This window comes from Nesoenas mayeri (assembly GCF_963082525.1).
Source record: "Nesoenas mayeri genome assembly, chromosome: 2".
Classification (NCBI taxonomy): Eukaryota; Metazoa; Chordata; class Aves; order Columbiformes; family Columbidae; genus Nesoenas; species Nesoenas mayeri.
This window is the reverse complement of record NC_137543.1, coordinates 136,924,057-136,996,145: the sequence shown is the minus strand read 5'-3', so window position 1 is coordinate 136,996,145 and position 72,089 is coordinate 136,924,057. Positions and strand designations below refer to the sequence as shown.

Genomic DNA, 72,089 nt, shown 5'->3' with positions numbered 1-72,089 from the left:
GCTTCCTATATGTAGGGAGTCAGATACTGACAATTTTTACAAACTGTATAATGTGTGAACACAAACCCAGAGGTGCCTGCACACACACTAATTTGGCTTATATACAATGGATGGATGCTGTCATGAATAACAAGAATTTATTGCTTTGTATATAAATTCAATGCATTTAAACCTTCTTGCTGCTGCTTGTTTGGTTTTTATTAAACACCAGCATAAAAAAAATAAGTATGGAAAAGCAAAAAACCTCTGACATGAGGGCAGCTAGCTTTTTTGCTGACTTGACTATAGAAACACAAGACTTTGTGCAACTTTACTTTAGAAATGTGCTATGGCAGATACATGTGATACATTTTGCTTGCCTGTCGCTAAGTTTTGAAGTATACGTGTGACTGATGATAGTGAATTTCTTACCATGAAGTCAAGTATATGTTTGAATTCTTCCTGGATCTTTCATCCAGGGCAAGCTTTGCAATTCTTGCTGACTATTTTTGACTTGTTTTGTATTTTAGGGTCCCGGATGCTGCTCTGATCTAGCAGTTTCATTCCACTATGTTGACTCCATTACTATGTATCATTTGGAATATTTGATTTATCATCTCCGTCCATATGGATATTTGTATCGATACAATCCTGATTTGGCAAAGAATCCAGAAGAGCAGAGCAAAAATGAAGCACTGGAGGATAATCAAAAGCTAGAGCAAAAAATATCTGAGAATTAACTGGACTTTGAAGAAAACAAAAAGAAGCCAGTACAATGAATAAGAGTCTCCTCAAACTCCTGCATGAAGCTTGTGGACTAAAATTACTCATGGTGATTCTTGTTTCAGAAATCAGGCTGGCAGTACTTCACTGTCCGTGTACAGCAGAGGCCAGTGCTGGCTCTGACTGTTTGGGATGGTGGGACCTTGCAGCTGTGCTCATGAAGGTTTAGGGCCCTAAAGCTGTGAAATAGGAGGTTGTTCTGTTACTCTAATATCTGAAAGAATTTGTATGAAAAACATAGTGGACAAGTTCAAAGATAATCAATCAAAGTTTACAATGCAAATAGCTTTCTAATATTAGAATATTAGAAATCAGAAATTGGATGCTGCACGGTCAAATACTTCGTGATGGCTTTCTCTAGTATTCTTGATATCTTGAAGTTACTTTCTGTACATTGCCCTGTAAGAAAGGGAGTGACATGAAAATAGAGTTTCAAGTCTGCTTTGCCTTAATGACAGACTGGTTATTATGGATAGGCAGAGATCCACCCAAAAGATTAATCTGAATTGTTTAAGAAATTGCATTCACTGCTATGAATTATTTTTAGAATTTTTAAGTCTCTGTTGAACAAACCAATATGAATTTGGATCACTACTATTTTAGGGAGAAACCCAGAAGTAGTCACTGTTGTTTAAATTGCTGGGGTGGTGCAAGCTGCTTATGTGTTTGCCTGTGGCTTTTTTTTTTATTAACTTATCTGTTTGGTTGAATGAGTATAAAAAGTCATCTCAGAATTTCTCAGCATAAGATAAGGTAGATGCGTTTTGAAATAGAAGGTATGATGGAGAAGAGATTTCTATGTAAAACAGAAAGAACGGTATCGTAACAAAGTTACAATGGCATTATACTTTTAGCCCATATTATGTTTGTTTCTGTTTGGTTTTCCCATCACTATACTTTGAGATTGTGGAGTTACCTTATTCGTTAAAATTTTACAGATACAAACAAGTCCTATTTTAAAGTTGCAGCAAAGCTAATTCGACTGCTTCCTTAAACATCTAGTTTATTTGGCTGAAGTACTTAATTTCTGAACATTTTGTTTTTTCTTTCACTTTGAAAAATTTCCTCTGTATCTGCTTCTTGTTACCTTTTTTAGAACAAGTTGTTAAATGATCCTTATTTGACTCTTTGAAGCTCCAGTATATAGTTATTCACCTAAGCCAGCCTGAAAACAGGAATTTTTCAAAGTGCATTAATTTTCTCCACTACTTTGAGTATCTCTGCCTTTTAACTGGAAACACTTTCTTGGTGTTGGACAAAATAGGTATTCTAATTAATTAAATTCTAATTAAATTTTCAGAGGCCAAGCCTATGTTTTATATAGTTAACTTAAAACTTTCTGTTTTTTTCAAATTGAGTGAATAGCAGTATGGGGGTGGGATCAAGCTTGACATGCTGTGTGTCTTTATTCCACACTTGAATAGAAATTTCTTCATCTTTTTATTACTTTTCACCTTCATCATATTGATGAATTTGGACATAACCTAATTACCTCCAGTCATTGTTTTGGAAAGGGCACATACTGGTAGCAGACAGCCTTATTTACTACTGCTGTCCTTCAGGATGTTCCTGGGAGAGGATGTTACCATGTAGTACTGGAAGTTGTTTTTTTTCCAAAGATAATTCTTGTACAGATTGGAGTTCTATCTGTTGTCCAGCAGTGGAGAGTCATGACTTCCTTTCTGACCATTGCTCTGCAGCATGATGGCAATTACTGAAATATCTTGTGGCGTTGAAATATTACATATATTTTGTCTGCCTCAATATAGGCCAGGTTCGTATATCAGGTATTAGTTAAACACATGGTTCCTGCAGGGTTAAATCTGTTGGTCTTTTATGAGCAAGACTGCCCCGGAAGTACTGAAAGAGATATGAGCTTTATTTAATGTTAATTAACTTAAGCAGAAAATCATAGCTGCATTTGTTTAGTAAAGGAAAAAGTCTCCAGTTTACTCCAGTCAGAGGGATGCTTGTCCAGAGGAGAACAGATGGTACCACACTGAGAGGTGCTTCCTTCCATGAGCTAAATGTTTATGCCACATGGAGCACAAACCAGTAATAATGTGAAATCCTTATGATCTTGTTAACTCCAGTGGCATTGTTCAAACATGCAATTAAAATTTTTTTGAATACTTAAAGAAGTTATAAAATGAAATGGAGATACCAAATTAATCTCTTTCTAGATTCAGCCCATGTAGAAGATCTACCAAACTTGTACTGTTCCTTTATTACTGCTTTCTTCCTCAGTTCATCTTGTGGGGATTTAAAGTTTTTCTGCCACTACAGCCAGAGCTAATCTTGCATAGTTTCTGCAGATTTGTGCCCTGTATTTGCCCTGTGAAGTAACATCTTTTCGTCTTTGTATTCCTTACTATCCTGACTATACTGTCTTTGGGGTTTGGATTCCCCACGTGTAAGTCTCAGGTGGACAAGAGGAGTGGGCAGTGAGATGTTTGAGCTCCGCACAAGTTGGCTGCTGAGGCTGCAAGTTAAACCAGCCATCGCTGAGCTCACAGTGAAGCCTTTTCTCAGCAGCAGTTTTGATCGTGTCTGCTGCCCAACAGCGGGGGCTTGTGCATTTAGCAATGTGGGGCAGCAACCTCCCTTTCCACTAAACATGCAGGACCTCAGAGCAAATGGAGAAGTAAAGGAACAAGTTCCATTTCTTGAGGGAATAAGGCTAAGAACATACTACCTTGTGATAAATAGGTGGCCTATCTGGAGAAATGAGAGTAGGGTTTTCTTCCAGCATCCATTCTTGCTTTGTTTTAAAGTGTCCTTGCACTTAGGCCTCTAAATCTATTTCTTTTGCCTCTCTAACAGCACTGCAAAGAATTTTTTTTCCTTCCAGACAAGCAAGAAAAGTATCATTTTTTACATTCTGTGATTATAACCGGAGACTGTTGTTCTTTGTTAAATACTATTGCCATAACAATGAGCCAGTACCTCTGAAGTAATTGCTTTGTATCTCACTGCCTTCAAAAGCTTCGATAGACAGGTTGGAATGTGAACAGTTAGTATAATTTTCATGTATAACATTACACTACAGCTAGTAGTTTGTTGTTTCACTCTCGGGTCTTTGTGCTTTGAGAAAGTATTTACTGAATTTGAGTATTTCTGCAGCCCAAGGAGGCCACTGTATTCCAGGTGGGAAGGCCTTTCTGAAGCGCAGCAACACAGGCTCTCTACGCTATACAGATTATTGCTCTATGGTTTGGTTTTGTTTCTAAAAGGTTTCTTAATTTTATAAAAACTAAAAGCTTCCATTAGGCATCATAGTGATTCAAATGACCTATATAAAAATTTTGAACTAATTTTCTTAAAATTACTAGGCAGCAATTGTTTGCACTTGGATGTAGGAATGTCACTTACTGCAACAGAGTAACATTTTAACCTTGTATTAGGTGGTTTTTAGTTCAGAAAGAACAGGAATGCCAAGAAGTTACCCTCTAATCACTGTCTTTAATCACATGATAGTAATTAATCTTTGCAGAAACAAACCAATTTTAACTTTCCTTCACTCCCAGTTCAGTTTTGTAGTCTATATTGTTCTTATTTAAAAGGTTAAAGGCAGGTGATGTTAGCACCATCTCTCATTTAGCAGATGATCTTTTCCTAGTACCTCTTAGCTTTAAGGACACTTTATTTGTTTTGCTTTACTGGCAGTATATGTTAAAAATGACTTTTTCCTCACATATTGCCATTTGTTCTGTTAGGCATCCAGAAGTGTAGGTTTTAGTGAGTAGCTGATAGACCTCTTATAAACAGTATGCTACCTGAGCAGAGTGTTTTGTATTAGTACAACAGAAAAGTGTGGGTTATTTCTCTGATGTACCTGCTACTGATGTAGATAGTGCACGCACAGGTGAAAATAGATCTCTCAATACAGGACCACTTGGAAAGGGGATTTTGTCCTTTTTCTGTCAAGAAAAGCTTCTGTGGAACTCCAAAAGTGTAATTTGCTTTATTTTACCATATTGTATTTAAAATACTCCACAAATATTAATGCTCTAAAAGAAATGAATATTGCTGCTGGACAGTATGCTCCACTTAAAACCTGTGAATGTTTCACTTTGCAGTTATAGGTAGTTGTGTCTCTGATGGTAGATACAAGTAGGTGACTTGTCTGGAATGATCACCATAAGGATTTGTTTCATAAATACCTTATTTGAAGTGCCTTTGATCAACTTTTAGCATCAAACTTAAGTTGAGAACTGAATAAATAAAATAAGTTATCTCATACACAGTTCATGTCTGTCGTCATTTACCCCTCCTGTATGCTAGTAGTGTAGCATAGCGGCACACTTTAGTCTAATAAAAACATTCTTGGTTTTTTATTGGGTGGGTACAGTAAAGTCAAAAAGCTTCTCACGCTTGCTATGTTTTCTGTTGCTATAGTTATAGTTATTATTTTTATTATAGTAGTTATAGTGACAAATAGTAAGCTACCTTGAAAGCAAAGATGGTATTTTTTAAAGTGTAAAAAGAATCCTACGTGCTTGTACTAGATTCATGTAAGAAGGCTGCTGTTTCTGCATTGTCCTGATTTTTCAGTGTCTCCATGTTGCTAGAGTCCCGAGCAAACTGACTATAGCTGATACCTCAAAGATGAAGCAAAACTGTTCAAAATTAAAGACTTTCTTTTTTTTTTTTTAAAGGACTTACCCTTTCAGTGAACCTCTTCTGAAAAAACAAACAAACCCAACCTGTTAAGATTTTAATGTTGTGCTTTCTAACCTAGCTTTCTGCGATTCATGCAGAATAATATTCGGCAGAAAAGAGTATTCCACTTGTGCAGAGGGGGGTGTTTCTTTCCATAGGAAATGTTGGTTGTTGGACATGGGAGGCACAGGCATGGTCCAGCTGTGTTTCATTGCCTCAAGTACTGTAATAGATCCTGCAGGTGCTATTAACTTGGATTAATTAACTGTTTCATTTTGAAGTGCAAAAAGTGTGTGGCAAGCAACCTAGCTGTGCTCAGAAGCTAGAATATTTTAGTTAAGGAGCAACAGCCAATTTGAACAGACAATAAGATAAGAGTTACTCTGAAGTTTCAGACATAGGTTATGCTTTTATGTGATGCTACTATAATAGATCGCTGGAGAAAAATGTATCTTTAAATGAAGGTAAGCTTTTGTAACCTGCTCACTTACAGAAAGCTTTGTTGCCTCAAGAGAGTTTTCCTGAAGTTCTCCATGCACTAGTGTGAAATAAAAATAAATGTAAGTAAATATCTTAGACCCAGAGACTGTGAAGTCTGTTCTCAGCAGTGGGGAGGATAAGGCTGTGTATTGCTCGTTCCAGCTCTCACTGTGAGATGTTTATCAGTCATTCCTCCTTTTTGACAATGTTTCACTTTAATGGGACCCTTCTGTGGGTTTCAGAAATTTGGTAGTGAGGGACTTATTTTGACAACTATATGAGAAATAATTGAGAAAATCAGAGCCCTGCAATGGATGTTTTCATTGTTCTACATGTAAAGTAATAATAATTTAACACAGACCTGGGAAACAGCTGGATCATGGGATCTTACCTCCAGGTGTTAGAGTGGTACTTGGCATTTATAAAGGAAAAACCGTTATTCAGTTCAGAAATGTAGCCTGAGCTCTCCATTTTCTTCAGCTTTCTAATACATATGCCTGTAAGACTGGTTGAAATGCCAATAAAAATTGTAGAGATGCTCTCAACACTGTTTAGTCAAAAAAAAAACACGTCAGGGAGACTACAGGGTGTCTCAAAAAGATGAACCCAATTTGAAATCACTACTGTTTTGCAATTGGGTCCATCTTTTTGAAACACCCTGTACTTCTAAGTACACTCTGTTAACACCAAAATTCAGCTCTGAGGTGGTTTTGAGCTGTGACCCACAAACTTTCCTGTTCACTCTCCTTTCCAGGCTCCCTCAGCCCCTGTTCCTTTGTGTGCAACATTCCACTTTTGTGGTGAAACTACAAGCCATGAAGTACGGTCCCTCCTTTCCTTTCTCCTCCCGACATGCTTTTCTCTAAGCTTTGTTTTATTTAGGGAGGTTGGAGCCTCTGGTGCTGGATTCCACACTGGTACTGACCAAAACTTCATTACTCTGGTGTCCCAGTTCTACCTGGGGCTTCTCTGATGTGTCAGACAGCTCTGGGGATGAGAAAGTGCCAATTCTTTTGCATATTAAAGGTGTTACCTTCTTTGGAAGTGTCATTTTGTCTTTTAAACAGAATCCCATTCCTCCTCCCCCCACTTTTTTTCTTCTTTTGTTTTTCTGTCAATAGTTTCACCTTCGGCTCTGCGAAGTGCTTTTTGGGAAGGACGTGATACCAGATGGATTGCTCTCATTTTCACGCTCCCGAGTGGCTGGGGCTCACTTCAGGACTGTGTGTGAAATGGTACACTGCCTTTGGTAAAACTTATGTTTTAAAATCAGCTTAAATTAGTCACTACCAAAGCGAGAGTTGGAACCATGTTTTATCATTTGATACTTAAACCGCGTCTCAGTTTGGTAGGATGGACAGGTGGACTGGCTCCAAACTCTAGCAGCCAGTTGTGCTAAAGAAGTATGAAAAATGTTTTCCTTAGAGAAGAGGGAATTCTTTGTAACAATGTTCTAAAAGGAACGTGAATTTTCCAGCTATCCACTAAGCATTGCTACAGTCGTTGTTTTTTACTTTTGCACAAAGAGGTGAACAGTCTTTTGCAAAGCTGAATGGAAATAGAGTTTCAAATTTAGATCTAAGTAGAGATGGGAGTTTCACAGGAATGTTCATTAAATAAAACGATGAAGTGAGCAGCTTGCTTATTTAAACCTTTACTTGAGTAGGCACTTAAGTTTGCAGTACCGTTCTTCAGTTGTACAGAAGCGAATTTTGCATATGTGAACCCATCACTTTGGCATCTTGAAGTCAAAAAGGCTGGCTTACTTCTTTGAATTTCTAACCGGGCTTCCAGGAACTCCTTGCCCTCTTCTGATTTCTTTCCTCTCCTAGGATAAAATCCACCGCAAGGAAAGGAGCTCTGTCAGCAACCTCAGTCACCTCAAGAACCAGATCAGCCTCCTGCTGCTGCTCCTTTCTGGTTCCACCCTCAGTTTTCAGTGCTCCCCGGCAGACCTGGATCCTGTGTGGCCTCAGGCAGTCCAGGTCTTCACTCTTCCTCCTCTGTCTAAGAACCAATCAAAAAGACTTAGAAATTAATGTGCATTACTATCCTGGACTTTTACAACCTTGGACTGTGATTTTTTTTTTCCCCTTTCACTGTCCCACATGAATTCTTAACTAGGATCACCCAGATCTGCTCTTAAGTGTTGCCTTCCTGCCGCCCACCCCTGGAGCTGGAGAGTGTGACATTTAAGACAAATGTTAATTTAGGGCCAAATCCCAAGTACTTGGTAGAAATCAAAACAAGTAGATATGTCTCTGTAATTATTATTTTTTTAAAATGTCTATTGTCTTCAACCTCTTAGTTCTACTAAATTTGAGAGTGCAATGACACTGTTACACGTCTGTTCTCTGGCTATTCTATCTCAAGCGGAGGATGTGGCTGTAAACTGTGTCCTTCCCAGATTTGTAGCCCAGGTGAGCACTCTGCAGGCGTTAACCATGAATCATATTAAAATCATGCCTGAGGGTCTGAAATTTTCCCCAGCACAGAACAGTTACTTCATCAGCAGTTTGAACATTTACCATTGGAAACAGTAGGTTCCACATGTTCTACTGTGGATTCTGTTGAAATCGTAGCTGAAATATGATTAGTGTTTCAAGGACAAGTAGGGTAAACATGGCTAAAAACAATTTTAAAATGCCATTTTGAAAAGCAAATTCTCCTGTTCAGGAGCTGGCAGTGCTTCAATGTGAACAATGAAGACTTTATTCCTATTTGTCAATGTTACCCCATTTTTTAACAGAGAATAGGCAGTGTTTGTTTACCCAGATTAGAACATAATTTGTCAGTCTAATCATCAACATCCTGCTTTTAAAGTATTTCCCTGTCAGCTAGCTTGGGCTTTATCTTTGACATCTTTCCAAACTGCATTTCATGCATCTTGTTCAGACTCATTCAAGTAAATATTTCTCAAAATGCACTGGCCATGTTTTCATTTTAGGTAACCTTCATGATCTCTAAATGCAGGAGTTGTCTTACCAAACATAGACCTGAGCCTTCACAAATTCACACCAGTCCCAGAGGGAGAAGTCTCATGCATCAGCTCTATCTTCTTGCTTTAAAACCATCATTAAAAATGTAGCATTTGGGTCTTTTTGGTTACTGTACAGCCATGAATGTTTTATCCAGGAGAAAGACTCTTCTGTTTCACCTTGATGCTAACGTGTACTATGTCCATCACATGGGGAAGGGACTGTTCTGCTGCATCATATAAGTGAATACAGGCTGTTTGCCTGCCTTCCAGGGTTGCATCCTGGTTAATGCACACTGGGTTTTATGGGTGTAAAGGTTCCCTTCTCTCCCTCTGTTCCTGCACAACAGTTGCAGCTATTGCTTGATGAACTCGGAGATCACGTTTCCTTGGTACACAGAGCTAAAAGGTTAACCTTGTTATTGGCACAGTTCCTTTCTCTGTTACAAAAGCTTCTAATGTCTGATAGCCGGATGTCAAAGGGTTTTCCCCACGTGGAAGTAATAAAGGGGGGTTGCACTGCCTGCAGCTCTTGTGCCTAACTTAAGCCCAGTGCTTAAGAATTACTTGTTGTAATTGTTAAAAAGCAAATACATAAAGAACAGGAAACAAATGCAACAAGGCAGGAAACACTTTCCCTTGATGTTCAGTTCAGCATTACGCTGGTATTTAGCATTTCACTACTGTTTCACAGATACATCTGTTCCGTGTTAGAGGAGGAAGCAAGCTGGTTAAAGAAAGTACAGTTAAACGCAGCCAGCATCCAAAAACACAGGAAGAAATGTCCAAACAAATGCTTGCCAGCAGGCAAAGAGAGTGCCTGAGAACAGGTGGAGAAGAAGCCCAAGGTGTGCTACTAACACATCCTGAGTGTGAAAGGTCAACATACACCTGAAAGTGAGAATGATCCTGATGCGATGGTTGGAATGAATTTTATATCACAAATAACTTCTAGATCAGGTGTTAATGCTGCCCCCTCCTATTACAGCTGTTTGAGTTAATAGATGCTGCTCTTCCAAAAGCTGGAATGAGCTCTCGTTACAGAACAGGATGCTGCAGAAAACAGTGTAAGATATGAAAAAGTAAAAAATTTCCCTATGCAATATATATATATATATATACATATTTAAAGCGATTTAGTGAAATGACGTTCCCAGAATGAAGCCTTGTTCTCAGGGCTGTAATGTGAGACAGCTTTACAGAGAACATGTGGGTTGGGGCACTGCTAGTTTGAGCTGACTGGGGGACTAGGAGGGTGGTTCATCTGGTACCTCGGGTTGTACACAGGAGACATCATGCTGGGTGCATTGGGGCACCATCCAAAAGCAGAGACCAAAATCTTTACTCCTGTCTGAGACCGCTTACACTTCCATGCACTCCGGCTCATGACCTCTGGAGCTCTTGGATCATCAGGATGAATAATCTGGCTCAGAGCAAAGGCTGCTGCTGTGTTATAGCTTAATTTCCAGCATGACACATTCTCCGCCTGGCCTCATAATGGAGATACAGGTTGAGAACAAGGACTCATTTATCATTGCTGCTGTTATACTGAACTCTGACTTCCCTGGTTGCTCGAGTTTCCAAAAAGCGCTTCCAGGCTTGACTTTTATTGCTAGCTGTAAATTTGTTAGATTCAGCAGTATTGCAATGGTTATAGATGAAGTGGGGTGCTGCGAGGGGATTCATGATGCGATTATGGGGATTATGGGGCTCTTTGGCTTTCCTACCATGGTATAGTGGATAAGGGCTCTTTTTATAGCCGCCTTCCTACTTCCGTGTAAATACCGTGTAAAACTTGTTCCTGCAATGCACAGTATCTGTTTTGCTGAATATCCTGTTTACACAATGTCCAGTTTAAACATCAGTCATAAGACAACTTACAAATTTGTCAAAGAAAGTGAGGAACATGAAGTAGCTATGGTGGCCAGTAAAAAATGTAATTTTGTGAGATGAATTAAGAGGTGATTTAAAAGTCTTCAACCAGCTACTGCTGCTGAACTGAGTTTTGGAAGTTGTTACTTCAATAAGATTTGTAAAAACCTATTGATGTCTTGGAATGTTTGTTTTATAGAGGCGTTTTGTTGTTTTCCTCCTGGTGGCACTGCAGGATAAAGCTGTGCTCGCATGGGCCCTGTACCACAGCTGCATCATTTAAGATGCTGGGGTTTCTTCTTGCTGACGTGACAGGTTCTGGAATGCTTGACTTGGGGACCAGGACAACACCCTTACTCCATGTTAACCTAAAATACTGACGTGGACTTCAGCTTATTTTAGGGAACTTCTGTTGGGTGATTTTCTCCTCTCAAAAAGAAAAGTTTCAGCCAGTGTATGAATTGTAAACAAAACCAATGCATCGCTGAGCATGCCAAAAAATATCAAAAAAGCCTGACATATGACTACTAAACTCTCAAGGATCCTGGTCAAAGAATGGTTTTCGCTCACACAGGTTCACCTATATGCTCTAGAATATCCAGTGAGTATTGCAACTTTTGGTTTGTCATATTGTACGGTTCATCCAGAACAAAAATTGAAGATTTCTATTTGCAAGCATGATATTCCCTTCAGGCAGAGTGCAGTTCTGCCTCTGGTACCACCCTCATCCGTACGTTTTCCACTTATTACCGCAACTTGTGTATTTTGGCAGCCTGTGCCTCAAGTGACTTATGATCTGGGCAGTTACACAAAGTGCAGTCCCAGTCGCAGTTATGAGGGTCATTGCAATGAAAATATTAATTTTCAGACCCGGATTTTATATGTGAATCTCATTATGCTTGAATTAATTGGAAAATACAGCCTTTCTGGTCAGCAGAAATATATTTTACCTATTAATTTACGATGTAGTTAACACTGATAGAATCTACCCTTCGAGAAAACATGATGCACTAGGGAGTTGTCCTGAGTGAAATAAGTAGCTGAAATTGCCAATTATGTCATGATGGTAATTCAGAAGAATTACTAGCTCTTGGCTTTCCATGGAAAAATCGCTGCCCCGCTGGCCACACGGGTGCTGCTGCGCTCAGCGAGCCTGGGGCCAGCGGGCAGCAACCAGCCCGCAAAATCCCCAAATCCTTCTCCAAATCAATGCTTTCCAGCCTGCGTCTGTCCGCTTTTTGAATTGTTGCTCATTTATTTAGCGCTCAGTCAGTTTATTTTTAAGTGTACTGAAAGCTTCAAGCCGCTGAGAGAGAAGCACCAGCCCAAATGCTTCCAGCAGCACCTGGGATTGGCTGAGTTTCTAACAATTTTAAAGCTAATCCAAAACTCGTTTAGGGGGGGTTTACTCTCATGTTGAACGTTGTGGTTGCCAGATTTATACTTGTCAAAACTCTTATCTACCATTATTTTTGCAAAAAGAAATGGTTTTCTTTGTGTTCCAGGGTCAACTGTACCAGATGTTGGAGAGATCCTACTGCCATACCAATAAAATGCACAAATCTCCCTTTTCCCTCCCTGCTTGGGAGGTTACAGCTGCTGAAAGCAGAGACTGACACAAGGAGGAGAGCCCATGTGTTCTTCTTGGCTTAGAAATTACTTTAAAATAGGTCTCACATACTGTTAGAAAGTCTTTCTGGATCATGTTTTAGAGCCTTACCCATGTGGCTGAATTTCTATATGTTCCTGTTTAGTGGGGAGGAAGAAAAAGAAAAGTCAAACTAAAGTAGAATTTGTCTCAAGACCTGGGTTTCGTTTATGCCTGAAGCTTAGGCCTGATTCTGTCCCTACTAGAAGATGTGATAATAGTAAAGACACATATTTAAGGCTGTCTCAAGTAAAAATCTACTAACTATATATCATTATACTTCATAATCTAGATACCAAGTATGATAGCTGAGATGTCTGCTTATGTTTGCCTGTGCAATTTCAAAAACTGAAATGATTATAAAGGATGATTGATAAGAAGCTGTAAGAGGAAAAACAGTAGATAATGAGGATGTCAAATATCTCAGTGCTCGACCTACAGTACCTTGTGTGTTAGGAGAGCTTAGAAAAGCTCCTCTGCCCACAGGTAAAGCTGGGGTGTCCCAGGCCACACACCTGCCCAGGAAGACGTTGGCCCTTTCACTTAGTGGTGGAGGAAGAGGAGTTATTTGTTTTGGTTTTAATAAAAGATATTTTTTAAAAATTCATCAAGTTACCCATGAGACCTTGCTTTAAGCTATGTGCTAGGGGCTGGTTGCCTTTGCAAGCTTTCACAGGGTGTGCTGGGGATCTACAGATGGCACCAAAAGAGCTAAGCAAGAAAAGTGCAGGAATACTGCGATAGATCTATACTGTCCATAAAATTTTTCTTTTAAAAAAGTGGATTCTGGTCTCAGCCGTGCTGTCAGGAAAGCCTTTGTCTTTTTTCTTTTTGTTCCTCCAAGGAATGTCTTTGAGAGCAACTTGCAAATGAAACAACGTGGTAATCAGTTTTCTGAGGACGTTTGAAACTGCAGTGCAGGAAATGCTGCGTATCCTCGGTCAATTTAGGGTAAGAGAGAGGAAATTGGAAGACGTGGGAGAAAACGGAGGAGTGCAGACAGCAGGACAGTCAATGAACAGGCAGCATTATTAACCGCTCTGAATGGGCCCCAGGGACAGGCAGCGACTGAGCGGGGTTACAGCAAACGATGAATTCAATTTGAAAGTTGTTAGCGAGAGGCTGGTAGAGAAGTGAAGAGCTGCTGCTGTTCTGCGATGAGCAGATGGGGTACTATTTTCATGTTCATTTTCTTTTCCTTTTGCTTCCGTTAGACGCAAGGATGTAAGAAAAAGAATTCACCTTATAATGATCAGTTCTACAGAAAAACGTACCTCTCTTGTCAACCATTTTTAGCTTTTATGGTTTATAGCATTTGTCCTGGTCTAGCAGAAGATTTAAAAATTTCATAATTAAACCATTCTTGCTTTTAAAATTTGCCTGTGATGTAACTAAAGTGTTTGTTTGCCAATGGAAACAGTAATGCTTTCAGTTGGTAATGATGTTTTAGGATTTTATGAAACTCGAGAATAAAGCAGTGGGCATTTGGCAAGCAGTGCCCTCTTCTGGTTTCCTGACCCAAGACACCTTTGAGGATGCAGAGCTGGGTGAAGAGACACAGGAGCCGATGCTGCCAGTCAGCGCTGATACAGATTTAGAGAAGAATTGCCCTTTCAGCAAGGACTTACTTTATTTTCTCATGGTTTACTAAATATCAGAGCATACATTCAGAGTCCGTAGTCTGGGGATTCACAGAGAGACCTGAATAGAAAGGGATGCTTATTTTGGAATGATCTGATTTAAACAGCACTCAATTAAAACAAACAAACAAACAAACAACAACAACAAAAACCCCACAACTTCATAGTCTCCACATTTGCTTCTTTGCTACAAAAGGTTTAGTCAACCCTACAGAAGTGGAAAAGTAAGCAGTGACCTTCTGTATCACACTGGTTTCATTGCATTAAGAAGATTCCTTGTACACATGTTTAAAAGTGCTCTTTTTTAAAGCATTGTTGCATAGCAAATGGTGTCACTATTCGTACTTATTACAGCTTGTCAACTTTACCAGAAAGGTTTGTGCTAAAGATTATAGAAGATGTTATTGCAAACCTATAATTTACCTCTTCACAATTATTCCCACATTCATTATCCCTAGTATTTCTTAGACAAGACCTGTCTCTTTATCTGGAGATCGAGAGCTGAACACAACAGCTAATCCCACCCCTGCAGCAACTGCCCAGGCACTGAAGATTAGCACAGATTTGAAAGACCCTGCAAATTCCCAGATGTCCTTGCAATTCCTGTGGACTTTGCTGCTGTGGGTTTCCAAGAGGAGCTAAACCTACAATATTCCTGGCAGACGCGAAATGAAGTGGGTCTTGGCACCTGTTACACTCAATAGATTTTTTTTTTAACAGGTATCCATAAAGTAATCCACAGTAGATTTATGAAATGCTCTTTTTTCAATATCCTCATCTGAATATGTACCTCTATTCCTGTATCTACCTGTATCTACCTACTTCTCCGTGACTCTAGTTATCTCGATCTGTATACGTCTCTCTCTGTATATTGCCTTCGTCACCTAACTGAAATGAATTCAAAATACTGGATTTGACACCTAGCCTAGGAAAAAAATCTCTCAATACACCTTTGAATTTTGACAGTATGTTAACATCTTCTACTATGTGTTAAATTCTGAATCTACTTTTTCCAGCCAATTTGAAAGCACCATTGTCTCTATCTCTCTTGCTCTTTTTTCCCCCCTAAGCTTTGCGTTTATTCCTCTCTCGTTTTAGACATGAATTCACTATTAAAGGTCTCCAGCCATAGGTATTCTTGGTATGATGGCACTGGTTTTACTACTGAACAGTAGTTTGATTCTTTCCATGATCTTTTTGTGCCACCAGCAGGCAGTTTATCTGCTTGAATACTTTTACTCGATCTTTTATTTTATTTGCTGCTTACATCCAGCGCTATATGTAGCTGATCTTGTTTACCACTAGAGTCTGTCTACAGCATTTGTGATATACTTTGAAACAACTTATTTTTCTGATGTAAACAACCCTAACAGACTTCTAAAAGTTTTGTCAAATTTTGTTTTCTGAATTCTTCTCTTTTTTTCCTGTGAATGAAACTAGTTCTCCATTTCAACAGCTTGACTTTTGTTCTGCACCAAATCCCTTCATTTTCAGGATGTCACAGGACACACAGCACAAGGTAGTGACCTTGAGTTTTACTGCTCCATGGCAAACAGAAATCAATTGTGCCCTCAGGGTTTTTTTGAGTGATCATCATATAAGTTCTGAGTATAATAAGAGCAAGATTTTTCGGGGCGGGGGGACACGCTGTCAGTTTTTTCTCATTTGAAACTCACTACCAAGGCCATATTTTTGGAAAAAAAAAAAAATCAAAACTTTGAAACTGTACTTTAAGTAAATCTTTCCACAGAATGAAGTTTGCATCCTATCTGCTGGGAACAAGTTCATTTTGCATTGTAGATGCTATCGTTTGCTTACAAGGGCGTGGAAATTGTGCACGCAATCGTTCAAACTGTCTGTGTAGATACTAGTTATTTGTTTGCAAAGAAATAACAACGCGGGACTCTTTATCAGGTATTGCTTTCCATTTTAATCACATAGCATTTTCAGTTTTAACGATACATTCACATAGGATTATGGCTAAAGGTAGAAAATATATATGTAAACATTTATATGCATCTTTAAGTGCTTTTCCCTTTAAAAATTTAATAGCATATATTAGAGTAATTTTTTGTTTTGTGTTGTTTAACACAGAGGCCCTGAGAAATTGAAACGTATTGACTAGCCTGAAGGATGTGAAGAATCCTGTTTTTAATTCTGAATAAAAGTCCTACCTTTATAATTAGTTGAAAATATTATATTGATGTTAATCCATATGTGCTTTAATGCAGGGCGGGACCCTCTAACCCTCTAATTACATATAGCTGTGGTATTTACACTCCAAAGAGGAACTCTAATTAATGGAATTCTTACTTTGTGTCTCTAAATGCTGTATTAAGAGTCCTAATTTCAGGAACCATTTACTCTTGTTTAGAGCATATGACCTCTGTCATTAAATGTTGAATGCAAGCATTTTTGATATTTTAATTGTAAAAATAGACTTTCATCATGTAGTAGTAACAAATTAATACAAATTTGGAGGGAAAAGCTATGTTTCCATGTGTATATGTGTGATTTTAAGTTATTGCTACGGTGTTGCAGATAACATAGGTGATACAACAATCTAGTTAATGTGAATACCATAGTGGAGAACACAGTAGAGCATGGTAGTAATATATTCATGTTAACACATAATTTTGGATTCTTCTCGGTCATTTCTTCCTCGATACACATGAACTTCCAGCTTTAAAAGCTGCCAACAGCAGTTGTTTCTAGAAGAAAGAAGGGATTGATTAATTTTCCTGAAATGTTTTAAAAAACAACACACTGCAGTTCAGTGGAATTTTCCTGTACTGAAAGATGAAATAAAGTACTTAATACAATTTCTTGGGATGAGCTCTGTGGCTTCTGTAAAGGAAGTTACACACTGCTGATCAGCACGCTCTGAGGTCCATGTCTCACTGAGCATGTGGAACTAAGGCAGTTAGTACAGTCTGCTTGAATTTCAAAAACGTAAGGTCCCTCCCCAAAGGAAGGTTATACTGATTTGAGATGGATAGTCTTCTAATTTATAGTGGTGAGAAGAGGAAAACAAAGGAAAGGGCATAAATGGTCAGGGGAAAGAAGTCACTGGATGATGTATGCTATAGTCTGTCCTACTCAGTACAGTTGTAAGTGATCTAGGGAAGGGAGTAAAAAGTGAGGTGACAAAGTTTGTGATAACACTGTGTTACTCTGAAGAGTAAAGAAAAGCGCTGACTGCAAGAATTACAGAAGGACCTTGTGATATTGATGGCGTAGGCTGTGAGTGGCAAAGGAAAACTGAGTTTTGATATGTCTGAAATAATAAATGAGGGGAAAAATGATCCTAAATTTACATTTAATATGATGGGTTCTCAGCTTATCCTATAGATGAGTTCTTGGACTTACAATCTGTGAAGATACCATCTTCAACTTCAGTAATGGTAAAAAAAAATCAAATACAATGTTAGAAACTATAAGGCAAGGAATAGAGAAGAAAGAATACCTCACTGTGCCTAAATATATGACCACCAAGTACACTTCTGATCGCACCATCTCAAAAAGTTTCAGAGAAACATATCCAGGTTGATCAAAGGTATATTATATGATGTGATAAGTATGCATTGTAGGGGAGCCATTTAAATAAGCTCAATCTTTTTAGCCTGGAAAACAGGTGATTGAAGGATGACCTGATGGAGATAACTTACTTATTCATCAATCAACGCAGGTTTCTCGACATTCTTTTTCTGTTTCAAATCTATTGTTGGTACCGTTACAACCTCCGTACCAGAACTGGCCACAAGAATTGCCGTTCTTGTCGTAATACCATTTCACGAAGTAGTCCCGACAATCCCCTGGTTGCATAGGTTCCAAGCACCTTGGATCTGAAAGTGTGTCAGTACAAGTTAGCTTGGGATCTGCAGATAAGTTACATTATCCTAGAAGTGCCTCATTCAGTAAGAAGAGCACCTCTTTCTTTCCTTGTAGTACCTGGGAGTACATATGCTCCTCTCAAATTTGTACCCAAGTTCCATGTTTATTAATGAGTTACCTGAACAGGTCTAAATAAATACAAGAACAGTTTGAAACAAAACTGCCTAAATCCTGATGTAAGAACCACGCTGCTATTTAAATACCTAAGCACACAATTGGTACATAGAGGTTGTTTGTCATCTTGGTTTGAAACTTTAGCTCTCACCGTGTCCACAGCCAGAGCACCCAGAAAAACAAAAGTGGTAAAATCTAGTAACTGTTTTTGGGGAGGGAGTGAGGTTTGCTGGTTGGTTGGTTTTGGTGCAGACTGGCTAAACAGGATCAGAGGACAGTACTCACCTTTTTGGGTTGTCTCTACCTGTGTTTGCAACACTGTCAGGTGGCGATCTTCAGCAGCAGTGACATTGAACAAAGGATTGACAGCTGGATTCTGAGGTTTGATTTCAGATACGTCATAAAGTGAGGGAAATCTTGATTCTCTGGGAGCAGAGGTGGTTGCGGTGTGATCCTGAGCAGATGGCAGCACCTTAGTATATCCTGTCCGTGGTGGACTAAGCTGCAAAAGGAGTCAAAAATCTTATAACTTAAAATTCTGTCTGGGTTCAGATGCTAAGAGAAAAAAATTGAGACAATTATATAGGAAACTATTGCTAATTAATGTGTGAAAAAAATACCATTAACAGCAGGCGGGTTCAGACCTCCTTCTAGTGATTACTCAGGATGTGACCATAATTTTAACAAATGCATTTTCTGATGCTGAGACCTCAATGAAAAGGCAAAGTAATGCCTTCCATGTAGTCACTAGGCAAAATTAATTCAGCTGAAGCAAAATTTCAGTTGCTACTTAGTCTGTAATATAAATAAAACAAAAAATTGAAGAAACTCTGGGGTAACTCAGTGCTTCTTAACATCTAGTACACCCACTGTGAATGATCTGACATCTTCAGTATGTCAAGAAATTACAGGCAGGAGGAACAGGGAATTTGTTATTGATAGATAAACACATGTACATTATGCTTCTCCAAAGATCTTTTTTTTTAATTCAAACAAAGCCACACATCTTTTAAGAACATTTGATAACTGTTACTTCTTTACTTACTGGGTTACTAATTCCTTCTGTAGGAAGCGTATAAATCTCTGAAGTAGCCACTTCAGGTAACTGGCTATTAGTAACTTCACTGGCAATTTCAGATTCTGGACTTGGAGATAAAATGTTCTCTTTTCTCATGTAGACTTCAGACACATTGTCACAGATTTTTGTGATCAGTTTATTTTCAAGAGCTAAAAATTTTAACAAAATGATTAAATTTAATAAGGGTAATCAAGAAAAGTCATAATGATTCACCACAAGCTTCCAGTGCAGTATTAACCCTAAATCTTCAATGATAGTGACTTGTGAAAGACCATCTTCTAAAGTTCTGTCAAGATGTAACTGAGAAGTAAGTAATGCACTCTGATTTTAAGGCCCTTTTGTTTAAGAAGAAACAGATAATAATACCAAGTAATAGCTCAACAGTGAGAAAAAAAAACCAACAAAACTGAGTGAAGGAAAGAAAGTGTTTACATGTAGGAAGGAAAAAGAAAAACTGGGCAACACATTCTATTTACTTGCACCAAAAATTCAGTGACTGGGAATACTTTTATGATGAATGCTGGAGCCTGAGTCAGAGCCCTATGTTTAACCCTAGCTGGGATCAGAACTGTAGCTTGGGCTCAGTTCTCACTGTTAATGCCTTAAATCCAGACTTAACTCCATCCACAGTCTCAGCAAAAGTTTTGCTCAGGAAAAATATACTTTGTAGGGCTAGTTTGCAGTTAATCTAGATAAATGCACTTTTTTCACAGGTCATAGGTTTCCTTTGGATTTTCTCCTGATCCCAGCTCTGGCCACACAAATTTTCAAGCCACAGTTTGAAATAGACAACGTCCTATTAGACCCCACTCCCTTGCGTGTTGCTCCACCACCTTTTCCCTAGAATCAGGATGAAAGCATAGGTTTCCTTATGGCCTTCAGTAAAAAAAAAAAAATACAAACAAGATAGTGCTTGTAAGAGAGAGTGAAGGGACTCTAAGATTGGCAACAGCCATGTGAAAGAGAGGGAGACTGAAATGTTGCACCAAGGTGGAAAAAACTCTGCATTTCTCTGGGATGAAACCATGGCAAAGCACAAAAGGACTGCGAGGGAAGACTGATGCAAACCCTCACAAAAGAGAAGTGCCCCAAAGAAGGCCTTGGCTGGAAAACTGGTGTTCCTTGTGTTTGTTTCTGCAAGAGGTAAAAATTCTGCAAAGGTTTTATCTGGCCAAAAGAAAGAGGAACAGAAGAACGAGCTGCATCCAAAAGAGAAACCTAAGCTGCCATTCAGCAGGCTGCCTTGCCCTCCTGTGGAAAAGGCTAAACTCTCTTAAACACCTATTTCAAATTTCCCCTTCAAACACAGATTCTTTTACCTGAAAGTGTCATGAAGTCATCTATCTGGTAAACATGTTCATCATCAGGGTCTGTTGCAATGAGCTGCATTTCTTTCAGAAAATCATCATAATGAGGATCAGTCCTTTGAACAATGCCAATGACAAATATCTCGATATTTGTAGCATGGGCTTCCCTTACTACAGTATCCAGTTGTACTTTATCACGAGTGTCTGCTTGCCCATCTGTTATTACAACAGCCACTTTTCTTACTGCTGGGCGCGCTGCCTGAAATAGCCGAATGGATTCCTGGATAGCAGAAGCCGTGTAGGTGCCTTCTCCTAAGTAGGGCATTTTATCAACAGCGGATTTCAGGTGTTCTTTTGTTGTGTATTGGTTCAGAGAAGACACCAACTCCACCTTAAGGCTGAAGTTGACGATGCCAATGCGGGCTGTAGCGTGGTTGGCTGATAACTTGTCAATTACTGTTTTCATAAAAGTTTTGATAATATTGAAGTTATCTGGTCCAACACTTTCTGAACTGTCAATGACAAAGACTAGTTCCAGTGGTGTTACTCTACATCTGATACCACAACCTAGAAGAACAAATATTTCAGACATTTTATGAGAAACTGTATATCAGATTTATAGTCAGTTAAAGGTCAAATAATGAATTAATTTATAGTTACTGATACTGATAAACAGAAACAAGAGTTGGACGTTACTTCCAGCATAGATTTGGGAACACAGTGACCATTGTTTTACATCAGTATCCTTACACACAAACATGCAACAGACAAATCCATTTGGTCAATGTAAATTCAGTGTGTTTTATTAGAACTATTTTTTTTTCCATACTGGAATGCTTACCACATATTTCATTGATAAGCCTGATAACTTCTTCTCTCTGAAAAAGAATATGTATTAATTTGCTGTGTGCTCTAGTTTTAAGATTGCTGAAATCTATTTAGTTATTTATTTACTTACAAATTGCAGGCAATGCAATGCCCCTTAAACAACCTTGTGTAACATCACATAGTTTTAAAATATTTTCCCAAATAAACTCCTACCTTTTGAATTAGTTCCTTTACATACTTACCGAAAGACCAGGTTCACCTTTTCTTCCCCAAATTCCCTGAAAACAGGTAGAGTGAGATAATTAACAAAAGCCAAATTTGTCTAATTTCTATTGTGTAAAATTAAGTAATATGAAAACATGTTTTACCTTTGGTCCTGGAGGTCCTGGGTCTCCAATCTCTCCTTTGGCACCTTTGCTCCCTGGATCACCTTTATCTCCATAGTCTCCCTAATTTAAAACAACCTTATTAAACACATTCAGTAACTCCAGTTGTGTTGACAGTCAGAGCTGGAGTTATGGTTCAATAAGCTTTTAAGATAAATTTTCTCTCTTCTTTTTCTTTCTTTTTTCTTGGTGTGTGTGGCTGGTTTATCTCGTATGTATTATGAAGACAATATCTGAAAGCAGGCTCTCAGACTCCCAGATCAAGCAATAATAGTAGGCATTTACCTTGCTAGCTATACAGGGCAATGTCTTTGCCTTCTCTTTATCTTCAGAGACTTGTCACACCAAGTAACTGATAAAGAACAAAAAATTATCTTTTTTTCCTTACCACAAAGCCAGGATTTACCTTTGGTCCAGGAAGGCCAATTCCTATTGATCCCTTTAAGCCAGGCAAACCTTGATTTCCTTTTTCTCCCTGAAAAGAATATGGAAAGTAAGCTTAACTAAAAATTAAAGTAAAATCTATGCTGTATGTATTCACTTTATAACATTTTGCATCATAGAGAAAGCCAGATGATTGTATTATGCAACGAAACCCATTATTTTCAAGACAACAGTGGTCTGAAGCTGAAGAAATAAGCAATTTTGTCTGATTCAGAACACACATGAAGCCTTTGTAAAGTATATAACGGAGAATTTATTTCTGATTAATTAAATGAAATATTGTCATTTCACTGAAACAGATGAAAGACAAAAGTAACGTCAGTGAGGCTCAGACAGTTATTCATCCAGTCTGCAAGCAGTAAAACAAGGTCCAACACAAAGCTTCTCTAGAAATACACACTGAGAATCTATTCGGGGTTGACTTAGTTTTTCTGGCCTTAAGTAAATAGACTTCTCTGCTTTTCACACTGTGGAGAGCAGAACATCCTTCTGCTGGTACTTCAAAAGACAATATCAGTTCAGCTACCAAGTTTGAAGTTGCTTATAATGATTGTTCTCCATGCCCACCTGCATGCATACAGACTTGAGAAGCATGTTCATGCCAGCAGTGTGGGCACACAACATGTGGGCATAAAATACAGCTGTTATAAAGTATGTACACAAAATCTGTCACAGCATCTGGCTTCCACAAAATCTCCGGTTTTATTTAATATGGAAACACAATATGTTTTTTGTATCAACTGCTGTGTACATTTTAAACACAGCTAGAGGGGATTATATGCCATGGTCCATAAATGCTTCACCATAATTTACATTATGTACATAATTGCCATTACAGCAGTGCTGGTGCAGATACCAAAACCAGCTCAAGAGAATGGCAATGAGATCAGGAGCAGTCATCATCTGTACCAAACCTAGCCTATAGATGCAAGTACAAGCTTAGTTTTATTCTTTTCAGTCCAGAGCTCTCAGAATATCTCACTAAAGCATCTTTTACTAATATTCCTTCCCCACTAGGGTTATCACACAACTTCCAATTAACACCTTTGCAGATCTGCAGAGCACATATGTATGAACCAGAATTAGGATACGCTGTGTATTCCAGTGGTCCTTCCCTATTAATGAATGTCAGATCCAACATTTACTGCTGCTTTTTGTTACATTTGACATTGTTAGGGTGGTCCTCAGGCCATGAAAACTGAACGAGACCGACTGTTCTAAAAAATGTTGTACCTGCACAGCTGACATTTCTCACAGGCACACGTGTGAGTTTTATCCTTTAAATGTCAACTGAGGAACCAAATTTTGCTTCCTCTACTTGTGCAATCAATCAACACAAGAAGGATTTATCATATTAATAGATACCATAAATGAACATATAGTACAAACTAACATCTATGCTGTATTAATTTAAAAATATGTTGCTTTCCCAGTTCAATCCACTTACATGATTAAATTCAAACTTGACCATCAATCTTATCATAAAAACCAAAGTGGTATGCATGTAAAAATGCATACCCTTGGATCCCTGACCCCAATATCCTGCTAGATTACTGATCAATAAGCAGACTTCTATGTAAAAATGTCATTCTATGAACTAAGTGCAGATCTGAGAATGTCTAGACTGTGGTTTTGAAAGGAAACCAAGCATAAAAAAGAAAACCTGTGGAAGTAGCTATCAACATAAAGTTACTCAAAAACCATCTCATTTTTGACATTCCGTTCTTACCATATACAGACTAAGCTTTATGTATATATATATTAAAAAATACTTTGAGTGATAGTTGAAATCCAGGAGCACAGTATTTTTAAGCTGATGAGCCGTGGCCAAAAAGAAAAAAGCCTGATATGGCTCCAAAGAGATGGAAAGACAGAAGCGACAGAAGCTCAACCAGCATCAGTGTATGGAGGAAACTGGTACTACAGGAGCAAGACAGTTGCCAAAGTTGTTCAGAAAGAAGTTGTTCCTAAGAATTATATAAAAATAATCATAATTTTTAAAAGTGATTCCTAAGAGAAGAAAATTTAAATGACAAGCCTGTACCTACACAACTTGTGGAACACTGTACAAACAACACCAGCTGAGTTTGTTCCACCACATATTGCAGTTTTGTTTTCAAACCCAAAGATTCCACAGCCAGAACCCATGTTACTTTCCTACATCCCTAAATTCCACATCCTTACACTACAAACACACCTTTGTCTAACAGCGCATGTCAGTGGACCATGTTATTTCACTAGAAAACTTCCATGATGAAACTGAATTCTTTGCAAATCTAAAACATGCTTTAGATATTTATTCATAGCAGTTCAAAAATAACATCCAAAACTGCGTGTATCTATATATATATAGAGAGAGAGAGACAGAGAGTGAGATGTATATGTACACACTGAGAATATTTTGACTAACCTTTATCTTTCTTCAGGAATCAAAAAGATATGATATAATCTAAATTTTTTTTCATGTATCATCAGACACATTTGATTGCTGAAACATTTCTGTTCAGAGTGGCAATTGCGCTTTTATAAATAACCTCACATACCCATAGTATTAACAAATATCTATCCTAAGTATTAGGTTCTTGAAACATGTAAGAAATGTCTGTTAAAGCCAGGAAGGAAATAGTTTTTCTATACCATAAAGCCATACAGGGATGGCAGAAATTTTTCTATTTTCCACACAAATAGAGCTAAGAGCCTTCAGAGATTCAGCAAACAAAGGAAGAAAAGAAAACAAGAAGTTGCTTATGCCCTCACATTAAAATACATAATAGCTTTGTGGTTACTGATAACAATTAATACAGAAGAAAACTGCAAATAGATCAGAACCAAAGATCTACATAGTCATGACTCAAACTGTGTAGAGATCTCTGTCCAGGGAAGTCCTGAGATGAGACAAATCAGAATCTGTCAAAGAGAGTTATACAATAAGGAGAAAAGAAAGAACATGGCAAAGTACGTTTTTATGCTATGAAACACCTCATAGTGAAAAAAAGAAGGTCTCTCTGCAGTGCATGATTAAAAATTAGTAAGAAAATAGAAGACATTGAAGCTGAAATCAGAGCAAGTACTGAACAAAACGAATTCAGAAGGAATCTGTGCTTTTCTGGTAAAGCTTGTATGAAGTAATTCCATGCTGAAACAAAGAAAGGTTCTCCTCTGAAGCATCTTGCCAACCAGGTACGTTTCAATGATTTGCTGTTTTTGTTGTCTCAGCATGCCACTGTTTTCCAATTAAAACCTGTTTTGTCAATGAATTCCCTGGTGGCTTTAGTGTCTCCCGTCAACCCGCAGTCTAGGGAGGCATCTTTCCTAATCCAAAAAAAACAGTGAACCCATTACTGAATCACTAATGCTCTGACAGCCTAAAGCTGCAGAGCTGAGTGCAGTCCTGATACAGGGAAATAATCATATGCTCTACTTCAAGCACACTGATTTAAGAGAAACAGGAGACACTCGGGTTGCTCTCCGCTAATGCCTCCAGTTTTAATCATTTTCTTCCACAGATTTATTACAAAGCAATTTATTAACTTTGAATGTTCAAAACATGTTAGCATGTTTGTATTTCTCCTTATAAGGAGAGAAGTTGTAATTATGTCTGGAACTGGGTGATTAAAAACCTGATGAAGAGTATGTGGGAGATTGGCTAATTTCTTTTATACTCCTATAATTTTTGTTTATTTTGACATGATAGATCTCTGTTACTGTCTTCTGCAAGGTCATCCAGAGAAAACCCTGGACGTTTTCATTGGAGTGTCCTTTAATTCTAGATAAATCACTAAGATGTGGTAGAGATTACACTTTTTTCCCAGGTTAAATATATTTGTAATGGCAAGAATAATAGGAGAGCAACTGGGTGCCAACAATAGTGAAAACTCAACAGTTAAACTAAATATTACATACCTTATAAACAGGAAATTTAAATATACAATGAAAATTTGTAGGAGCTCACTGATTCAGTGGCAAAGAGAAAAACAGACAATGAATCTCCTTAAGAGACACTTTTGAAAAGACACTGGACAGATCTTACACTAAAGTGGATTACCTTGCTTCCTTGGATGCTGTCACCAGCGGGTCCCGGTGGACCAGGCATGCCTTTCTGTCCCATGATACCCTGTAACAGTCAGTGGGGCACAAAAAGAAGAATTAGGCAGTAAACTCTATTCCTGGTAACATTTAGAAGGTAATCTCAAAGTCTCTGCAAGCAAAATGTAAAACCACGTCAAAGAACATAGTTCTAATTCTTTTTGGTTAATGGTTTCTCACTGTGGGTCTTTGCAAATTCTTGTCAAATTCCCAGGAAAGCCAAGGAACAAGTAAGCTGAAAATAATTAAATAATAAAATTTGCCTGTGAAAGCGATACATCCTGAGAAAATATTCATGCTCTGTTGCTTATTGCATTTCTGTAACAGGGTGGTAATAGAAATGTTTCCCCATTTACATACTGGTTTATTCAAAATGGCAGTGAAGACTTCTGTTAATCTCTACTAAGGAAATCACACAAAAAGTTATGGAGCTATATCTATTTTTAATTTGAGAAATATACACAATATTTCTCCTCATTGCCCCTGTAAAAATGATTGATGAATACACCTATAATAAAGAAATCCAAGCATGCATTGAATTTCTTTTCTTACTGGCATGTCTTTTTTGATCTATAAATCACTTTAATGGAGGGAGAAAAAAATTGCCCAGATGTTGCATGCTGGCTGCTTATAGAATTGACCTTTTTGTCTTCACGGTTTTATTTTCCTAATGGTTTTACTAATTAAATTAATTGGAGCCAATTTCATTGAGCAAAATTTACAAACATAAAATTAACATTTAACATATTTTCCACCACAAAAGAATCTCTTGTAAACAAAATAGATAGAAATGGAAGAATGCATCATTTAAATAATTTATCAGCTGGGTAGTTCTGTTCAATTTCCAGCTGTAATCTCATAAAGTTCAGCTGCACATGCAATTGTCATCTGGTCAGTATTCCTTCCTAATTTGGTTGTAGAAGTGTATGGTCAGTTCCCATGTTTTTATGCTTGATTTCTCCTGCACTTGCACCAATATAAATCAAAAACTGATGAAGACGTTTCTGTGTCCGAGAGATCAGCCTGGCAGCCAGCATCACAAAAGAGCAGAAAAGCTTCAACACGGCATTGTACCAACCTTAGGTCCAACCGTTCCAATGCCCCGTGGCCCTGGGGGCCCAGGATAACCTCTCATTCCACGGTCTCCCTGAAAATCGTCACAGAAATGTCAGTTACTCATTACCTATTAACTGTTAACAGCTTTCATCCACTTACAAAGCAGTCAAACTACTGAGTTCAAAAAACAAACCAAACAAATGTCACATACATAAACCCTTGCTTTATAGATAGATATTTTGTAAATCCCCAAATGAAGGCACCTACATTATTTAAGCTCTAGGTGAAGAACGTTATTCCTCAAGCAAAGGTTCATGTGATCAAAATTGCCAGCAGAGTAAGGACTCTAATTGCAAACCTATTAGCTCCAGAGGAAAAAGAAAAGCAAACTCATTTGGAAACAACACCATTTTTCAATCCTGTTCTGCAGGGGCTTGCCAGGATGGACAGGGAGCTTTCTCGTGGGACACAGCAGAGAGCATGCCCTTCACTGATACTGTGCTTGTTCTGAAACTAGAAACATTTAATTTCCATAACTGTTGGACTAATGTGTTTATGAAAACTAAATGAATTTTAATAGCATTGGTACGGAAGAACAAAAAGAACAGCCCTTTCTTGTTTTCTTAAAAAGCTTTAATGCATATATGCTTAGCTTGATTTCTTGAGGAAATGAGGCTTCAGTGATATTCAGCCTGTGTTCTGCTTGTCTGTGTTAGTCCTCTTTTTTTTTCTCCTACTATATTCTGAACTCATCAGTTGATTTCAGCCAAATTAATCACAAATGTAGAGGCCTCGAGCATATTAGTTTTTGACAGATTTGGTGATAATTTGATGCTGGGTAAAGAACAGACATTCAATTTATGCTTTTCATGGGAAAAAACCACAAACAAACAAACCAACAAACAAACAGACAAACCCAGTAAAGGACATGGGGGCTGGGGGACATTACTGGTAAGGGTAAGGCACAGGGACATAAGAGGCAGTTTTGTTTTCCTCAGCCCATAATTGTACAAATGAGGGAATAGGCACACAGCATGTGATCACTAGAAAACTCCCACCAATTTGAAAAGAAAAAAAAAAAAAGAAATCTATAACTGACAAGTTATAAATGCAAAAAATTCTGGATCAGGTTTAGCAAATGTACCTAAACCTATGTCTGTGCAGGCAAGTGCAAAAGAAAGAAATGCTCTGATAAGCTATAGATCATCTAATATATTAATAACAGAGCCAAAAAGAAATTGTAGTTCTTGACAAAATGAAAAAAAAAAAATTATAAAACTGCTTCATTGTACTTGTTTTTGCACCCGGAAAGGCTGTAGAATGGCTGAGCCTGCAGAGGGAGCATTCTAACTAGGAGAGAGGTGCAAGTGTGTATCACACAAATCACAGATGACACTGGGAGTTGTGGCAGGAGAAAAGAAACAACATATCAAACTGATTAAAAAGGAAGGAAACAAAAGTACAGGATCTTTTACTGACTTCCTTTACTTTCCAGGAGGAATGTGTGCAGTCATTATAGCAATTGCTTTGAGGTGAAATGCTCAAGGTTCAGTCTCTAGCAAGAGACCACTCCAATCCTCTTTTTTTTTTTAATATGGCTATGAGACTCTCATGTTAAGTCCTGACATATGCACTATTTATGTAGATATATTATGGCCCAAACTATGCTCAGGTTTGATGGCTATGGAGAGGTGGGAACTCTGAATACAAAGGTGAAGGCTGAGACTGAGTTTACAACGCTTTCATTCTTGATGTAACATTTGGCTTCTGAATTTATCTTCAATTTCTCTTTCTTTCAGAGCACTGGAGCCTGGCCGGCTTGAGTCAGGACATAGGCATGGCACATGGGTGCTCTTAGCTCTAACTTGTTGTGTCAAGCTTATTGGATAAAATTGATTGCTATGTTCAGTAGGAAGGGAATTTCACCCTCAGATTTGATTGGAGGGGGGATTTTATTGTTCCTCTCTGGTCTAGTCTGTAAAAGGGAACTAAAGAGAGGGCTGCTCTCATTAGAAGTGTTCTTTTGCCTCATATGATCTGAGGCTTTTACATCATGCCTTCCCTGCTAATGCAAAGAGCCAGTATATTGGCAATACCCTTGAACATCTTGCCCCTTTTTTTTACACCCCCCAAAAATTCTATCTACAAACTCTTAAATACTACAGTCTTAAGTACTTAAAGATTGTAGGATTTAAGTCTGGTACATAGTGCAGTGTCATGTCCCTCTGCAGTGGGATGAACAGTAGGTATTCTTGATCCTTTAAAACTTCTCTGGTTTCTCAGTTCCTCCTGCAGTGCATTTTCTTACAATTACCTTGAGCCTGTCATATTACTAGGAAATATTGAGAGGCCAGGAAAATGTAGTCATCTTCCTATCTAATATCATCTGTTATCAAAGGAATAATTATTGGTCCTCAATGTCCCCACAAACCATAATAAAACCTTAAGCTGTTTGTAGGAGCTTCATGGGCAGAATTGCACAGACCAGCCCAAGCTTTCCCTGCCCAAGCCTTCTTCTGAACCTGACAGAGGTGCCAGAGCTAAGACATGGATGCACAGATAAGACTTTACATTATAAGGTTTTTTAGGAGATCCTAGGCTGCTGAGGCTTGTGAAACAGCCTGTAAGCCACTGTGATGGAAGGCAGGTTACCAAACAAGTAAATGATTCCTTATGGCCCAGTATCCAGTATACCCACAACCTGCTTTTAGACCAGTCCTGACCAAAAAGAGTGTAAGGGTGACTTGAAGTCATCTGTGTCTTCCTCCCATGGGTAACACATTCTTACACAGGGTCGTTGCAGGTGAAAGATTGAATTTTAGCCTCACATGCTTAGTTAATACCAGATGTCTCACTGAAAAGCTCTTTTGTAGAGCTTTATAATAATCCTATGTTTCTGTATTTCTTGGCTTAGAAAAAAAGACTTATTTTGCTTTATGAGTTGTGAAGTGCAGCAGTTCTTTTTTTCTAAGGTGTGACACTAAACTGTCCTCCAGGGAATTCATTTCAAGAAGGATTAGTACTGTTCTTTGATGAGGTCTAATTTATTTCCTGTACTGTGCTTGTAGACAAGTATGTCATCATCAGCAAAACAGTGAACTAGAAAAACACCACTGAAACAAGAAATAAAGAGATGAGTCAAGACAGTGTAAAGTATGGGACTCCAATATCTATTCTTTACCATTTCAAGAAAATTCACCAGATGACCTAATGGTCACCTGTAAAATATATCTTGGCTTCCAAATATATATACCTCACTTACTATGAAGTATCTATATTTGATACTGAAATATACAACAGACACTGCAGTACTCTCTTTAGTGAAGGCTAGTGGACACAATGGTATTTGTAATAAGAACCATTCAAAAAGAGACATTTCATGTCTACTTTCCACATTTTAGTTCAAATAGACAGGGCCCAGGCTGCAAAAGTTATTTATATTGCAACTGGATCCAGCCCAAATATTCACGCATTAGAGACTACGCTTGGAGTTTTAACAATCCTGCTGCTATCCAGTTACTGACAATGAAACTTGCTTTATTTCTAGTGCTGGGTTCTTGCTCTTGAATGTCTGTAACCCACCTCCTAGTTGGCAACAGTGCTTTTAAATAACTTTTTTATTATATTCTGACATTATTTGCTTCTGTTTTAATGCTACAAAAAATAGGGTGCTGCCAGGATTGAATGCATCCCACATGTTCCAATTTTGTTTTCATGTGAATTTGACCTCTGATACATAAAATTCCTATCTAGCAGTGTGCACATATGTGAGCCATTTCTGAAAGTGGGGAGAACAGAGCTCTGATTCAGCTGAGTGGAACATTCCTATATAATGATACTCGAAGGAATTTCAAATTAACTGGAGTGTAAATTTATCAAATAAATGTTCTTTTCTATATGCAGAGATTGCTGCTGTTTTTCTTATATTATTCATTATTATTTTTTTTTTCTTTTTTTTTTTTTTTTAACGTGGAAGGGATGAGAGATAGCCAGTGCACTTACATTTTATTTAAAAAAACCCCAGAAGATTGTTCATTTTATGAACTAAGTTCTGGGGGAATTCTTGCAATTCAGGTGAATTTTATTATTTCCTTTTGGAATTAAATACTATTAAATTATAAGAGCCTCATCTCTTGGTCACAGATATTTCACTTTTGCTCAGTCAAGTTCAGGTTGAAGTAACGGGCCTATTGCCCAATTTATTTTTAATCAGTAATTATGAACTAAAGGAACACAGGTCATATTCCTCCACAAAAAGATACTACCAATAAACCTTTACTAATCTGAATATACTTCAGCCCACAGACCTGGAGGGATGATGATACTTCTTATGCTGTTCATGGGTAGACTGACAGATAAGATTCAATGTCTTTATAAAGGAATGTGAGCAACTCACTTCAATTGGCAATGATTTACAACACTTAGAATGGAAAGCAAAAATTGTAAGTAGGTTAGTAGCCAATCTATGATTTAATTAAATATCTATGTTATTATATCATGAAACTTCCACTGGTTTAGGAATCACTGTCATAAAAGCACTAGATCTCAGTTCTCCACTGCAAAAACTTGGTATATTATCTTTCACTTTGTAGCTTTTACCTCCTCCCCTATAATGCATTTTATGACACCATATTGTACTTCCATCAGTCATGATCTGGGTTGCAACTTTCCTAATAATTATACAGTCAAAGAATTGCTTGTCCCAACAATTACTTGTGACCCATTTTCTGATCTTTTATATAAGACACTATGCACTATGATTTCACTAAGTTTATTTCTGTAAACCTTGTATATTTGTGATAATTTTCAGAAATACAACAACCAATGTTGAATTTAAAAATTCCAATTGTGAGAAATTGTACTGACATTATTCTAGTGGTTTTCTTTCACTTAAAAAAAAAAAAGTTTCCATGTCAGATTTAATTCAAATTTCTTTATTTTAAACTCCTATATTCTCACTGAAATTCTGATTTATATTCCTGGTGTTTGGAGTGTTTCAACCATGGCATCACATTGAGAGATCTTGATATGATCTTCCAATTCCTTTTCTTTGGGAAACACTACTTTCCAGAACTATGTATTTAGGAGATGGGGGAGTATTCCAGACATAATGATGCCCCCTAGACATTTTGTAGTCATAAGTTACACTTTTATCTAATACCTGCCTTGATAATTTCATACACTATTCTAGGGGTTTAATGAAATGTTCTTCTGTAGTACCAAGAACAATGTCTTGTAAGACTGTATTATATCAAGTCTTGCATCTCTATTTGGAAAATATATAATCTCATACAGAAAAAAACCCTAATTAGCTAGTAATACGTATTTTCTGTAAGTCTACATTCAATGACATAATTTAAATTACTTCTAGCTTTTTAGTTGTTTGTATCATGGTTCAGACCCTGCATTACTTTATGGGAAATGTCTTGTATTAATAAGCAGTAATTCAGAACAGGAGCACAAAGCCTGATTTCTCAGATCCCATTGTCAGGTTAATCTATGATCATTCCAAAGTCAAGTCATTCTGTGGTCACTCTATGCTCAGGTCATTCTAAGGATGACCATCCTTTGTTTTTTCCTTTGTTGTGGATATGTTTTTAAGAAGTTATTGTTGTTGTTTATTTTAAATAGGAATTCTCATGTTCTAGGAACAGAAGTTGAAAGTTCTTTCTGTTTGGGAAACAAACTGTTTGGGCAATATTTGTTTTGCTTTCTCCTGCAACAGGCTGCTTATTTCCTATTTCACATATGTAATGAGGAAACCATTAATAAAACCACTCTGTGGGATATTTTAAAAAAATCATGCTTGAGTTTAATATTAAATCTCTTTTTTTCCAAATTTTTATAACATAGTAGTTACAATGCAGCTTTTTAGGTGAATTACACACCACTTAGACCTTTATAACATTTTAGCTATTCTGTGGTTTTGCAAAAAAAACCTCAGGAATGTTTCAGTGTTGTATTTCTAATCCCTTTATCAGGTTTTTTTGTTTGTTTTTCTGCTGACTTTTGCATCTAAACTAATATTAATTTCAGATGAAGGTTTATAATCTTTCTTAGTAATCTAATTCTAGGAACTAGAATTCTAGTTCCATGGAAACAACATTTCCTGTGATTCCTTTGGGGTCTTGTCTTCCCTCTATAGGTGATGGGAATTGCATAATTATTAGGCAGTACTCTCTGTTGGATTCTGACATCCACATGGAAACTGCAGCATCTAGAAACATTCTGCGTCTTTGGATGTATGGAGAACCTGCAGATGTGCATAAAATCTGAGGATAAAGCAGAAACTGGTTTATATCTATCATGCCAGAGACGTCTATCACAAGCTTGTCTTCTAACTGAAACGTAAAGTGGGACATGAGATTGTAGTGTTTTGCCATGTATATGTTCCATTCTAATATAATGCCTTTTTCAGGAGATGTTTGTCTACCTTGTCTACTAGTCAGATGTGTATAGTACTATTGTACAAATACCTTTGGTCCAGCGTCTCCCACGCCTTTTGGGCCTACTGGTCCTGGGGGGCCCGCTGGTCCTGGAGGTCCCTGGTACAGCAGAGGAATAAAGTCAGTAGTTGTGCTAAAGTAAGAACACTTGTGTTCTTCAACAAAGAAGTGAACTTCAACAATAATTACTAATCTCTCTGGTTTTGCTGTATTTTGTCAAATCCTTCAAGTTTCCAATGTGTACTGAGCAACAGTCATCCTCAGTCCCAGGTGAAAACCTGAAAAGACTACCAGAGTGGTGGAAAAAAGTCCATCTCTTTACTTAATAACATCGGAGTAATTAATTCTCAGCTCAGAGAAGTCAGTGAGAAAGCAGACATTGTTCCATAACTCATACAGTGCAGACATTACACACCTGAGATACCAGAGGTAACCCATCTAAATCTGGGGGCTGGGTAACTGTAACATGCTTTGTTGTATTTGTGTCCAACAGTGTCTTCTCCTGAAGCTCCTGCTCAATTCATCACAGACCCTCCAGCTGCCCTTCATACTGTGGGAGGTATCCTCCCCTTCCCTTTCAGCATTCATAGGGCAAACTTCTTTTCCCTATCATGCTATAGAGACTTAGCTACATAAATCTAGTCCATGTCTGACAGTGGTTTATGGAGTTGGCCTTTCCAGATCATGATGTATGGAAAAGCAGCTCAAGAAGGGGAAAGATGCGTGCTGCAGCACAACAGAACCTTCATACATTTCAAGGACATGAACTCGTAGCAGAGAGAAATGCAACCAGCTTTTACTGAACTTGGAGACTGAGTTGCAGGGAAGCGTGGCCCTTATGGCAGCTGTAGATGGGAATCCTAGAACAAATGTGATTTCAGGAACACTACTGCCGAGCAAAGCTCTTTTTTTTTAATTGTCAAGTCACTAAAAGAAATGCAGGAAGCGCATACACATAAGTTTGTCATCCTGTGACTGGGCAGACTACAACCAGCACTCATTCACCTTTATTAATCAATGATTATCAAACCAGGCTTCTCTTGAATTATTTGATTAATTAGAAAAGAAAAGTTTTCAGCTTCTCACTGACCTCTTTGGTTCTGTATCTACCAATATTTCTTTTTCATGTGGTTTAAACAAGTCATCTTGACTTGTAAAGCTTGAAACTTCTGTTCCTATGTGGCATTTTAAGGACTACTAGAAGATCTTCAGTTATCTATTTGCATCACTGCCTTCCTCATGATTGCCTTTGCATTTGCATTCTCATTTCAGTTTTAACTGGGATGACAGTAGGGTTTTTTCAGCTGTTTGCATGTCCTATGCTTAATAGGTCTGGGTCTGTTACTGGCACTCCTTGACCCTCCAAAGAGTCTTGAGCTGGTCTAGTGTCCTCACATGCTGTGAAATACATCAGGTACGTGGCATTCTACCAGGAATTCTGAGTAAATACCCTCTGAACTAATTCTGATCCCTTTTTAGGATCAGTTTGAATGACAGGAAATTGGAGCTGAGCCGTGACTTATTTGGAAGCACTCAGGTCCCACCTCAGTGTATTTAGGAGTGTCTTTCTGGTTGTAGTTTGAAATCAAGCTGGATTACAGACATAAAGAACGTAGTGCTAATAGAAGTTGACATGTGGTTGAAGGATGGCACCAGTATTTTCACTTCCTAGTGAAAGGCTGATCAAACATTTGCGTGGCTTTGGATGACTGAAATTTGGGCTTATAAGCCCTTGTAAGGGAATGTGCCAGCTGGAATGCTCAGGCATTACCCCCCTCTGGAGCTAACCATCAGAAAAGCAAGGGGAGGGGAAACCTTCAAAAAAGAGGATTTATTTCCCTGGTATGAAAGCAGCTGAAAAATAAAGGAGTTGAAGGCTTTGAGATTTGGCTAAACAGATGTTATAAGAGATCTTGAACAAAAAATGGTAAAGAAAAGGGAGGGAGGGGGACAGGGAAGGAAAATAATTCAAAGCAGCTATTATATTAAACATGTATGAGCAACCATGAACATTTTGATGGAATTACACCATATCACTTTCATGATGCTGAAACAACGAAGGTTTATATCCTGTTCTGACTGCCTGTAGAACTGGCACTGTATCTAGGACAGGAAAGGACTTAAAAATATATATGAAATATTTAAATTTGATATAGAATTAAATGGAAGATTAATTGCACTTAGTTATGTAACTAAATATTGGGTTATTGCATAGCAATTTTTTTTTTTTTTTTTAATTAGAACACAAAGTACAGAATTCAAATTGTACTTACAGCTTCACCTTTGTGGCCATCGCCTTTTTCTCCACGGGGTCCAGGTGGTCCAGGCAGTCCCCGGTTACCCTAAACACAAAAAAGCAAATCACACATTGTGCTAGTAACTGGATTATCACAATTTAACAAATATTAAAAAATATGTAAGAAAACTATTTAATATCCTTTTGAAAATATAGAATAGCAGTTACTAACTCTTGCAATTTGTTTTCAAAGCTCAGAAATTTTTGTATTTTTTTATTGTCACTTCAGTTGATCAAACTAAGACTTCAGAAGAACAGGAGGTCTTTTAGGAAATCATTAATTGCTAGATTTGTAGTTGCAGAGACAAATCTTCAGAACATTTACTTTATCTGAAGTCAATAGAAAGTTAAATTTATTTTTAAAAAGTTAAACTTTTATGACTTTGGGAGTAACTCTTTACACTTGAACAATGAATTCAACAATACTGAAACATAATATGCCAGCCTTAAGGTATTTTATATAGGACATTTTGCTTTTCCAGATAATGACATTGGTTCTCTCATACAGTAAAGCAAAACTGCATTCTATAAGAGAAGTAAAAGAAAGAAATACAACTTATTATAAGAAATACATAATTTTTCTTAGTTTAGCCTTAAATGCTCTTTAGCAGGAGACAATCACTCCTTCTGTTGACTCTTCCACTGACTCACACTAAAGATTTGTGTGTTTGCAAAACCTCAGTGCTTCATTTCAGCATCAGAAGAGAAGCAAATAGCAATATTTTCCTCTTTCTCTCATTCCAGTGATAGTTTTCCTGACATTTACTGAGAAAACTATCTGAACAATAGACTTCTTCATGGAAACAAGAAAGAAAACATATTACTTTGAGGCATCCCTCAAGATACGCTGGTAGTCTGTGCTGTAGATGTTCACATGACAGCACCGCTCATCAGAAATCCTTATTGATATCTGTAGGTCACACTTTGACCCCACTCCTAAGCACGGTATCATATGGCCATACAGGGAGAAGTGAACACCCTTCCCTCAGTCCTACAGAACCAAGAAACGTAAATGGACTTTCCTTTAGAGTGTTGGAAGGTCAGTTGTTAATATACATACAGATAACATATCATGAAGAATAATTACATACAAATAGCAAATATTTCCCTGTCTATTCTAGTAAAAATAAATAGCTGGAAAAAAGAAAATACAAATGACTGAAAATGACTGGAAAATTCTGCAGTAACATAATGCTTCAAGAAACCATGAATGGAGCCCTGATAGGAGCTCAGATCTCAGGGGCTGGTCTGTCTGAATACAGTGTCCATGCCTGGAGAACAAACTGACTCATATTGCTGTTAGGTATCCAACAAAAACGGACTTTGGGCCCAAATTTCCTGTCCCATTAATGTCTCTACCATAGACGCAAGCCATCAGATCTTCTTAACCAATTTATCCTTGTCAAGGAAAAATGAAAGAGGTGCTTTGGCTCTCCTAAAGATGCACACATCACAAGATTAGTCTAGGAAGTAAGTGAACGAAGACATTCAAGGTAGACTCAGTGTTCTTGTTAGATTAATCCTTGAAACAACTTTAAGATGGAATTTGGGATGGAGGTGCAAGCAGGACTTATGCTTAAAGAAAATTGTACATGGTAGATGAGTCTTGTATCAATTTCTCCTATTCTCCAGTCCAAAGGGATATTTTCACTGGAAGACCATAAGCAGAACCTGACCAACAGATTCAAACTGTGTCAGTGCTGGAAGATATTTCTTCATGTTTCCTAATTTTCAAATTATAGAATTCTGATCCACTTCTGTGAAAATTTAACCAAGGAGTGTGCTTCTAGTTCATAAATAACTTTATAATGGAAAGCAAATTTAAACCTTTTCTTCATTCTTAATATCCATAGTTCTTAAATTGTGTATAAAATGAGAAATGTTTTAGAAACATTTAATAACTTGATTATTTTTAACAAGAAAAGAAACCTTGGATCATGAATTCATTTCTGTTTTTACTTCTAATTCCAAGTAAATCCTATTCCGTAACCTATATGCAAATAAGTATTTCCAAAAGATCAATTTTTAAAATTCTTTATTTTGAGTCTTACCTATGTTTTTGAATGCGCAAGGTTGGTATTACTGAAACAACACTGTAAAAATAACTAATACCTGTCAGTTTATAATCAGTAAAGCGCATATTGCCCATACAGAGGTAAGAAAGACTACATGAGATCTTGAAAGGCCAAATTGAATTTGAAGAGACACTTTCCTAATGCAGACTTCCTGAGGGAAGTTTGCAGGATGAGGTACATGGGATTAATTATGTAATCTACTTTGTGTTTCTTCTTTGAAAAGATTTTGAAAAACAGACCTAAGCTGGAATGATGGAAAAGTTGAAGAAGTGTTCAGTTACTTTCCTGAAAAGGTTGTTCAAGTGGTTTCTTCATTTTCACAAGAGTTTTGCATATGTCTCGTGTTTCTTTATTTTCCATATTTTGTCTTAAAACTCCTACCGTTGGTCCCATTATTGAATTTCCAGGAAGTCCATCATCTCCCGGTGGCCCCTTGGGTCCCGGATCCCCCTACCCAGAAAGAAACAAATCCAAAACCATGTTAATTATTTTCAGTTTTAATTTCCAAAGTTTTGCAGAAAAGAACAACTATTCCATTCTTTCTGACCGTGACAATTATTGAGCTGGGAAATATGAAATCAGCATTTGTAGAGGAAGATTTTACTATCTTGATTCTGACCTCTCTTATACTTCTGCTTCTCCACAACTTTCTCAAAGAGTTTGTCCTGCCTTGATGAATAACTTGATGCTTTCAGTTTTCAGCTGAAGGCTGAATATTGTAATCCAGGTTCAGTGGCCAGATTCACCTGTGGCTTCTGCCTGCTTATGCCCACAGAAGCAAGGATGCATAACCTTGTTTCTGCCAGAGCACATAGAGAACAGCAAAAAAATTCAAAGACAAGTGCTGACACAGAGTATATTTAGAAAGGCTACAGATGCAATGCTGCAGCACTTCAAAACTGCACACTCCACAGTCTGAAAACCCACGAAGATACTTGAGGTTTTCCTCAAATATTACCCAGTACAACTGCATGGTAATCTTAGCTCTGTCAGTGTCTTTCCTGGAAAGCAATCAGGTTTAGAATTCAAGTTCCTCCTGTTATCCCTTCTAGAGCAAAATTTAGCTCCTTCTAGTGTTTAATCTATGGCAATAGATGTTTTACTTTACATTAAGGATCTTAGAAAGATAATTTCAATTTTTGATTAAACTTTTGCAAGTTTTAACACTAGTGAGAAGGACAGGCGATATTTAACCAAACATTCACTAGGGAATGCAGACCAAATATTCTACCAAAACCACTGATCAGTTTTAACCATAGAAAGGACTTTGAGAAAAAAACAGCTATCTAATGTTACTGTCTCCATATTAATAGCAGCGTAACAGTTGTCAGGGGAAATACAACTCTAGTCCCCAAACATGGGTGTTTAGCCAACTTCCAGTGGACACAGTCATGTCTGTCCAGGAGTTAAGACCTCTAGCAGTCATCCACTACTACATCAAATACCTAGAGATGTACTAAAAAGACCTCAGACCATGGTAACTCAGAGCTTTAAAAAACATGCAGATTCCTTGCATTAGAAATTGATAATGTCTGGCTTCACTACTGCAGATACCAGGATGTTCCAAGAATACAATTGCTAATGATCATTGTAAACATCACAAAAACAGCAAGTATTTTATTCTTAAAATAAAAATAAAAGGGGTTTCAACTGTTTTTTAAAACTTTGAAGTTAGCTTTACTATTGCTGAATCAACTTATTTTGCTCAGCAGGACAAGTCCCACTCGTTTCAGGTACTTTTTCCCAATATAGAAAACTAGGCGGACGTAGCTGTAGCTATCTCGTACATGATATTTTATTTAAATTAGTATCTACTGGCCAGCTGTTCACTTGGAATTAACATGCAAACATCCGTCTCCATAAAATCATCTAGTTTAGCATGTAACTCTCTGGAACTATACATAGACACATTCCTGCAGGGATTTGTTGCCACATTCTGGAAACCTTTAGTCTAAGAAACAAAGTACAGAGTAAATTTGAAAAACAACAACAAAAGCAACATCTACAACCAACTTCAAAGTGATAAATTTCACAGGAGGGGCCAAAACACAATCAAAACGTAAGAAGAATATTTTTTTTTTTAAATGTCTTCGGAAGGCAATAACACGTACTAAGTTCATTATCCTGTTAAAGGGCCCTCAAACACTGTTAATTTTTATTACTTTTCAGTTCTTATTTCTAAAATTCAGTCATCTTTGTTACTACAACAAGGAATTTTAACTTCTTTAACTTATATTCTTTTGACAGATATATGCACTAGAAATTTTCCAGTCTCTGGTCTCCAGCAAACATGTATGAGATAATCACCTTTGGTCCAGCAGGTCCCTGAATAGATGATCCAGCGACACCAGGTGGTCCTCTCTCGCCTGGTTCACCCTGTTACAAAATGGTATCATCTAGATTTAAACAGTTTCATTTTCTGCACAAGTAGCAAGAAATTTTTTCAACACTTTATATTATTAAAATATCTATAACATAGATCTATCTACAAAACAGACAATATTTGGGAAAAAACATAAATAAACTTACTCTTCTTGTGAAAGCTGGTTCATGTTTTATGTTGTAAATAACTATTGGTTGAACAATGTATTTTATTAACTTTAATAATTTTTTGTGTCTAGCTTACAAAGCCAATGGAATAACCAGAATACTTGTATTATTTCAATTTCTGTGTCATTCAGAGCAACACTTAATCACAAAATGTTATAGTAGAAAGTTAAATCTTCAAAATAAAATTTTGTGAAATGCTGATCTTTAGAATCACTTGGACAACTTTAATTTAGCTTCTCAGTGCTCACACATAACTATAAGGTCTGTATTAAATGTTTACCCCTTGTTTTTCTCCTTGGGACTTCTGTGTCATTCAGGACAAGGGATGGAAATATTTCTGCTTTTCCTTTTTCTGTTTAGTCTCCAAGCATCGGATGCTTGAGAAATTGATACATTACGTAAATTCCATAGATACTTTTATAAAACACAAAGTGAAGGATTACTCTGAAGGAACAAGCTTACTTTTGGTCCAGTTGGGCCTTGTACTCCTCTATAACCAATCAGTCCTTGGGATCCTTTTTCTCCTGGGTCACCCTGATGAAAACAAACCTTTTGTTTCAATCACAGCAAAGTTTTACTCACAACTGGGAGAAACACGAATAAGCAAAAACAGGATGACAATGTTGCCCGTAATTAGAAAGTATTTAGATGCTCCACTCCAATTGAAATCCCAGTTCTAGAATCTGCTCCAAATTTCCTACATTTAACCAGGTGGGAGATAAAAGCTGTCTGTGTACTGATACATATTTCCACCTTTTAATTTCATGTTTAAATATCTAAGTTGTAACACAGTTTCTCTTAACTGCTCCTCTCTCCCTACGAGCATGGTCAGATAATTTGTCTCCTCCTAACTTTAAAGAAAATTCTGTACTGAATTTTTATGAAATCTCTACTGCACAATTAACTTTAGGGTCTATGTTTATAGTCTAATCTTTGCTCCACTTGTGCAGGCTAAGAAATACACTGCTCTCTCTTAAAGTCTTTTAAAACATCAGGTAAAATACAACGAACGAAAAAAGGGGCCAGAATCTGAGCTCTTACGAAATGAAATTTGTAGTATTTCTCCAGTGTGCATGTCAAGCCATACCTTTTGGCCTACATCTCCTTTGCCAGGGGGTCCTTCCGAGCCTCTTGGACCTTGATCTCCCTTTTCTCCCTAACAGAGATTAAATAGTTAATTAATTTTCATTGAGGTAACTTTATTGAATCAATAGACTTAAGAGAAACAATGCTCACATAAACACTTTTTCCTGAAAATGTCAGTAAATGTCTGGTTAAAACTTTGTCCTGCAAAGAATTAAGTATTCTGTCTTCTTAACCCCCCTTCCACCCTCCTGCATTCATATTCCTTACTTCACAGACATGAGTAATAATGCCATTTGCAATTACACCAATCTTTTGTAGGAGGAATTGCATGCATATACTTATATGAGGAAGAGATTTGGGGCAACTCTGTAGACAAAGGCTAATCCAGACTGCATCTATTTGCCAGCAACGCTACTTCAAATAATTCACAAATAATCCACATAAAACATTCTGTTAAGGAATATTACCTACAAAATATTTTTGTATATTATAAGTCAGATTAGTATGTCAGAATGCCTGTAGGTAATTCAGAAAGTTAAAAGCAGATTAAAATAAAGCTTAAACATTTATTTCTGATCTGAGCTGTTGATGGAAGTGGCATTACAGAGCCTCCTGTTGATGGCTTCAGTCTGGGTCCCACTTCACACCTGCAAATAGCTGCTGTGACATCTCTGTGCTACTAACTGCAGGCATCAGCTGTTCTTTGCACTGTCCTGGACACCCAAGGTAGCTTCTCAGTACTAACATTTTCACTTATAATGAATTACAACAGTGAAGGTGACAGCACCAAGATGATCATCAGTATAAAGCCAATATGCAAGAGAAAAAAACCCCAGCAATCCCAAATACAAAAGCCACCTGTAAATTTAACCCAATGCTTACTCTTAATGGTGGCGTTTCCCTTCTGATACACTGAGATCTTCACTTTTGAGCACTTCAAATTTTTAAAAATAATTAAGTAACAACAGAAATTGAATATATTTTCCTACAGTGGAAGGCTTACTGTCTTAGGTTGTGGTATTTGCACTGCTCTGGCAGATGAAAAAGAAAAGTTGTATTACTAATAGATGCTTATTACAGCTATTCAGATGTTTCTGATTAGAGATCTGCAGTCAAAAAATGCTGGTGAGCTTACTCTGAACCATGTTCAGTTCATCAGAGCTACATGTTGGCCAGCTGCTGCCCTCAGTGATGAAATGGACAGCTGCAGAGTTTGGAGATGCCTGAATTCATCGCAGCAACTCAACAATCAGCCAAAGCACTGAGTTTTGCTCACTCAGCAGCTCATTCTTTCTGGAATGAGTAAAATTAAAAAGCTTCCATTTAACTTACTCTTGATTGACTATTTTTGGCACTCTGCTGTGCACTCCTCTAAATTTCTTTTGACTGTTTTGAATTTATGATTCTCTTTCCCAATATGGTAGAGTTTCTCTTAAAATCTCAGAATTTCCCTTGGAAGCAAGCAGCCCTGGTTGCAGCTGTTTGCGATAGTTTTGTACCAGGCTGACAAACTTCAGCCACGGCTCGCCACCCTGCTGGATGTCCTAGGTCACATCACTTTGAGCTCGGCTTCTTGGTACCAGGAAAAATCTGAACCGGCTGTTAGGAACAGGCTAAAGACACAAGCTACCTGTTCTCTGAGAAGACTGTGAAATTTAACAGTAGTCAATAGGTCACAAAAGGCAGAGCAACTAAATCAGTTGCAGATTCAGGTGGTAGCCACTGTTAGCAAAGTTTGTTGGAAACGTTTCAATGAGCCTGGTCCCTTTTCCCTGGCAGAAGTATTGGCACATGCCCTCCCCCAGGATGAACTTACCACCACATATCTGCAAATAATGATTTGTTTTCTTTCTTCTACACCTTTTACATGCAGAAAAATATATTTACTTACCTTTACCCCTGACTTCCCAGGATCTCCCTGCACACCTTTCTCTCCTCGGAGTCCTGTTAGACCTATATCTCCCTTAAAGAAGAATAAATAATTATATTTGCATGCCTCAATGAATTCTTTATCCTGTAAACTGGATCTAACAGTGTGTTGAAATGTTAATTCATGACGTACAATATTTTTGCTCAAATAAAGGTTGTTATTCCCAGTAAGTTAAATATTCTATTGAGCCAGTAATTTTTTTTACTCATACAATCTAAAATAAGTATTTTAAATTTATTTCAAAGCTCCACATCTACTTCTTCAATCTTGGTTTTGTATTAAATAAATTTACATCTATTCAGTGAGTAAAAACATGATCGAATGCTGTTTATTTTGTGCACAAGAACAAATGATACAAATGTAACTTCCTTGCAAAGTCAAACATTTGAGACTTAAAGAATGCTCAGCCAAAATGCCTGTCCAGCCTGCTCACTTCACTTTTGAATTTGCTTTATAGTTTTTGGTCTATCTGACCACTGCATAAAGCTCACAGATTGGTTTGTATCATGAATGGAGGTGTTGACTGGAGACTGTCACCTCACTGATGGTATAAACTGGTAATGGCATTACTTTTAAGACTTGCCACAAAGAGTTGAAACTATCTATAGGAACCAGTCCTGCACAGTGCTTCTTCCATAATCCTGGGAAAAATCACCAAAACCAAGATGTCTGTGTCACCTTACCCAATGTTATTATTAAATACACAGTCTTTAAAATGGCAGCTGAAGTCAAAGCTTTAAGTGTTTAACAACTCTTCTAACATTGTCACACAGACTGTTGGTTTTTTTCCCAATCATTGCAGAATAACAGAGTTTGCAACATTTCTAACTGGCCTTGGAAGTACCTCACTGGCTTTTGAAACACGTGGGAAAACACTGTTCCATTTATGGCTGCAGTGATGTTATTAGGTGAGAGGGTGAGAGGTCTAATGCAGTATTTTGAGTTTAAAACCTAAAACTGTGAAGTTAAGGGAATATCTGTCACTGAAATTCCTTATTTTGATCATAGTTGATTTATATTAAAAAATCTTCTTAGTTTATCAGCAACTAGTGAAAGAATTAGAAGAACCTGTAAGGAACAGTTAAAAATAATAGGCTCACTTTAAGTCCTCGTACGCCAATTCCTGGAATTCCTGGTTCTCCTTTTTGTCCAGGTTCACCTGGTTGACCCTGGTAACAAAACATCTTTTGTTTAACAGAGGAACACAATTTACCTTCATTCATTACTTGCACTGTTTCACTAGCTGCTTTTCACACAGTGTCCTTACGGGTCACTTCCAACTTGAGATATTCTATGATTCTAAGTTTTCAACCAAGCAGTTTTCCACTGGAAAATTCTGTTGTTTAAAACCCCCCTAACTTGTAGGACTGCATGTGTTTTATTTAGACTTTGTGCCCACTGCAAGCTTAAGTGAATCATTCCAGCTTTCTCCTTTTTATTTTAATATGTTTTACATTTTTATTTTATACCACTATATCAGACACACTCTGGTCACTGAATTAAGAGTGGGTCTAAATAAAGAAAAATCAGAACTTCTGTTTAAGATAAAGCTTTACTCTCATGATTCTTCCTTCCAGTAGTTCTAAAATAGTTAAAGAAACAGAAATTAATTGGTTTCAATTTTGCTTTTTAAAATACTTTTTCACACTAAGAAAACTGTCCTCATACACAACAGGTTTCACAGCTCACTATTTTTCCCTACATTAATATTAAACATTGCTGCTGCAACTGCCACTTACATGCCAGAGTAATGCCCAGAAGAAAATGATTGTACTTCTCTCTGCTCTTGCTACAGTGACTCATGTCTTCCTTTTGTAGATCAAGGTGACTACAAACCACATTCCTGCTTTACAGCTCTTCATTCCACTTGCTCTCCTAAGTACTTCACCAATTCTCTTTTTCTTGCCTTGTGGTGCTCACCTGACACTTTATCACTAGGGGTTTGGGCTTTGACAGCAGTAATTGCTTAGCCCAGGACTGTCAAACTCATTTTCACCGGGCGCCACATAAGCCTTGTGGTTGCCTTCAAAGGGCTGAATGTGATTTGAGGACTGTATAAATGTGTTTAGTTTAGCCCACTTCCAGGTTCTTTCCACATCCACAAAGATGAAGGGCTGACGCTAAGCACATGCCACATGCTGCATATGGGGAACATCTTGATGACATGGGTGATTTTCCCTCAAAGACTGAAACGCGAATTGTTATCTCTAATGAAGAATTAGGTTTTCATCTCATCAAACACACTCTTGAAAAGCCTGGCAAAGATATGTTACCTGTTGTTTCTTGCTGGTGCTATTTTTTAAAAATATAATGTCTCAGTCATTACCTTTGGACCTGGCAGACCAGAACCTTTAGATCCTTTTGCTCCAGGGTTTCCTTGTGGACCCTGTATACCCTACAATGCAAAATAAATGAGTTGCTGCATTCCATTCTTCCACATCCAAAATTCACCATCTTTCAGTTAATGATGACTTTATCTTATCTTTAAAGAAAACAATTTTCTTGCCTGTCCTCAGGCTTAGTTCTGAGATCTTTATTTTATTTTTCCTTCAAAGGACTTTAAATTCAGAAGTGGTGGATTCCTACTTTGTGAAACTCTTATCTATACTATGTCATCATCCAAGCAATGTATTTATCTTCTATGCAAATGGCTAAGCAGATTAGACCAAATTTCTGTTTGCTTGATTCTAAGATCATTCAAATGAGTTGGAATCACTTAAATTTAGAAGCTTTGCCTAAAGATCAGTTTGGTACTTTTTAAAACGAAAACTCACTGTGAAATTTTTAATGTCTTCACATCAAAATTGGAGCTCTGATACAGTATAAAATGAAAACTACATGCAGATGCTCATTACATGTTCAAAATTTAGGCTTACCTGGCTTCCTGGATTGCCTATTCCTGGTGGTCCTATTGGGCCCTGTGGTCCCACTTGACCTTGTTCACCCTGTACAAAAGTATTTCCAAGAGTTAAACTCCAATAATCCACACTAGCTCATTAACATATTTAAACTAAAAACAAAGAAACAGCCCCCAAGCTGTATTAGCTTGAAGTTTGCTGCTTCGTTTGAGTTAAATGTGTTTAGTATACCTGAAAATCTGCCTATTGCAACTGATCTAATAAAAATAATACCCCTTCTTACTTACAAACTCTGTCTCATTTCTAACACAAGATGATCACAACAGTAACTTTATTATCAGAAGGAACCATAGTTAATCTTTACATACTGAGATTAATTTTGAAGATTTTATTGTACAGAAATGTACACAGTTTCTTGCACAGCTCTCAAAGGAATAACTTGCAAGTGTCAACAGAGCAGCTAGAGGGTATTTTTGAAAAATCTTTGTCAGGTGGTATTGTAATGGTATTGTACAGCACTTGGGGATGGATATAGAGGAACTATAGCAGAGGGAATGATAGAAACAGAGGAATATGGGGAGGTGATGTGGGTATTGGAAATGGCACACACCCATGAAGGTGTCAAGGATGTGTGGCACCAGCCCCTAGAAAACAAAAAAATAATTACTTTCATATATGCCAGAAACATTTATTTACTGAAATCATCCCAAATGCTTACTGTCCTGGCCATCACTGCATTTTTCCTACACAGACATGGGAATAAGATGGCTCTGTCTTGAGCTAGATGCTCTGGCAGGTTCTCATCGAGCTTCCCTCTCACAGACTGACCAAATCAGACCTCACCACACCACCTAGGTTGCTCTGAAGATTTTGGAGAGCCATTTGACTGGACGGTGAGATCAGTAAGTTCAAGTTAAACTTCCTACATCTGTGAAGCACGCCCTGCTGATGAAGCTGTCGACGACTTGGGATAGGAGTGCTGTCCTCTCCTCTTACTGAAGCTGAGTGTGGGGCAATGAGGAGAGCAGAAGACATGGGGACAGGAGGGAAAGAAACCAATGGGGAGTAGGAGGAGCTGAGGCAATAATCATGAGAGGAAGGATCTGGAATCGCTGCCTCTGCTTTGTAGGACACCTGGGCATGGGTCATCAGCCACTCTCTGGGGATGCACAAGATACAGGCAGGAATCTCATCAGGCCAACATTTGTTCTGGATCCCTCTTTGGGGGATTAGGCACCAGAAAGCTAACAAATTTCAAAAGCCAGAGTGTTCCTTTTTCTGTCCTGGGTCCATTAGATTAGATGACTCAAAGATTTTTTTTACCTTTTAAAAAATGTTTAAATATCATTTTAAATATTTAAAATACAATGTTTCTGACACAAATTTAGGAGGAAAAAAGTCAATTTCTTCCCTCATATTCCCAACTGCATTGAATACAGTCTTTAGTGCCCTCAGTTAACATTAACAGGCTCAGCTACTTATACAGATGAGTACAGCGTATGGAGCTGCATGGAATGGTGTAGTACCTCAGATTCCAGGTAAAACATACGTTTCTATTATTGTGATATTATGTTAATAATTAATCATTAATTTAACTAAAAATATAATTAACTATAGATACAATTAGAAAAATATTTTGTGCCTCACCTTGTCACCTTTGATTTGTTGACCTGGCAGCCCAGGAGGACCACGTATACCTTCAGAGCCCTTTTCACCCTGGAAATATGTGCAATTTTGTAACTGTATTTGGGAATTTATAAAGAATACTATTCCAGAAAAACTGGTCATCATAATGTAGATAATGAGGAGAAAAGTATTTATTTACAAATGAACAAGAAAAATAGTCAATGGAATTATCAGTCTTAGAGAAAAGTGATTCAGTTACAATTAATTACATGCTCCATATTCATTCATTGTGTTGTTGAACGCAGGACTTCTAAAGGAGAAAATTAAATATGAGGAAGAAAGAAGCTACATTTTGAAAATGTGGTAATATGTTCATTACTCAGAGAGAGCAGATCAGAACTTGGTGCAAGGACACAAGTACCATCTTTCCCATAAAAGGAAGAAAAATTCCTTTGCTGAGTAGTTCAAGACTCTAGAGAATCTTGAAGCTACTAAAACAGAGGGATACATTTTGATGGGAAGCCCAGTTGCGACAATCATAAATCTTTGCTTGTTTGTACTTATTTTTTCAAAAAGGAATGTTCACATATATTAACCTAGTAAGTGCCCTTAATGAAGTAACTGTCCATAGAGACTCATTACAACATCTTTTTGTTTCCCAAAATGGCATGACAGAATGAAAACAGTTACTGAATGTTTTCTTCCAATACAGAACATAAATAGCTAAGCAGTCTTTCAAACGACATTTTATCTCATGAATGCTATCAAAATAAGGTACCTTATTAAACACATAAGTAAGAGAATAATTAACTTACTACTGTTAGAGGGACCATGCAACTTTTTTTTGTAATTATCTGGATACAGTTTCTGAACTCGGAGGGATACTCAGAGAACACAGTGACTCACAAGACCAAGATCCATCAGCTGACATTCGAGACCAGTGGAATGATCAGTGATCTGAAATAACTTATACACTACTGCAAATTCGGCCTACAATGTTAAAAAATGTAATTTCCATAACACTACCTTTTGGCCTTGAATGCCCTCTCCTGGTAGACCTTGCTCACCTGGCGGACCTTCAGGGCCACGTAGTCCCTATAAGGAAAGAAAAATAAATTCACACTATATCAGAAATTCCATTTTTTACTGACATTTTGTCTGTCTTGCTAGTATAGGTTCTTATGACACTGTTAAGTAAAAATGCTTCCATAAGAGCTGGCTGAACCCAAGCAATTAAAATGAAATGTAGCAACTCTTAATTGAAATAATGGTGTGAACTACATAATTAATGTCTGAAGATGGTGCCCTTAAAACCCAGATGAACCTGTAGACTAATTTATAGTAAATACATTCACCACTGTGAAATTTATTCCTGACAATTTCATAGAATTTCATGATTTTCAGAAAATCATTAATTTGAACATAGTTTTTTTTCCACACAAAATAGCAGGTTAAACATACAAAATTAGAAAACGTAAATTTTGTTTTAAACAAGTACAGAAATAATTGAATTGTAATACTTTCTGTTCTTTAAAAAAATCATCTTTCATTATTTAAAGCTAATAAAGAGTTTTTAAGGATGATCTTGATTAAGCAAAAAGTTTCTACATTTTTTTTGGTGCCTTTTACAGCCACAAAGTGACTTTTAAAAATACTATTAGGATGAATCTGACTTCCATCCACATTCATGGCTTCTTAATTGACAATCTCTTTGAGATTTTAAATGAAATATACAAGGAACCACACATTTTATACATTTCAGGAAGAAAAACCAGTGAGCACTAACTCAATTTCACAAAAAGCTTGCCAAAGTTTTGCAATTCAGAAGATAAAGACGTATTTAAAAGCATATAAATTGGGTCTTTGTTTTTGATGCACTCCAAAGTACACAAAGGAGGTGAGGAATGCCTCAGCTTTTGGATTTTCATCTTCTTAAAATGTGATTTTAGACAATTTTAAAAGATTATCCTCAACTCAAATAAGTAGGAGTACACCTATTAATATACAACTCCATATCTTTCTGAAAACTGGATACTGCAATCCTGCTCATATGGAGCAAGCAATTTTTAATTTCCCCAAAACTTGTTTGGACTCGGCTTTATTCTCTCACTTAGGTAAAGCCACCTGCTGCAATACTGGGCTGGCACAGCTGAACACATTTTTGCTGCTGCAGACTAGGTGTAGGGGGGTTTATGGAATCAGGACCCAGTATAGCTGCTGTCAATCCATTACGTTCACTAAGACTTATTTTATTTCCACTTCTATTGCATTTATCATTGACTTACAGGTAATCCTTGCTCACCAATTCCAGGAGGTCCTGGAGGTCCCATTTTACCATCGCGGCCTTGAATACCCTTGTGAAAAAGAATGTTAGAAAGTTCAGTCCTAATTTAACTCGATGCTTTGGAAAAGCATAACAGGTATATATAATAACTTAATGATGTCACAATAAAGGTCTGAAACCAAACATGTAACATCTGTTGATGTAAAACAAGCATAAATGACAATTTAGAAGTTTTGAGAGTACCTTTTGGTTAATACCTGGAGCACCATACCATATTCCAGCCCTCACACCAACAGCAAAGGGGTGTTATCACTTTGTTTAAGGGTAACTGTTTAAAAGTACAGGACCTGAGAGGTGACGGGGATAAGGGGGGAAGTCAGGCTAAATTTGATTGAAATGCAACCCAACCACGAAGTAGGAATGCTCAGGTGTGGAGGATCCTCACTGTAGCCTCTCTCTAGGCACTTGAATTGAAGGCTGCTTCAGTGGAATAAGGGATTACACTGGAACTCCAGGAACTGCAGAGTTTCTGTATCTTCTATTTATAGGGTTTCACAATTCCTCCAATTTACTGGGAAGTACGTTCTTCAAGCATAAGAGCACAGAGGGTTTTTATCTCTCCTCAGAATAGCATAGATACTAGGAATGACATTCCTTCTCCATAAACTATGTTACCTTCTGGAATGACCCACTGGAGCTCCTTTGAAATAGCCAGTTGCTAGTTTCCGACCTATATAACCCCTCTGCAAGTCCTGGGGTCTGCCCCACTGCACCAAAAATATGCAAGAGTTCAATGAATGTAGAAATTAGACCAGTAAATCAAAAAAGTGCAGGTATTTTAGGTACCGGCATTTGGCTCCAAAAATAGGGAAAAAATGGCATAAAGCAAGACTAAAGACTCATCAGGCAGAATAACTTGGGTGAGAAAGAGTTCTGCCAATTTTAGATTCCTTGTTTGCGTCTGAGCTGTAGGTCTCTTGACAAACTAGGTAGCCATGTTTCCTATGTGGATGCTTTTGAAGCTTTCCAAGAGGAGATTTGGCTGGCCAGCATAGGCAGACATGACTTATCCAAAGCAGAAAGACTGGATTTCACTTCACAGTCCTTTGCAACAAAATAAAATGGAGGAATTAAAGGCTACATGAGAAAGAGCATTCTATAACCTGTAAGAATAATATTTCCGTAGTGAAGAAATATTAATAATAATCTTGAGTTCACTGTATGTCACAGTGATTGAGGTGTATTTCTGTGCCTTGAAGTACAGTCTACTCATCAGAGCAAGCATCTATTAGTGCTTGAAAATGAACTCACATATTTAACTCCCATTTAAATGGTATTATTTCTGACTTATTGTGCCAATGGGATCATGATAAAAACTTAGAGGTGCTGGAAAGGCAGGTCTGTTATCTCCATCCTATGCAAGTACAAAATCTTATCTATATTGTATCAATTTTACATTCAGATGATAAGAGTTTGAGTTTGAAAAAGCAGCAGGTGAGAGCTTTAATCCAAAAAAATGACTGCACATAGTTAGCACTTTAACAGACATGTTACTGAGAGTTACCTTGGGTCCTGGCTCTCCAATGCCGGGGAGTCCTGGAGGACCATAAGGACCTGAAGGGCCTTGCTCTCCCTGAAGGAAAAAAAAAATGAAAGAAACTATTAATGCAAATAGAACCTTAATCAAAGTCCCACGGAGTGTCTTTCCATAGCCTCATTTAGGTCTATAGAAACACGTTTTTAAAGGTTTTTTTTTAAAGTCTGTCTTAAAGCTAAATGTTTAGATTAAGAGCAGGGCCAATATCCTGGCTATACAAGTTGCTGACATAGATAATAATGTTACAAAACCGTTCCCTCATACACATTGGGAAAGATAAAAAATATATTTGTTCTTTGTCATATTTTTGGTCTTGACTTTATCCAACCATGTGGTGCTTCCTCAGCTTTTTTTCTTGCTAGAAAAAAATGGGCATTTGGAAACTAAGCAGTGTTTATGCTTTAAATATTGTATTCAAGGTAGGGAAACCATAGCAGCAACTGCATATCCTGTTCCTTCTGCTATCTTTGCAGCTCCTAATTCTCTTCCATGTCTAGTGTGTTTCTAACAAAGTCAGTGTAGCCACATGAGTATTAAAAACACTTTTTATCAAAATGTGTTTATTTTCTGGGGAGGTATTCCTATTCGGGGCTTGAAATTTTGTATATACTGAATATTTTTATGTGCTGTGTTCTGAAACCTTTCAATGAGATTTTTGCACTTGAGAGGTCAATGGAAGTATAAAAGTTACTTCAAAGCCAGAGATTTCTCCAGAGATCATCAGTTTCTAATGTACCAAAGAATGAAGATAAGATGCAGGAATGGAAATATACAGTGGAAATAAATTAACAGATTCTCCTTGAAGCTTACTTTCTGATAACTATGCACTTGGAGTGCTATTACTGCAACTTTAAACCTAGAATAAAGTGGAACTTGATGCCCAGTCTTAATTCAGTTACAGGGCAATAAGGTCATTTGAAGAGCAGCTACAAAATTTAATTCTTATTCAAAATACAAGATTTTATAGCACACTTTCATAATCTAACAAATTAATACAGCATCATGAGGAGAGAAGTCTTAAAAGGCATAGACAAAATCAGAGAAAGCTGGTATAACTCAGCAGAATTGTACATGTATCTCCACATAGCGCACTGACAGCATATTAGCAACATTGACATTGCTTTAAAGTGGATTTTGTCATGTAGCTGTTCCCAAAATAAAGAATACATCAAAGTCTACTGTATTACTAGGTAGACATCATTGTTTAGGTTTCGTAATAATATTTTCATGGAGCCTTTGGGCCAGAGTCAAAACTTGGTTGACATGTACACAGATTATCAAAAATGATAAAATTTTTACTGATATGAACCCAATTAGAAATTGACCCTTCGTGTTCATAGCTGTTTCTTTTTCTCCTGTGTTTGTTTTGAAACTGATCAAACAACAACAACAACAACAATCCCTCAAATGGCCCATCTTCTTGACTTCCAGTTCCTCCATGGGATTAACTTGGTGTTGAACAAACTGTCCTTTTTAAAACAGCTGATCAAACCCTATTTTTATTAAGTGCTTCCCATCAGCAGGAAATTTAGGGAAGGCCAAGAATAATATAACCAAAGCTTGTACTTGTCTCGTTTTAATTCTCTTTACAAACTCTCTCTTTTAAGTACTGTTGTCTTTTAAGTCAACAGCTGATTCTGTTTAAATAAGATGTAGGGGAAATATGTAAGGAAATGTTTTATACTATTTATTTAGAAAATAATATATACTAAACTAAACATTTTCAGAAGAGCTTTAGTGACTTAGAAGCCTCCATTTAATTTCCAGTGGCAGTAATGTAGGCTTCTGAATTTCATTCATGCTAACAGGTCACAAGCATCTAAGCATTAATGGAAGATCAGCTTCTGTTTGTGCATCAGTATGTATAATAGAAGTGTGGTGGCAGAACGGTGCCAGCAAAGCCAGAGTGCTGTATCTGCACACATGCAGCCCCATGGCATGCTCTACTTCCAGGGCAAAGTCATCCCCATGGAAGATATACAAGTAAAGCTGTTGCATTAAGGCTACAGTAGAAAGTTTTACAAGCAAATTTCCAGGCATAGTCATTCCTTCAAGGACAGAGATACTTCTGCTGCTTTTATGCACCATTGTGCTTCTTGGAAAGTTGGTCAAGATGCACAAAGCGTGGGCTTTGGAAGAACACTAAGCCAAGCACATCAGCCTGGTGTCCGAGAAACTTTGCCTTTCAGCCTATAGGCTCCCTTAGCTCACCACCAAGTCTCTTTTCAGTAGCTCTGCACTTGATAACAGATAAAGCTCCACGTATCTTCAGGAACTGGAGACAGTCTGGTTAGGGTGGACTTGCCCACTTCAAGGATGAGGTGCCCCAGTGAGAAAGAAATAGGCACAGGCTGCTGTAAGGTCAGACGGTGTGCTAAATATTAGCTGTTCAAATTCACAGCCTTCATTTCTTTCATGGAGAAGGCAGCCTGGAATCTCTGTTGTGCCATAATGTATTGGCACACACCAGAGAATGAATGCAAAAGATAGGCAAAGTTGAGAAAATATTAAAAATCTATCAGATAAAAATTAAAAAAACCCGAACAATTCAGCAGCATGCAGCACCACTATGTGTAAGGAGGTTACTCTGGGCACAGGAAACACCACTAAGCACATGGGCTCTATTTTTGTCAAAACTAAACCTCTGAAATGGTGTAGGAACTTGTTCTATTTTGAAAAATGGTGTTTGATAAATACAAGCTCATCTCTCAGCTGAAACAATAAACCGAGGCCCTTTGTTGTGCTTGGAAATTGTCTTCCAAATTTTTTGTCCTGTCATCCAAATGGACGCTGTGTTTTGTATTTATTTCTGACAGCCCCTGACAGAACTTCCCAAGCACAGTGAATTTGAGAGATGTTTCCTACCACAAATCATGCTCTCCTTTGCAAGTCCACCCCCACAACAGAGCTATGCTAATACATGTGCTGCCCTGAATGCCGATGGGAATCCTATAAAGATAATGTTTTTTCCCAAAGCGCTTTTTTTTTTTTTTTTAACCATGAGAAAAACATTACACAGTTTTCTTTCCAATTACTAGTGATCCAATTCCTGTAATCCACTTCACAGCAGCTATACTAGTGGGTGTAGGCAGCATAAATATCCCTCATGATAAAACACCTGCAGGGTAGTATGAAAGTTTAATTTTGTCAAATGCTTACTCACTGACAGCAGAGGATGCCTGAATAGTGATGGAGAAAGAAACCCCACCTTCTACCAGAAACATGCAAAACTTGGAAGCTTAAACTGTTCAAGCTATTTTAAAGTCTATATTTCAAAATTCATACGCCTGTTAGTAAGTCTGGCTTTTATCTTCTATGATCTTAGTGCTACAGCTAATATGGGATTTATTAAAACCATAAAGTGCTGTCAATAATATCATTATCTCTACACATAGAAGGAAAAGTCAGCTTTTCAGAGTAGCTTCTTTGTAAATATTTTCTTTGTCTAACAATCTGCTCAAATTATTTTTTTCTTCCTATTGGGATTTTTCTTCAGGTGGCATCTAATATCAGCTAGAGTAATGGGAAGGAAAATTACACTTGATCTGAGCTTAATATTTTTACACATTAAAACTGTACCATTTTAAGCTTGGAACATAACAGTCTACCCACCAAAAATAGTTTGTTATGTTATGATGAGTACCAGTTAGTGCCAACATAAATAATTCATTTACTTTTAAGAAAGTATATACATACTGTAAGGAACACAAAGACTCTCTACTTCAGTCTATAATGCAATAATGATTAAGCTACGGTAAAAAATAATCTTCAAATATAAGGATTTTATCTTTAAAGTAAACATTGGCAACAACAACGCAAGTAGATATAGACTTTTTTAAACAGATATTATTGATATTTTGTATTTCTAAGCTAGTTGAGGCACCTAAGAACTTCTTTATAGAGAAGCTGGATTTTTCAGTTTCCCGGAAAGATGTAGCTTGCCACATAAGTAAGGAAAGAATTTATAAGTCATCAGAGAGGAAGCAGCATTCCTTACCAGTTCATTCTGGGACGCGTTTTCAGGGAAATATGCAATGATGGATTTTTCACAGAATTACCCCAAGATGTTTTTATGGGAATAACTGCTTTAAATACCCACATTCAAACTTAACTGTTTCCTTGAAAGTTTGAATACACATCTGTCCATACAACTGTAGATTCTAATTCAGAATCTGACTATGCATAGGAAATTTTCCACAGAGGCTCTAACTGTAGCAGTGGCTTTTAAGAATGTGTTGGTTTCTGTCTTTTCAAGAATATGTCATGGTTTCTAGGAATGTGTGCTTTATTTCTAGCAGCTGGTCTCTGAGTTTAAACAAACAAACCCCATGTCACCTCCAAAATTATAAGTACTCTCTGTTCATCACTTCTTTATGAGTGGAACACAGGTTATGCTAGATTTAGGTTATGGTTGGACCCGATGATCTTAAGGGTTTCTTCCAACCAAAATGATTCTATGTTCACTTCCTGATTTTATGTCCCAGTTTTATAATCTGTGACCATATCATTCTGTTTGTAAACCATCTGCTGAATTTTGCAAATAGTCAGTATTATTCCCATCAATAACAAACACATTTTCAAAACTACCATGAATATAAACACTCTTACGGAACTTCACTAGTGCTATTGTATAGAACTCACTGTTGTGGGTTTTTTGGAAATAAATGTTAGTTAAGCTTTTTTTAATAAATTAATGAAAACAGACAAAATAATGTCTACTCTCTTAACAACAAATAAAAGTACTCAGAGGTGGTATTCTGTGTTATGTCATGTCAATATTAACACCACAAAACTGCCTTTAGCTCTGCTAAACCAGGATGAAATCACTAGTTTAGCTCAAAAAGCAGAAAGTATTAACATGAAAAGGCCATGAGTATAAGGAACCGCACTAAGAATAGACATATTTATTTTGTCAAAGGCACTTATAAATAACGGCCACTTTTCAGAGATATCGTACTATGTGTCATGAAAACTAATTTTATAAGAGCAATTGAATAATCCTTCTGTAAGGACAAAAGATACTGGAAAGATTGCTGTGTGTCTGAACCAAAAGAGACCTTGACCTTTACTAGCTGAATGGGTGTTTATTAAGATGTAAACAACCACTGATTATCTGTACTGTTCATTAAAAAATTTTTCACTCATCTCAAATAAGATTCAAAATGCCAAAGGCTAGCTTTGGTGCTAGGTATGGACAAGAGATGACCTTTAAACACACACGTGTTTCTGCTATATTCTTTGAGTATAATTACCTAAGTTTATTAATTAAACTTGTCTGGCAGTATTTTTGTTATGATAGATGCCTGAGCCTGGAAAATTCTCAGCTATAGGCTTTAAATAGCAGATTGCAGAGTTGGAAGAGGAGAAAAGAGAGAACTTACTTTCTTATTCATACTGAAAATCTGAAGTTGAATTATAACAAGAGACCATAAATATTATGTGGAGGCAGATGAATTCTAGAGAGAGCTCCATGTATTTTATAGACATGAAAGTGTGTGAAGAGATTGACAGGAGGACAAACAACATTCAACAAATATGGTTTAGTGTATAATAAAAGTATCTGGTAGTACTAGCTTGGACTCATCAGTGTGAAATGACAGATTAAAAAATTACTGTCATTTGCTGTGCTGAAGTTAAAGAAATCCATGATTTTCCCCCCATGTGTATGAATAGCTTCTTTCAGACCCATCATCCTCTTTATTTCCCAGCTACTGAAATATTCTGTAGCAGCTTTCCTAATCAAGGATTTCACTGAGAAGACGAAGAAATAAGAAGTATGAAAAAGCATTTGACAGGAAGAGGAAAATCATAATGGGTGCCAGTATTCCAAACGTTTTACCATAAACATTTCCCATATCTACAATTTTTGTCTGTGAATCTTCAAATGAAATTGTTGCCTAAGAAACAAAACATGAGTCTTTAAATATTGCATCTTTGGCATATTGCTTTGTATGAATTTAGTTGCCTTGTATAATTTCAATATGGCATTGTATTAACCTGGCTGTCAATAATCCCACAGTAGAAAGTCTTTGCCATTAGCCTATACATTTTCAAACTGATACATAGAATCACAGAATCATGAAAGATCTTTCTGTACCAAACAATGATGTTAGTAGCTGCCCCATGAACAAGACAACTGTGTTCACATAGAGCAATTTCCCAAAGATCTGCAAACCAGAAGACTGCCTAAATTAATCAGATACTCTATCCAACTGTTTTTTCTTGACAAGCTGTAGTCATTAACTCTAAATGATATATTTTAAATATAAATAAGGCATTTCCATCAAATCTTACACCTCCAGCAATTTCAAAGTTGTCTTGATATTTTACAGTATACAAACAAGTAAAAATTTCTTTAAAAGCTTGATCTAAAGATTTTATAACCACTACCTAGAATTACTTAAAATCTTTAAACACAAGGCAATTTAGTCAGAAACATTCTAGAAAAAGCTTTCCAAGTGATGACAGAAGCTGAGACACATATTCAGTTGACTTAAATTCCAACCTAAGAGCTGTGGCTCTAGACAGGTCCTTGGTAGCACTCTACTAGGACCCCACAAAATGCTCTCCCAAGCTCTGATGGCTGGGCTTGGAGACCCAGATGCAGAACCAGCTGTATGTGCCAAAGACAAAAAGCCTTCATGATGCAACAACACCGTGGTGTGCCATGAGACGATGTACATTATTGCTGCGCAAAGGACACCACTAACAAAGAATGACTGAGGAAAAAGCACTGTAGGCTATAAAGATTCTATATAAAGTTTCTGCATCCTCCCTATATAAATAACATCTACACATATACAACTTCATCTTACCTTGCGTCCTTGAATGCCTTTTGGGCCTGGCTCACCTGGAGGTCCACTGATACCCTACACAAAGGTCAAAGTACAGAATGAGTTGCCTTTGAAGATGCATGTAAAGTTTCTTTTTAATTTAGCCTGAACAGGGTACAGTAAAACATAGCACAATGCTAAGCTCTAAAGGACAAGAATATTATGAGTCATAGTCCATGAAGTGCCCAAAACATAGAATACTGTATATATTCAATAACCAATGCTGGCAGAAAGGGTATCTTACTCTATGTGAATTGCATCTGTTCTATCAGAAGCTTTCTGTTGCTTTCTTCTCCTGCTCCTGACTTTACTGTATCTTTAAATTCTCTTCTGCCCAAGCAAATTAACTAAGCTATCATGTCCTATTTAGCTCCATTTGTAAGAAATCACTTCCCCTACATCCCTTTCTGATGAGAAGCTGAGATGGTTTCTAATTTCCTGACATTACTACAACCATTGTGTTCCCTCACACAAGGAAATAATTACTGGCTCTTCAGAAGAGCCAGAGCAGGTAAGGTACTCTGTCTGGAGCGATGGCTTTTGAGGAGGTCCCTTCACCAATACACTGGCTGGTACAATAGCTTGAAAAAAGTAGGTCTGATAATTATGAAGAGCAGTAAGATCACACGATGAATAGATTACATCCAAGTCCAGTATGAAAGCTTTAACTCTTGCTGGAACTTCCAGTTCACCAACTTGTGAGTTAGTGAACATCCCACTGGCATCTGCTGGGCTGCCCAGTTGGGTCAGATTGGTCAACATTGTTACAACTACCACTAACAGAGCTGACAATCAAAATGAAGTAGAAGCCTCATGAAGTTTCTTAGGAAAAAGCTATCGAAACAATAGTACCACAAAACTATACTTTATTGTAGGAAAAATGCTGGGTCAAATATGGATAATTTTATGCTTATAAAAAGACACAAAATGGCCCAAATCTTAATGTATTGGTTTCATTGCTGACACAAAAATGTTCTCAGTGCTCATTCCCCTTCTTAAATATGCTAAACTGCAGGAAACACATAACTATCCAAAATGAAACAAAAATTATCCCTTTCAGCTACATCATTAATATACTACTACATCATTAATGTGCTACATCATTAAATTACTACATTTTGGCTCACAAACAGATTTGAAAATTTTGGAACATCTATGATTTTGTATCTCCCACAGATTTCTGGTCAGAAAAATGATTATTCTCTCCCTCCCTTTTGCAGCTGTTGCACAAAGCATGCAAAAATGCAAACAACGCACCTAAGAAATAGTTATACAGACCAAAATTCAAATATTGGGGGGGAAATAGTATGAACAGAATGAAAGCAAAATAGCTAGTGTTCCAAGTTATGCTCAAATCATAAGTTTACAAACTACAGAATAACTGTCTCATAAGAGTACAGTGAAGTCCCAAGTGCTGTAATGCACACAAACTCACGGTTATATGGCCTCACTCTTTGGTTTCTGCTTTTGAATTGAGTACTATTTACTAAAAGGAATCTTGCCATTTTCTTTGTTTCTGAACAAGCAAACTGTATTCTCTTAGTATTTCAGGGCCATATAAAGAAACAAAATATTTCCTTAAAATCTCTTCATACTTGAAAAGCATTTCCAAAAGAGACTTTGAAAAATCATATTTTTGCAAAGCTATGCTTCCCAAGGAGAAAATTGTGATTGTGATATGAGATGGATGAATATCCCAGCAGTAAAATGGCAATGTGCTTGAGGCAGGATGTACTAATAGAAATACATAATATAATCTGTTAATATGAGTATATAAGATAAATCATTATTAAGCTAATTGCATGCTATCTTCCTTTTATTCATTAAGCATGTTGTAGTTCTCATGGTACTTAGTTCTCATAGCTCAGAATTACAGTAAATCCTTGTAATCATTGATTGATTAGTCCTCTTACATAGTGGTACATTCATCTGTTTCTGTTCTCCAACAGTTAGAATTTTATTTGTAATGAGCCTTTCAAACCTAAACTGAATGTGGACCATTGTACTACATAATGATCTGTAATATTAAGCTCAAAACTGGGATAATGTAGGAGTATGCTTCATATGAAAAGAAAAAAAAATATTTTGCCTTTAAAAAGTCAAGGTTATGTCATTGTACAAGAATTTAGAGATGGCTTGACTTGCAACAGCAGCTGTTTTTTTTTTATAGAGTGTGCAAAACCGAACCTATACTGTGTGGTGAGTTGAATTCATGTAGGGAAATGCTGGTAATCTGATTTGTCTCATTAATTCCTCCCAAAATTGGCCAAAAATCCCTCAGACTCCATGTGTTTCCAGTTTTTAATAAACAAGAACAAATAAGTGTAATCTTCTGGGGCACAGATCACATCTTTACTAATTGCTTACCAGACAAACAGAATTACTTGAGCATAAAATAATAAATAAATATATTTGTGACATTATTACATGACCATTGCCAAGCAAAAGGAAAGCAAAAAACGTAATTTAAAAACATTTAAAGTGGCATTTAGGACTAAGTTTTCCAATCTCAATACCATGCAATAGATTTCCATTACCCTATTATGCTTCCATTATGTTTTCTTTCACACAACCCAGAAACAGGCTCAGTAGAGAAGTGAATGAGCAAGCGCTGGTAGTCATCATTCCACATCTCTACTGGGAGACTGGTATAACTTCTTGAGATCTCTAGTCCATACAGCAGCTCTTTTTACATGTCTAGTAGGGATTTTTAGTGGAAATTTAACAGGTCATAAGAAACACAAAGACAGCAATAACCTTTTTCAGCAACTGCAAAGAGCAAAGATGACAACAGGGACTCCTGCATTGATAACAAATAACTGAGAGTGGTAACAATCTCGGCTCCTAATAGCACTGAGACTTTCTCTGACTCATTTCTCAGGGTTTTTAATAATTACTGCAGATTTTAGTCTCTCCAACAAATTTCAGTCTCTTTGGCTGCCTTATATTTCAAGAGGACTGCGTACTGCTTTCCAAGGTACAGGTGGATGCTGCCACGTCATGTAAGAGGAATTTAGCAGTAGGGGGGTGGCAGTGCATCATTATACTCTAAGGGAGTAGAGAAGAGATCTGTAGTTGGAGAACCCAGGTGGGCCAAACACCTCTGAGTAGCATAAGCAGCAGCAGTGAAGATGTTTTCTTTGAAAATTATTTCCAAAAGGCAAAGATTGCCAGATTCTGCTGTCTTGGTGCCTCATGCACCAAACATGTTGCTCCCCACAGAGATGACAAGTTGTAGGTAGAAGAAACTTACAGAATATGGAGTGTTTTCTTCTTATTTGGTAGTTTTTAGTTTCCTTACCTGAGGTCCTCGAGGTCCCCTAGGGCCGAAAGGACCTTCCAAGCCCTGAGGAAAAATGAGATTCAATTATCAGATTAATAGGAAATTGCGATTATCTGCTTTGAAGTATTGAAAACCACAGTGTACATGCAATGACTCGTATATCTATTCAAGCATATTCTAGCGAGTCTATTATCTCTCCAGGCTACTGCGGTTCTCATTCTGTATTCTTTAATTGTCTTTTACCTTCCATCCTCAAGATTTTGTTGAAATACTTTTCATATATAACAAACATTGTAGATGGCCACTTAGCATCTTAGCTGTTCGAGTAACTAGTTGTTATTTGCTACAGATCTTTAAATTAAATTTCAAGAAGTATATTCGATACAGAATTCTTAAAAAAAAAAAAAGAAATGCTGCAGTGCTTATACCAGAATAATTGCAGGTAGCTTTGTAACACTAACTCAAACTGCTAGTGCATCAGTAATACAGATAATCACACTGATAGTTTTAAAAAAAAAAAAAAATTAAAAAACACATCCAAAAAAGTAAAATGCCATGGTTTTTTAAATTCCATTAGCTGTCCTTTCTCCATCTAATGACTTCTTACTAGTTGCCACCACTGTAGATTATTCACAAATCTTTCTACTGCATTGTTTTTAATTTGGTCCCTAGAATTCATATTCTATGGGATTTCACTTCCAGTTGACTCGATACTCAGTTATAATTTATTTCTAAAGTAAAAACAGCTTTCAGCAAATAGTTTACTGGTCTTTTTGTTCACTTTCTTCTCCTTTAATTAGCAACATCTCCATGCACAGAGACACTGGCAGAAGGCTGCGCTTTTCAAGGCAAGTGTCACATTTTGAACCTCTAGCTGGCTTGACCTATTTAGCAGTGACAGCTACACAGCCACACCTCAACTATTGTCTTTCCCTACAGATTCAGATTCAGAATTTTTTAACAATTCTCTACTGCCTGGCATTTGGTCCCAGGCCAAGCACCAGCCACCAGAGAGAGCAGACAAGCCAACTCAGTTCTAGCCCATTTACAAAACAACACAAGCAACGGATGGCACAAAAATCAATATGCTGGTAATATGCGGTCATAGCCGCTTTTGGTAGAACACATACATACAACTGAAGTCAGTTTTGATTTCAAAGCTGAACACAAACTTTCTGAATTTCAAGCCCGATTAGTTTTTGAAGAAATTCAGATTCACAGCATCAAAACCACTGCTGAAGTCAGCCTGATAAGTGAGATTGGAAAGTGGCAGTGGAAAAATGGAACATTTTCAAACCAGACAACAGTACTGCCCATTATGCTTCAATACCCATCACTGCAGTTAAAGATCCACCTCAGAATATTGAATTTACATTTGGCCATGTATGTTCCATTTCTGATGAATTTGTCCAGGATAGAAAACTTTAATTAAAAATAAAAAAAAAACAAAACATTTTCTTCTATCTTCTGTATTCATAAACGTGAAGCTGGGAATTCTGGAAGTGCCTGTAATTTCATTTCTTCACTATGTTATTGAAGTCCATAATCCATTGTAATCTCTGATCTTCTGCAGATGTCAAACTTTTTTTCATCACTGTCCTCAACAAGCAAATTTCCGGCATCCCTGGCATATGTTTTCTACAACCAGATTTCTTGGCTGCTTTGATGATGTTCTTTGCCAGCTTATGAACAGCTTCCTTTTGTCTTAGTAGACATTTCACATAACCTCATGCTATTTCTCACGTATTGCTTGGACAAAGAAGTTATGATCTTCCCTTATTCCTCTGACAGATGCAACTCTTTCTCCTTTCTCATGGATATTTCAGATTTTTCTGACTCACTTGCTGCCTTTTTGAACCATAGCATCTCACAAGATATAATCGGCCTTTAGATTTTTATTATAGTGTAGTACACCTTTTCCTTCGTGACAAATACTGCTTTGAATATTTCCTAATTCCCACCTGAAATTCATCATTAAATAACAGGTTCCAGGAACCTCAAACTTTTCACGTTGGTCTTTGATAAAGTTAAGTATAATACAGATGTTAAAACTGAAGAAAAGTCCTCTAATAGAATGATCAATTGCAATCTAGTTGGTAATACCTAAGAACTATAAGTCAGTGGTTTGTAGTACTCATGCAAAACTGTTCACATGATCTCAAGACACATGATTATCTCACTCACGAGTACATTATCCTTCAATATTTCAGAGTGTAAAAACCAGGTAAAAATCTATATTAACTTGTATAACTTTCGCACTTCAGGTTAAAAGAAGTGAAGGACTAAATAAAAATGTCAATGTGTTTCAGCACAGATGGGCTGGTAGACCTGAAAGTTGTTCAGGTTGTGTAAGAACCTGCCTCCATGGTAATGTAACTTTACACACTTGAATTAAAATTAACATTTTAAGGAAAAAAATCCGGTGAACTCTGTAACATGCTGACAGTCCTTCACAAATAGGGCTTGGCTTTGGTCAGGACAGCTTTTCTTTTAGGTAAGTAAGTATATTTCTTCTGCAAAATGGAAAAGGAAAATGGTGAACTGTGGGTTCAGTTTCTACGAATCATATTTCTACTGTGAATGTATCTCTGCTACCAGGGAATTACAAGATGTTCCAAATTTACAATAATCTTTACAAGTTATGTTTATTAATATGTTACATGATTTTCTAATATGTCCATCAACATGAAACAATTCAAATAAAAATTATACTTACTCTTTCCCCTTTTATTCCTGGGGATCCACATTCTCCTCTTTCACCCTTTATAAAAAATCAAAAGGTTAACAGCTAAACAAGATGTTTTGATTACACTAAATACATTCAAGACTATGCAAGCAGTCCAGGAGTACAACAGGTTTAGTAGATCTTGACAACCTGAGAGTGGCATCATTAGATACGGTCTGTAGAAGATATGGTCTGCTCTACTCAAGATAGGCACTTCTTCTATCTAAGAATGCCTACAAAATTTCCAGTCTACACTGTAAAAGAAAAATACATTTAGCATTTAATAAGTTTTGCTGTATTTTTCCAGTTTGCTGTGCTGCCTCCAGAGATCTTCTCTGTGTTCTGATTTCACTAATGTGATGTCTGAGATTTTTCTGAGCAACAGTTGTGAGATTGTACAAATGGAAAGAAGAGAATTACTAATGTGTTCCACTGATGATTTAGCATATCAATACAAATACAAAAAGTGGAGTTTTAAGTCTACTTTTCCCATTTCCATGAAATGTTTCCATAAAATTGACTGAAGCATTTTTCTAATGAATACTAAGATTCAGAGAGTCACTGCTTTTATCAACAGTCCCTGTAGGGAGACAAGTGTCCATACCAAGCAAAGTCAAAATGGGATTCTCTCTGTTTCTGTTGTGGCTATGACAACTTGCAATGTAAATTTTGGCTCTAGAATCTTGCACATCATTGAAGTGTATAACTTTTTTTGCTTCTTGCAGAGCCTATCTGGAGACTTTTAAAAGCTAGTGTCTGCCACATCTATTTGTGTTTGTGGTAAAAAATTTCACATTCTTTCTATTTAACCTCTTATCCAACCCTCAACTTTCTTTTTTTTGCTTCCAGTAGTTTAATTTCTGGTCTTTGACATCTTTCTTTTTATATTTAGATTACATTTTCTTGTTTTATTTGTTTGTGGTTTTGTTTGTTTGTTTGGTTGGTTAGGGTTTTTTGTTTGGTTGTTTTTTTGTTGGTTTCTTTTTTTGCCTTCAACAAGTCGCTCTGCAAGTATTTACACAAACAATGGATTTACTTCTAGGCATTGCAACTCTCATGACAAAAAGACAAGACAGGCTCTTCTTTCCATTGTTTCACATACACTGTCAACAATAACAATCTATTTTCAGACTATTCTATTCTATAAAAACTTACCTTGTCTCCCTTGTAGCCAGGAGCTCCCTGTTCAAAAATTAAACAAACAAACAAACAAATCATAAAAGAGAAACCAAAGGTATAACATACTGCTAATGTAAATAGAAAAACAAAACAAAACAAATCAAATCCACAACAGTAAAGAATTATGTTTCAGAAGTTTAACTATTCACAACAAGAAAATATCTCTCTGGAGATATTTTATATCTGGAGATAAATAATACTCTTGAAATTTAGATGTGTCTTTTTTTCCTTATAATATTAGCTGTAAATATGTCACTTAGCTTGCCTGCCCCTTGGCAGATACATGTTACCACTTAAACAGGACTTTTAAACTGAATTTACCTTATGCATGGAGTAGTGCTAATCTTTCTACTGGGAATCAACAAGAATTCAAGCTGAGAAATTAGATGCCGGAAGCCACTGGAGGACTATCTATATATTTTTAGTGATGACATTTTCAGTTCTATCTTTGGGATAAGTCTAATGCAAATCAATAAAAACTCATGTAGCTTCAAAAGTTCCTTTTGTCAGTACCATCCCACCTCTATATTTAAGCACGTAATTAGACTATTTCTCTTGGTACTGATGCTTCTCTAAACCAGAACTTAGTTTGTGCTCTCTAAATAATTCAATAAAGCAAAAAGTTCAGTGGAACTAAACTGTGAATTAGGATCTGGAAGATAATCTGAAAAGATCCAATGTGAGTTAGTAGTGCAGTAGTCACATACCTCTTCACCTTTTTCTCCATGATCTCCTTTTTGAGCATCGCCCTATTGGAAGCAAAGGAATACATCTGAAATGTGTATTGCTTTTCTATTTATCACCATTACAGTAAAACAAAGACCAGTGTTAACACAGCAGCAGTTTAGTTTCAAATTATTCTCACTTCTAAAGCAGCTAATTATACATCTCTCACAGCAAAATTTGATCTTTTAAATAATATTTTAACATACTTTTCCTTTGCTATATCCACTTCTGTGTTTTGAATAAAACTAGATAGAAATTAGCTTCATTGTTTTAAAAATTCCCTTTACCTTGTTTCCTTTTGGTCCTGGCTCACCTCTTTCCCCTCTGTTACCAACACTGCCCTGAAACAAAGCAGGAAAATATTACCATTGTGAGGATAAAATTCTCTAGTTTCTCTAACACTGTATCTGCATGACAGGCCAAAACCATTCTATTATAAGCTTAGGTAGAAACCCACACTGATTCAGGTATGGCACATGTGACACTACTTTTACCTAGCAAAATATATATATGGTATTATAAGGTATCTGTGAGGATTTTTTAATCAATATTCAAGGATAAACGCATTTTCTATGGAGCATTTGAAAATCTAACCTGGAAGGTATCACAAAAAACATATGCAGCTCCTCCTCCCATTTTTCAAAGTTACCCCCCTACTATCTGATCTTCTCTGACTTAAAAAAATCCTTCGCATAGAACAGCTTAGTGTCAATATTCAGCAGCCCCGGAATAAAAAATGGTTAAACCATTATCCTTGTTTGGAGGATCATGAAGGTGGGGACTAGAAAGCTTAATGTATATGTGTATATATATATAAAAAACCCCCTATTATGATAGGTCACATCTCTTTCTTTTGGATAAAAGAAATTAAAACTCTTGGATCTTAAATTTTGAATTGAAAGCAGTGTTTTTATTTCCAAATGCCCCTTAACCAGAGCTAAGGGACTGGATAATAGGCCCTGCTGCTCATAACCAGCACTTTTGACATGTTGCTTAGTGTCTAGGGAGAAAGGCAAAAACCTTTGTACATACCTTGGCTGCCTCTGTGGGAGCTATTAAAGATACAAAAGGGATCGAAGAGATCACACACTGTCTGAACTCCCACTTCTCTCTTATTTATGAGAGCCAAGAAATAGTTCTGTGTTGGTGTTGCAAGAGAATTTTAGACTTTTCTTCCTATATGCCATCACCCTCAATCTTTTCAACGTTTTTCCCTTACACAAATAAAAAGTGCTGATGGAAGTAAACCTTTGTCTAATGAACCTTTCCTTCCCTGTTGCAAGACTTAAGAATAACTTTCGATTTGTGCTTCAAAATCATTTGCCTATTAATCCATAGTGTTTTATTACCCTATAATAAAAATATATTTCCAAGATAGTATGTGATTATGGATAGATTTTTTCTGAGCTCTTATAACAGTGGCCTTTCACAGTAATATGCTGTGATACATCACTTCTTTTTTGCAGTATATGTACAGCTAATGTCTTGCTTTTTACAGACACAGTAGCCAATTACAATACGATTTCAATTATTAAAATCCAAATTATTAAGGCTTTTCAAATGAACGCATACTTACAGGATCACCTTTGTCTCCTTTTGCACCCTTTTCACACCCACAGTTCTTCTGCGTACACTAAAAGTTTAATAGAAACATTAAGAACATTTTTCAAGTGTATTGTTTCAAATTTTAAAAGCATAAACTGTTCTTTTCCTAGCCACAGAATAGAGAACATTAAAGAGGAATAACAGAAAATAAATGATCTTCCAATGTATATATTTCTTATATAATCAAAATTTCACTCCTGTATGGCCCAGTCAAAATCAGTTTTTGATTTATTTAAAACAAAACCAAATCTATTACTATTGTAACTAAAAATGTTTAACATAGCATATACATAGTCTATAGTATTGTGAAATCTTACATAATTTTTGGACGATTTTGACATTGCTATTGTTTTCTATTGAGACCATTAATGAACTTGCATGTTTTGTACTAGTCCTATTCCACTCTGGTAGGAAGATTTCTTTATGTCTTACTGTTGATAATAGCCACTAATGAACAGAAGTCATACATTTCTCAGGAGAATGGATGTAACAAAGGGATGAAAGTTAACTCAGGGAAGGATTGTTGATTAATCCTGGAGTGTTGTTGCACTATAGAAGCAGCCAACATCAGATCTAGTATGAATAAGAGTAATCAGAATACAAAAAACTCAAAAACCTACCTGCTTCTGAAGCAAGGCTTCCTGAAAATAAAAGAAAAATATTACTTTCAGGTAGATTTAACAGAGTACTAATTTAACCATTTTTCTTCTCTAGTTTACAGAATTTGTGAAGTGAATAGTAAAGACTCTCAACATCTTCATCCTTCATCCCTTCCTCACAGCGGTAAGAACCAGCCTGTGGAACCGCTCATATGAATAAAGGTTTTCTGGTAGGATTAGGGGATTGCTTCGTGTGACCCATAATGATCATGAAAAAAAATGAGATGTAACGGTACAGCTAAATAGACAATACTAAGGAACAATGCTAACAAGGGGAATATGAGAAGACTTCCTAACAAAAGGCCTTACTATGGAAGGTCTTTCTAACATAATATACAGGGGAATGACTCCATGATTTTATCAGCCTTATCTATGAAAACAAGTTACCCTCTAAAATATTATCATATGCTCAGAGACACTCTGTGAGCTGGGAAAAACCCTGTCTCTCCACCAGTAATGAGCACAGCTGAGCTATTACTGTCCAAGCACACAACTTCTTGGAAAGTGGCTGGGAGGAGGAAACTCCCTGTGTCCTGACTCCTGATGTAGCAGCAACATACACCACATTCCTCTTGGCAGCATCGTGCTGTGAGATCTCAGGAAAGATTTTTGGTTTTTTTGGTAAATGTATACCTTCACATGTACAAAACACAGACTTCTGACAACAATAATTCTTTCAGAAATGCCTTTCACTTACTGTATCTGTGACATCTCTAGCCATGTGCTTATTTGCACAACGTATTGTAATTACTTATTTTTATACACGTCAACTAGCAAGGTTCCATTTCTGATTTTTTGCCACCTTTAAGAGACTACAAAAATATTACATAAATTCTGGATGGACTACTCCCTAATTAAAGCTACTGCATTTTCTAAGAATCATTTTAGTTCAAATTGTCCTAATTTATTATTTGCAAAGTCTTGTCTTACTGAAAAATATTTTCTAGGATTTTAAACCCCAAACACTTCCTCGGTCCCCCCAACACTTTGCACATTATTGCTCAGAAGTGAGAAAGGTCAAGTCCAGCTGACACCTTTCTCACAGCAGCATTTCTGTCTTCTCTGAATTAAGAAAGTAATTAAGCAGTACTCCCTACCTTTTCTTATATGTGCCTTATGCTGCTCTGGAAAGGTGGGGAGCTAAGTGCCCTTAATTAATAAGTACAATAGCAGATTTACAGTACTTTGGAACCCCAATTTCAATCAAGTCAATTAAAAAAAAAAATCCATTGGCTTCAGCAGAATTTCTTGAAGTTGATTCTTAAGCCCATAGTTACTGATCTTCTCCACTACCACTGCTGGAGCTCAGCTCTTGCAGATGTCCCACACAATCTTCACAGCCTTTCTGAACTTCCAAACCTGAGGCTGGCTCCAGGCATGGTTCACCTGCAAACCTCTGTGCTGCCTTCATGACTTATCTATCAAAGTTAAATGAAATCTGTCGTGGATAGATGGGTAACAAGCTTAACATCAGCATGACTTACCAGTTCCAACACTACATCAACCAGCAGGTTCTGATCATCCAGGCATAAGATGTGTTTAGAGGATGAATCACCAGATATTAACCGCAACTTTTCTTCTTGGACATTTTTCTTAGAAAGGCCGATGGTAAAATAACGTATTCCAAGACTCCTAGCTGTTGTGGCTATACCCTGGACATTAGGGCTGTTTGGATGATCCGCGCCATCAGTCATCAAAAAAGCTACTTTCACACTTCTCTTGTGACTTTCAGTTTTAAACAGCTGAGTGGCATTGGAAATTGCATAATAGGAGTAGGTGCCATGGCCAATAAAGCCCAGAGACTTGATTTTCTCTTTAAAATTCTGCACATTTTTCCAGGCTATAAAGGGATGATCAATGCTGACTGTGCTGCTGAACTGCATACTTGCTAGTCTGACATTATACTTCTGAGACTTAACTGGCTTCATCTGGAAAATGCTGTCAGCTACGTTCTGAACAAAATTCTTCTGTAAATCAAACAACTGATTTTTGGCACTTTCTGAACTGTCCAAGATAAAGATTATATCAACAAGACATGTATCACCTGTAATGGAACAAGAAAGTTAAATCTATGAATGATGGACACACCTGCACCACAGATTTCAGATAATTCTCTGCAAGAATCCCAGTCCTCAAATAGTTTCTCCAAGTATTTCTCTATCTTGCCAGTAAAAATTGTAAGGATAAATGTCACTCTAAATGCCAATAAGTTCTACTGGAGTCATGTAACTAAATTTGAATCACTCTGATTCATACCAGTGTCATTAAATACAGTCTACAGATAAGAACTTTCCAATTAGGTCTCGATGGGATTGTTTTAGCATTTTAGTTGATTTTGTATACAAAATATTCCACATGCAACTTCAAACTAAAAATTCGGCTCCTTAGCATTTATCTTAAAAGAGGTATGTGTGTCAGTGAAAATTATAGATGAAACTGGAGTTCATGACCAAGTAAATGTCATCACAGTATATTCCAGGCCTGATAATAAAAATAAGTCACATTTTGTAAATGCATACATAAGTTGTCAATTACTAGCTAACTATCATAAAATACGTGGAGACACACAACATGGTCAATCAGAAACTTTGAGAAAATTGTTTTACCTTCATCTTTTTGCACGAGAGAATAAGAATGCTTTCCTTTCTTCCTGTTTTGCCCATATACTGTCTGTTTTGTTGTCACAGCCAGAAGTAAAAAGCAAAAGAAAAAATGTTTTTTCCACATAGTGACTTCGATGCCAAATCAGACGAATTTTCTTTCCTGCTAAAAGTATAAACCCACTTCTGAATACTTCATTAATAAATGCAAATATTATACTTCATTAGTAGATGCAAATATTATACTACACATACAGATAGAGATACTTTACATACAGAATACACATTTGTGGGCAGCACAATTCTAGAGACAACATATTAAAACCAATTGTAAATAGTCACTGGGTAGGTGATTTAAGCAGAGCAGCCAGTACAATCCCAGTTGTAGCTCATGTGTGTATTAGAACCTGTTTTAGTAAAGAAGAAACACGGGTAGAACAAACACAGTGCTCCCTTTTCTTTCACAAAAAAAGCCAGTGCTATCATCTTTAGCTGTC

General features: G+C 37.0%; 2 protein-coding genes across 5 annotated transcripts in view; one reads left to right on the top strand and one right to left on the bottom strand.

Moving 5' to 3' along the window:
• The window catches only part of C1GALT1 (core 1 synthase, glycoprotein-N-acetylgalactosamine 3-beta-galactosyltransferase 1), a 12,337-nt gene extending 10,728 nt beyond the window's left edge, over positions 1 to 1,609 (top strand). For all 4 annotated transcript variants that reach the window (XM_080340009.1, XM_080340011.1, XM_080340010.1 and 1 more), the window contains exon 4: positions 510 to 1,609. In XM_080340009.1, the coding sequence (XP_080196135.1) occupies positions 510 to 719 (210 nt within the window). In that variant the 3' untranslated portion in view covers positions 720 to 1,609. The remainder of the gene's footprint in view (positions 1 to 509) is intronic.
• Positions 1,610 to 17,716: 16,107 nt separating this feature from the next.
• Positions 17,717 to 71,719, bottom strand: COL28A1 (collagen type XXVIII alpha 1 chain; the record flags this gene model as incomplete). The annotated part of the gene is made up of 34 exons (XM_080364209.1): positions 17,717 to 17,886; positions 18,335 to 18,551; positions 19,095 to 19,276; positions 20,447 to 21,001; positions 21,276 to 21,312; positions 21,505 to 21,540; positions 21,631 to 21,711; positions 22,055 to 22,123; positions 26,138 to 26,206; positions 27,257 to 27,325; positions 33,711 to 33,779; positions 35,954 to 36,022; positions 38,433 to 38,501; positions 40,359 to 40,427; positions 41,064 to 41,135; positions 41,689 to 41,757; positions 43,579 to 43,650; positions 44,718 to 44,786; positions 45,944 to 46,012; positions 46,494 to 46,562; positions 48,123 to 48,191; positions 49,128 to 49,196; positions 50,387 to 50,455; positions 51,950 to 52,018; positions 58,798 to 58,851; positions 62,117 to 62,161; positions 64,815 to 64,859; positions 65,979 to 66,005; positions 66,710 to 66,751; positions 67,016 to 67,069; positions 68,305 to 68,361; positions 68,954 to 68,974; positions 70,477 to 71,036; positions 71,599 to 71,719. 34 exons carry the CDS (start codon positions 71,717 to 71,719, stop codon positions 17,717 to 17,719), a joined length of 3,483 nt encoding a protein of 1,160 aa, XP_080220335.1.
• Positions 71,720 to 72,089: the final 370 nt, after the last annotated feature.